The sequence below is a fragment of the Physella acuta genome, unplaced genomic scaffold (assembly GCF_028476545.2).
Source record: "Physella acuta isolate Inbredline_101_S28 unplaced genomic scaffold, ASM2847654v3 ptg000412l, whole genome shotgun sequence".
Classification (NCBI taxonomy): Eukaryota; Metazoa; Mollusca; class Gastropoda; family Physidae; genus Physella; species Physella acuta.
Window position 1 is genome coordinate 84,357 of NW_026731931.1, and position 72,089 is coordinate 156,445.

The 72,089-nt window shown below is 35.7% G+C and overlaps 2 protein-coding genes and 1 long non-coding RNA gene across 3 annotated transcripts; 1 reads left to right on the forward strand and 2 right to left on the reverse strand.

Moving 5' to 3' along the window:
- Positions 1 to 1,926: 1,926 nt before the first annotated feature.
- Positions 1,927 to 5,701, reverse strand: LOC131942553 (uncharacterized). Its single transcript, XR_009386778.1, has 4 exons — positions 5,610 to 5,701; positions 4,426 to 4,484; positions 2,719 to 2,903; positions 1,927 to 2,056 (listed from the first exon to the last, which is right to left on the reverse strand). It is a non-coding gene; the product is annotated as an uncharacterized LOC131942553 (long non-coding RNA).
- Positions 5,702 to 6,190: 489 nt separating this feature from the next.
- LOC131942557 (uncharacterized) lies at positions 6,191 to 12,883 on the reverse strand. Its single transcript, XM_059302452.1, has 7 exons — positions 12,818 to 12,883; positions 12,362 to 12,439; positions 11,390 to 11,464; positions 9,390 to 9,574; positions 8,128 to 8,228; positions 6,392 to 6,578; positions 6,191 to 6,195 (listed from the first exon to the last, which is right to left on the reverse strand). Exons 4-7 carry the CDS (start codon positions 9,505 to 9,507, stop codon positions 6,191 to 6,193), a joined length of 411 nt encoding a protein of 136 aa, XP_059158435.1. The 5' UTR covers positions 9,508 to 9,574; positions 11,390 to 11,464; positions 12,362 to 12,439; positions 12,818 to 12,883.
- Positions 12,884 to 23,807: 10,924 nt separating this feature from the next.
- LOC131942582 (cubilin) lies at positions 23,808 to 47,589 on the forward strand. Its single transcript, XM_059302475.1, has 26 exons — positions 23,808 to 23,939; positions 24,665 to 24,836; positions 25,371 to 25,494; positions 25,785 to 25,987; positions 27,721 to 27,847; positions 28,404 to 28,621; positions 29,084 to 29,207; positions 29,689 to 29,894; positions 31,868 to 31,994; positions 32,137 to 32,351; positions 32,661 to 32,787; positions 32,944 to 33,158; positions 33,370 to 33,481; positions 33,574 to 33,791; positions 34,053 to 34,179; positions 34,337 to 34,554; positions 34,738 to 34,864; positions 35,944 to 36,158; positions 39,076 to 39,201; positions 40,600 to 40,725; positions 41,074 to 41,220; positions 41,697 to 41,981; positions 42,717 to 42,998; positions 43,723 to 43,882; positions 44,781 to 44,863; positions 45,850 to 47,589. The coding sequence occupies exons 1-26, from the start codon at positions 23,883 to 23,885 to the stop codon at positions 45,999 to 46,001; spliced, it is 4,293 nt and encodes a 1,430-aa protein (XP_059158458.1). The 5' UTR covers positions 23,808 to 23,882; the 3' UTR covers positions 46,002 to 47,589.
- Positions 47,590 to 72,089: the final 24,500 nt, after the last annotated feature.

Below are 72,089 nucleotides of genomic sequence, written 5' to 3' on the forward strand. Positions count from 1 at the left end.
GTTGTATACGGTTTACAATCAGTGGCGTAGCGAGGTCGGGTGTCACCCGGTGCGGCACTTAATGGTGTCACCCCCCCCCCCCCCCCAGAGGCATAGAGACCCTTCCCAGGGACAAACTTTCAAATTTTCGATTTGCACACCCCCCCCCCCCTCAAACTTTCGATTTGCACCCCCCCCCCCTCGAGTTTTTCTCTATATATTTTGCTATTTTTTGCCTTGGTGTCACCCCCCTAAATGGTGTCACCCGGTGCGGACCGCACCCCCAGCCCCCCCCCCCCCCTCGCTACGCCCCTGTTTACAATAAATATATCTCTTTGTAAAAGAATTATTTAAAAATTGATAGTGTATTTCGTACATTGCCACGCACTAATCTCCTAATACATTTTTGAAATAACCTACGGTGGACACACATTTATTTTATTAATAATCACCCCCCCCCCCCCACCTTAAAATATAATAAATATTTATAAATTTATTAAAATCCTGTGTCATTTTGTGATCTTATTTTGCAATGAATCGGTTTCTTACCTTGCATATTTTGGATAATAACTGTAGTCACTTTGCTCCATTTCGGTACCATGTTTTCTTGTATGCTGAAATACAACAATTACGGTAAAAAAACGCAGATATTTAATTACATTTTACGTCGGTATCTTTAAAACGAAGGCTAAAAGTCCTATCCCTCCCACAACAAAATGTTGTAGAATAGTTTCGACTGGTTTCAAAAACAACAAAAAATGTAATTTGTTGTTCTGTTTCGTTTTGAGCCACATCCTGTTATCTTTGCGTAAACATTGCTAGCGGTCAAAACATATTGTATAGTGTGTACCAGAGAGAAGTAAGCAGAAAGTAATTGACGGGGAAAAAAGTTAAAATAGAGAAAGGAAAGCCCAAGTAATTGGATGGGAAAATAAAACGTGCGTAATCTTACCTAAACTTTCTCGAATATTCTTATACAACACTACGGGGGATAGCAACTCGGGATAAAAAGATGATTTTAAATCCATTTTTAATTACATAAACTTTTAAAGATCGAATAGATTCTCGAAGAAAAATGAATTGCGCACAAAGTGAACGGCAAACAATATGTACATTATAGTGCCGAATATTAATAGTACTTTATAAATTCACATGCGTTTTTTGAGAAATCGGAAATAGAGTAAATTTGACGGAAGGCAGACAATTACATCTTATACTTATATGTGAAATCTAGTTTATCTATCTTAAACTTTAATAAAGTTATAGGCTTTTAAATAACTGAAAGTAGAATAAGCCCCTTTTCCGGTTAGCAGAAATTGCTTAAAAGTTGATACAGAACTACACATTTGAAGTAATACTCATAGATAAAATTTCATCAACCTAGCTGTAACGGTACTCAAGTTATCTTGTTGAGAGACACACACACACACTTACACACAGACATACAGACACAAATGCAAAACTGTTTTTCCGACATGCAAATATCGATTTCGATTTTGTTACACGATTACAACACTTCCTCTATACTTCGTATACTAGAAAGTAATAAACGAATGTAATTGTAGGGAAAAACCGAAAGTATTTGGAGAAAGAAAAAAAAAAACGAAAGAAACTGGAAGGAAAAACAGAAAGTGTTTCGAGGGTTAACACCGAAATTAAAACAATGGAAGTTGAATAGTATTTGGGCAGTGGCGTAGGTAGGGGGGGGGGGGCTAGGGGGGGTCATAAACCCCCCCATAGACCCCTCGGTATATATATAAAGTATGAGGGGGGTGCAAAACGAAAGTTTGAGGGGGGTGCACATCGAAAGTTTGAGGGGGGGGGGGTGCTAATCGAAAGTTTGTTCCCGGGTAAAAATTGGAACCCCCCCCCCCCTTGAGAAGACCCTGGCTACGTCACTGTATTTGGGAAATGATTAATGTAAAAGAAAACAAAAACTACCATGCCCTGGTGTGTTTAGTTACACGACCGTTGACTGCATGATTCGGTTGAGTCCGAATTTCGCCGACATAGGCGTCTTTCCAAATCAGCTCAACGTCTGAATGCTTGGTAACTTCATAGAGGCAGTGCGGTTTATCTATGGCAAAGTAAAACGTTATTTATATAATTGTTGAATTTTGTCTTTCTTCCATTCTAACTGAAATTACGAGAAAATACTAAATAAAGAACAAGTAAAAGAAGAGTAACATATAGTTGGAAAAAGATTTAAAAATATGTTTAATATATTATAATTGTTTTTTTTTCTTTCTTTATATGTAATACCTGTTACACCATAGATTTCGCTGATAAAAAAATAAATGAGTTGGAATTATAATCTACTATGCATTATTTATCTGTAACAATACTGAAAAAAGTATGGGAAATTTTACTACAAAAATGTTTAAATGAGTAAAAATATCATTGTGGACAGGTGATTTTAACCACAAGGAAAAAAAAGCATTAATAAATTATAACCTCTAATATATAACAATAACAATAACTACAACTATAAATGCCTATGGTAATACTATTTAATGAAGGAATGTGATTTTAAAAATAAAAATGTATCCTTCTAATTTAGGCACGTAAACATACTTATTAGCTAAGGAACCTTACATTTAAAAAAAAAAATAGTTTATAATACAAAACTGTAAAAAGTGTCTAATATGACTTTTTTAAAATTTTTAATTGCAACTTTTTTCAATTTATGTATATTTAAAAATTAACGATTGAATAAGTTAACAAGGCATCCGAATGTACCTGAATCTGCAAGAAATACGGTACTTAGATCAACATTTTGGTCCTTGAAGTAGCCATCATCTTTATTTGCCTTGTCTAGAAAATCCTTGGCGATTTTTTCTTTGATCTCTTGGGCACTTTGCACGTTGAAAACAGTGGCGTAGAGTTTAGCAGAGACACGGATTTTGTCGTCCTCATCGAGTGAACTTCAATACAATTTTTAAAATAATTATTGAGAACTTAAAATATATGAATAGTGCTTAGGAGGCGTTTATCATAATTGTGTTTAATGTATGATGATTTATATTTAAACAAGTAAGTTTTCTATTTTTTTATATTTTTAAAAATATTTTTAATTTTTTTTTAAATTTTTACTAATCGAATTTTAATTTAAAAAATTAAACAGTTAAAACAGTACTTTGATGTATTTTGTTTTCTCGGGTTTTAAAATGAGATGGGTAGTAAAAATTATACGGACTGGTGCTGAAGTAAGTAGCTGTGGGAATTGTAAGAACCAAAGACAAGTTGAAGATTTTTCATGATAAATACAATACAACTTTCGTGTTAAACTCTTTCGGTTCTTTTAATTCTCTATTTGCTCACTGTTTTGCTACACTTTATCGCCTCACATAATGGATATTAATTAATTAACTAATAAAATATCAACTAATCTTGACCCAATTTAATTACACTTTAATGTTACTATATCATTTTTTTCTCCCTTTCACTTTTCTTTTCTATGTTGAGAATTTAGTTATGCAAGTATCATGCAAGAAATGCAATGTACGACCATTAGCAAGATATTTTTAATATTTCTATTTTAAATTTTATCAAATCTTAATTGTTGTTTATTCGTACATCGAAGCAAAAGACCAATCGCCCTACGTGTCTTATGTTGTCTCGGCACCCGTTGGTTGGGGTACAACTGTATACAGCAGATGTTACAAAATACCTTTAAATTTCATCGCTAGTACAATAAACCGGGAGTGATCTCCCCAAAACTTTCTCGAATATTCTTATTTAAAATAACAGGGGATGAGAACTCGGGCTATAGACATGACTTTTAATCCATTTTAAATACTTAAAGTTTTAAAAATAGAATAAAATCTCGTAGACAAAAGAATTGCACACCAAGTGAACGCCAAATAAAAAAGTGCATAATAGTGCGCAATATTATTAGTACTTTAAAAATTTACATTAATTTTTTTGAGAAATCGGAAGTAGCGTAAATTACTACTTCCGATCAACGGAAATTACTCAAAATTTAACAGAAGGTAGAGAATTCATTTATCTATCTGAAATAGTACTCAAGTTATAGGCTTTTGAAAAATTCAAAGTAGGAAAAGTACCACTTCCGGTTATCGGAAATCGCTCAAAAGTTGAAACGGATCTAAGATTTTGATAAAATACTTATATATGAAATTTCATCAACCTGGCTGTAACGGTGCTCAAGTAATCGTGTTTTTACACACGGACAGACACACACACAGACACACAGACATACGGACAAGATTGCAAAATTATGTTTTTCCGTATCAGTGAGGTGTAAAACGTCGAGATTTGTAAAAATCTCGATTTTTTTTTTGCACGATTACAATACTTTCTCTATACTTCGTATATACGAGAAAGTAAAAATGATCTTGCTGTAGACGAGTAAAACAAAATGTAACGTTTTTTGTAACAATAGGAATTAAAAAAAAAACAACATCAGACATCAATGTCACCTACAAGTAGTCTTGTACCCGTACATCAATCCCACCAATAAAATTGTGCAGCGTACGTCTGATCTTGAAAAAAAGAAATGACAAAATCATGAGTGTTGAATGCCATTATGACATAATATAAATTAATGATAATACAATAAGGAATTGTAAGGAGTATAGTGGACAAAAAATGAAATAAATGTATAACTTGTATTTTTATAGTTTGTCTTCGTTCTTAATTGTTATATTACAGTTGTTTTGTTATTCAACACTCTTGCGTATTATATTATTTAGATGAGTTTTTGCCCATCACTATAACGAGTTATGTGGCTATTGGAATGGTTTTTGTCCAACTCTTAAGGGGTTATTAGCCAAAAAATGTGGTCGAGTCGGTAAAGCTCATGTTTGCTGAACCAAAAAGTCTTGACTTCGAACCCTCGGGCAGATGAGGCTCGTTGGCTGGGGACAGCCACTCTTCTAGGAGAGACAAGTCCAAAATCAAACAACTGCTGCCTTGTAGTTTGTTCTTGGTTGAACAAAGTCTATAGAAGCAAATCCTAAAAGAAAAGCAGACTGAAATCGGAGTCAATGGCCTCAATGGCGCATAACCAGTTGACACGTATCCATAAATGTCGTTGAGATGGATCCCTTCCAACACTTAAATTAGGAACGAAGAAGAAGAAGAAGAAAGCCAAAACGTGTCTGCGCCGTAAGAGATGTTGACTCCGACTTCAGCCAGCTTTTCGTGTTAGATCTGCGCCGTAGCTTCTGTCCACTGAAACACAATCTGCAAGGCAGCAGCTGTTTCAAATTTTAGCAATTGCGGGCACTTTACCGCCACAGGCACACACACACACAGACACACATACACAGACACACAGACACAAACAAACACAAAACACACAAACCGATTGCACCCCTCAAAATGACAATGATCATCTTAAATGTATTATTAAATATACTTTTGACAATGACCCGCTCGTGTCATTGCATCAATGCTTTTACTTTTTAAAAAAACCAGAACGCTACAAATAAACCAACAGTTTACGTTATTAGAATCGTTATGGAACTATATATATATATATATATATATATATATATATATATATATATATATATATATATATATATATATATATATATGTGTATATATATACAGAGAGAGAGAGAGAGAGAGATAAATATAAGCTGATAATTATAGGAACTTACAGCTTTTGTTATATTATCACTACCATAACCTTTTTTGGAAAGCTGGTGTTGCTTAATAAAACTCAAGAAAAATTTGTGCTCAATAAATAAACCTGTACGAATAAAAAAGCATTTAAGGGTTAAACGTGCCAACAACTTTTACGAGCTGAGTTCTATCAGATTTGATTTTTATATGCTGGTGTTTATTTTACTATTTTAATTGTTTATTTAAGACCAGTGGCGTAGCCAGGATCGTCTCATGGGGGGGGGGGGGGGGGTTAAATTTTTTCCCGCATTATAAATGTATATATTAGAGGCGTAGCGTCCCTCCCCGGCCCCCGAGGACAAACTTTTCATTTGCACCCCCCCCCCCTCGAACTTTTTATTTGCACCCCCTCAGACTTTCGATTTTGCACCCCCCCCCTGCTCAACCTTTCTGTATCTACCGAGGGGTCTATGTGGAGGTTGTGACCTCCCCTAACCCCCCTGCCTACGCCACTTTTTAAGACGCTATTTTGTTTTGTTGCAAGTTAATATAATCTTATATCGGCATCATTATTTCCTTGTTCGTACCCACCACTTATAGATTAGGTGAAGTAGAGTTAATCTGTTTCAATAAACTCGACAATCAGGATATATTGCAGAAATTGCTATGTCCAGTTTTCTTAGTTTCTCTAGTGTAAATACAGCTCATATCAAAGCTTGTTTGAAGTCCTTCAGACTCAAGCTCAAGATTCGAACTGGAGACTTCCGTGTTAGCAGTCATGAGCGCTACAATCCCACCACGTCATTACCATAATTACCTCCTTCATTTTTCGGCTCGCAGGATTCCCCAAAGCAGCAGAAGTAGCACTCGGTTGTCTCGGTGCCTTCCGTGGTGCAGCTCATTCTGTTTTTCTTCTCTTGACTGAGGCAGGTGTCTTTATTTGTGCAGTTGAATGAAATAGAACCACCTAGTAAGTCGAAGCTGTATCTAGACTCACAGAATGACTGCACGAAAAGAAAAAAAAAGAAAAGCAACAAGGTATCTCTTAAAGAAACATTGAATAGAAATATAACTCTATTTATAACAGTAAAATTCTTTCGTCAGAAACACTATCTCGTGTATAAGATGGATGTTTAAAAATATGTCTTTTAATATTTAATTGACCTAAGTAAAAAACAAGTTTTTATGATATTTTGTCTATACATATTTACTTTATTTAATTATAGCTATGTCGGCTATATAATTGTAATTGACAAAAACGCATTTGAGCAGTTTATGTTGGTCAAAAATCATAGACCTTTATTAGATTGTAATTAATTGTGTGTTGTTTTTGTAGTGTGTTGTAGTATTATGTGTTTTGGTGTTACCCTGACAGATCCCAAGTAATTTGTTAATTTCACAAATATTTTAACTTCCCTCCCTTTTTTCTTCGGAATTTTCAACACAATACAGTCTGCGAAATCACCTTTCATCTGTCCTCTAAAATTTCTCAAGTAATTAGCCACATAGTACCAATTACTAAATGTTTCATTACTAACCCATTTCACCTCACATTCCTCAAGTAATTAGCCAACACAATACCGTATACAACATTTATTAATAACCTTTACACCCTTTTTCCTTCATATTTCTCAAGTAATTAGCCAACACAATACCGTATACAACATTTATTAATAGCATTTACACCCTTTTTCGTTCATATTTCTCAAGTAATTAGCCAACACACTACCATCTACATTATTTTTAAACCCGTGATCCATTTACTGTCACAGTTCTCAATGTAATTAGCTAAACGATAACAATTACTAAATCTTTCATTACTTAACCCTTTCACTTCACAATTCTCAAGTAATTAGCGAACACAATAGGCCTACCAACTACACAATGTATAAGCCCTTACCCCTTTTACATTACAATTCTCCAGTAACTTAGCTTACACAATACCATCTAAAATGTATTAACCATTACTCTTTATCCTCACAATTCTCAAGTAATTATCTAAAACAATACCATTTACAACTTGTATCAACCCTTGACACATTGTAATTCTCAAGTAATTAACTAAAAAAATACAATTTTTAACTTTTATCAACCCTTGACACATTGTAATTCTCAAAACATTAGCTTACACAATACAATATAAATTGTATTAACCTTTACTCTTTATCCTCATAATTCTCAAGTAATTAGCTAAAACAATACCATTTACAACTTTTATCAACCCTTGACACATTGTAATTCTCAAGTAATTAGCTTACACAATACAACATAAATTGTATTGACCCATACACTTTATCCTAACAATTCTCAAGTAATTAGCTAAAACAATACCATTTACAACTTTTATCAACCCATGACACATAGTAATTCTCAAGTAATTAGCTAAAACAATACCATTTACAACTTGTATCAACCCTCGACACATAGTAATTCTCAAGTAATTAGCTAAAACAATACCATTTACAACTTGTATCAACCCTTGACACATTATACCTCACAATTCTCAAGAACCTAACAACCACACCACCAACTACACAGGCTATTGCTACTCACTGATTCTTCCTCGCACATGACATTTTGATCACACGAGGAAAGTGTGTTGGCTCCGTCACACGAGGGGCACACTTTTGCATGAGCGTACACTATCGGCGTGCCTGCGAGAAAACACGATATGGCAGTGTTCTGGTTTAACTATACCCAACTAAAAACGTTTGACCATTTTGATGCTTAACTATACCCAACTACATCATTTGGTTGGATTGAAGTATACTATAATAATTTTTAACTTTTTCCTCATATATATATAAAAATAAATAAATAAATAAATATATATATATATATATATATATATATATATATATATATATATATATATATATATATATATATATATATATATATATATATACATATGCCTACTTAATTTTCACCTAACATCTGGGTATTTATTATTGCTGTGCATTCTCCTGGCTGACCAAATTGTATGTGACCTAGTAACTAACCTGCCAGACTTGTGTTCGTTAAAAAAAAAAATTGACAACTGTTCTATACGGAGGAAGACCTTGGGTCGATATTTCCGCTATATAATTAATTGTCTACAATGTGTACAGATACTAACACTACCTGTTTTTACTACTAGCTTGCATGAACCTCACAGCAGCTAACACTTCCATGTATTAGCTCCTCAGTAAAAATGATCAGCTGTTACAACCTGCTTGTATTTGTGTTTATACAAATGATCGCTGATTTACAGCGACAAAGATTATAAAGTTAGGGACGGTGTGGTCGGGTGGTTAATATTACGATTGCTAACCCAAAAAGTCTCGAGTTCGGATCACGGTATCTGTACGACGTCATTGAATCAACCCAACTCTGATGGGTTCTTGACTCAGGTTGAGGAAACAAAAAAGGGCATCGAATTGACAACACTACCCCCCCCCCTGTATCCCGAGGCCATTGACACAGACGAACACTACTTCATATGCCCTATGGGCAGGGGCGTAGCGAGGGTGTGCGGATCGCACCGGGTGACACCATTTAGGGGGTGACACCAAGGCAAAAAATAGCAAAATATATAGGGAAAAATGATGGTGGAAGGGGGGGGGATGCAAATGGAAAATTTGAGGGGTGGGGTGCAAATCAAAAGTTTGAGTGGGTGGGGCGTGCAAACCGAAAATTGAAAGTTTGTCCCCGGACGCCGGGAAAGGTCGCTACGCTTCCGGGGGGTGACACCATTAAGTGCCGCACCGGGTGACACCCGACCTCGCTACACCACTGTGTTTTGGGCACGAACGATGAAAATTGTAAACGTTTACCAATACACTGAAGAAATGTGGCGTCCTCCATACGTAAAGCATAGAGCGACAACAACTGAGTGCCTGTATTACAGTAGATAGCACTGAGCGCTTTCTGTGTCGATAATATGGAAAACATTTGCCTGAGTTCCCACCTAATCTGTAGCAACTGGCACGTGCAGAGGAGATCAGACGAGTCGATGTGTCTGGGAAAAAAACAAGTTCGAAATCAATTATCTTAATTAGCAATGATTGAACAGGCGCATGCCTTTAGACGTGACAATGTTAGTACATGCTTTGCATTTTTTTTAGTAAGATATTATAAAATACCCTAGTAGATATCCGATTTATATGTAAAGGAAAGAAGAATTAATCTATTAACGCTGTTAGGTAGTTTAATAAATGATAGTAATTTCAGTCGTCTTTACTTTCCCATACTTATTCCGGGTAGCGAATTCAGTGTGGTAGCTCAAGGATATCTATGGGGCCGGGGTCTATGGCACTTGTCTACTCGGTGAGCAATCGTGTGGTATACAGATCTAATTGGTTACTTCATTAACTAGATACCGACTAATCAGCGAACGTCACGGGGGAATAAGAAGTTCAGCTTGATCCTTTTGTTAAGCCTGTTAGGTTAGTTTTCCTTCCGAAGAGCCTGGTTTGTCGGACTCCCAATTCCCCTACATTATAGCGTTGGGGAGGAGAGGTGCAAGACTGCTCTCGACCCTAACCAGATATTTTGACTTTAAGCTGCGGCCTTCACGTGGCTTCGGAAGAGTGCCATTAGTCGGACCAAACTCATGACCCCCCCCCCCCCCCCCCAAAGGGTGCGGAATGGCTAGTGGTAGCCAACAGCAGCTAGAGGTTTTTGATCTGGCCGAACGCCCCCCACGATCAAGCTGGGTACCAGGCGGTAGGACGACGTTCCGCGTATGGTGGGTGGGGAAGGAAAGCCCGGTGAGAGCCGACGGAAGTAGCGACCGATGTGTGGGAAACTCTCGTGGTCGGGGTTTGCTACACTGAGGCCTGCCTGGCTAATGGGAGTCCAACACTTTGCTACACTGAGGCCTGCCTGGCTAATGGGAGTCCAACACTTTGCTACACTGAGGCCTGCCTGGCTAATGGGAGTCCAACACTTTGCTACACTGAGGCCTGCCTGGCTAATGGGAGTCCAACACTTTGCTACACTGAGGCCTGCCTGGCTAATGGGAGTCCAACACTTTGCTACACTGAGGCCTGCCTGGCTAATGGGAGTCCAACACTTTGCTACACTGAGGCCTGCCTGGCTAATGGGAGTCCAACACTTTGCTACACTGAGGCCTGCCTGGCTAATGGGAGTCCAACACTTTGCTACACTGAGGCCTGCCTGGCTAATGGGAGTCCAACACTTTGCTACACTGAGGCCTGCCTGGCTAATGGGAGTCCAACACTTTGCTACACTGAGGCCTGCCTGGCTAATGGGAGTCCAACAGTTTGCTACACTGAGGCCTGCCTGGCTAATGGGAGCCCAACTCCTGAGCCGGTTTCCGTATTAGGGAGGGAGCAATCGTGTGGTATACAGATCTAGTCGGTTACTTCATTAACTAGATACCGACTAATCAGCGAACGTCACGGGGGAATTAGAAGTTCAGCTTGATAATATTGTTAAACCTGTTGGGTTAGTTTTCCATTTGAACAAATTATAATCGGCAGAGTTCACGGTCAACTTAGCAGAAACGTAGGTGTAAAGATTACAGTCAGTTGCTCAGTCCGCTGGCCATTCATACACAGATAAACTCTACTTCATCTGTCCCATGTGTCTTGGGGACGAACGGGAATAGATGTCATTTTACAATATTACATTACATACTTCACCCAGAAGCACTTTACATGAACATCAACCTTTCGACAAACTCCCCTCCGTGTTGATATCATTAATATATAACAGTTATTCGAACAATTCGACTGCTCTACTAAAAGAACGAAGGCTACATTTTGCTAACGGCATTATTTATAAGACAATAACACCAACAAATACTTACGCTTCGACCTGAAAATTACCAATGTGCAGTAATGTTCGCTCATCGATTTCGTGGATTGGATTGGAGCTTAAATTCCTGATTTAGAAATAACGCAATTTTTTTTTTGTGCTGCTAATGTTTTGTTAAAAATAATGTTCTTTATATTATTAGATTAAATATGCTATAACAAAAAAATTCAGTTTGCGCCCTTTAATACATCAGTGACGTTAAAGGATAATTCATATTCATTAACCACCTTAGTAGTTCCGAATCTCATATGCTCACAATAATATATTTGAATCATTAAACAAAAAATAAACCAGAGGCGTAGCGAGGGGGGGGGGGTGCAAACCCCACCGGGTGACACCATTTAGGGGGGGTGACACCAAGGCAAAAAATAGCAAAATAGAGAAAAACTTGAGGGAGGGGTGCAAATCGAAAGTTCGATGGGGTGGTGCAAATCAAAAATTTGAGGGGGGGGGGGGTCGCAAATCGAAAATTTGAAAATTCGTCCCCGGTAAGGGTCGCTACGCCTCTGGGGGGGGGGTGACACCGTTAAGTGCCGCACCGGGTGACACCCGACCTCGCTACGCCACCGAAATAAACATCGATATTAGTGATATGTATGTTTTGTGTTATCTAAGTAATGGCATGCTGTGGTTTCGAGATATCCAATATGTTTATTCATAACAACAACCCACATCGTTCCCTTGTATATTTTGATCTCCAGATCCCCTAATTTCTCAATAAATCCCAATACCTCTCTCAAAACTTCCAACCTCCATATATTTATATCTTTATTCAACCTCTACACTAAAACCTACTTTCCATGCTGAACACCAAATTCTTACCCCGCCCCCCTCCCTCCCCCACCACCCAGCCCAATCCTCACGGTCAACCCCTGATCCACACACAAAGCCTATAAAAATATGATTCTCATCCCCATAGCCCCTTTTAAATTACATACACGATATATCTATTGTGAATACTTACAACGTTTGTAGCGCGAATAAGTTTCGTATATTTAAAGTATCTGTAGTAAATAACGTTAGATTATTCCCATCCAAGTACCTGAATCATTGTTACAAAATGATATGGTTAAAATAAAAAGTTAGTAAAATTTCACATATAAATAATATAAATTATATATATATATATATATATATATATATATATATATATATATATATATATATATATATATATATATATATATATATATATATATATATATATATATATTGATTAGTTAGGATGGCCACTATTGGCTATTTAGCCCCCAATTATTTTTTTATCTACTTTAGTTCGTTGCAAAACATAGCTCTTTTAGAAATAATCAAGCTTCAGACAGGGTCTAAAACCACGTCTAAAACGTTTTTGAAGTCCTATAGTTAAGAGGTTATTGAATTACTAAATAAAAATGAAATGAAATATAAATAAATGTATTACAATTTTTGAAGCAATGGTAAAGATAGAAACGCATTCTTGTGGATGCTGACGATTTCATTGTTAGAGAGGATTCTGAAATAAAAAAAACACGAAACGTTATAAATGTACATAAAACATATCTATATCTACAAACGTGTTTACACACACACCCCCACCCCCCACACACATAGAGATATAGATACACACACACACACAAACACACACATATACATACATTTATATATATATGTATATATATATATACATATATATATATATATATATATATATATATATATATATATATATATATATACATATGCATATATATAGAGTTTACCTACGTACATAGTTTCTGTAACACCAACGCTCCTAAAATCATCCTCTAGTATCCGTGTTATTTTGTTATTGGATAAGTTTCTAAAGAAGAAATACATACAGATATAAAACAATTATATTCATTTTCTCTTTAATGTATTTGGAGATGTAGTGGTAGCCCAAACGAGCTCGTGTTCGAGTCGGGTTTCGAGTCCGGGTTCGAGTCCGTCCCCACGTCCCTAAGACCATGTAGCTCTGATGGGTACCTACTGATGTTAAGGATAGGAAAGATGGCTGGGCATAGTGCTGAACACACGGGATTGACTGGAACGGTGTACTCTCATCTACCAGTAAGCTTTGTAGAACACTGTTAATTGTATACAGAGTTTATTTCAAAGTACTTCACCCAAATAGGAGCATGTCCACCGCCCCCCTCACCCCCCTCACCCCCTCCCGCACACACATAAATAGAAAAAAAAACATAATTTAGAAAATACGTTTTAAAAACTACGCTCCACCCACCAGAAAAAAAAATTAGATCACCCCCCTTCCTGTAAGTTTCAATTGCCTCCTTGACTAGATAAAAATATATATACAAAACTATCATTGCAAAGTTCCTATTTTAATTTTTTTCTTTTAAAATAGCAATAATTTTAATATATTTATGTGGCCAGCCTTTAAGTGAAACGTTCGACCACCATCCCAGCCCCCCAATTGACGCCATCACCACCATACTCACACCCCGCCATCACCACCATACTCACACCCCTCCCTAACGCCATCACCACCATACTCACACCCCTCCCTAACGCCATCACCACCATACTCACAACCCCCTCCCTAACGCCATCACCACCATACTCACACCCCTCCCTGACCCCATCACCACCCTACTCACACCCCTCCCTGACGCCTTCACCACCATACTCACACCCCTCCCTGACGCCATCACCACCATACTCACAACCCCCTCCCTGACCCCATCTCCACCATACTTACACCCCTCCCTGACGCCATCACCACCATACTCACACCCTTCCCATAACGCCATCACCACCCTACTCACACCCCATCACCACCATACTCACACCCTTCCCTGACCCCATCACCACCCTACTCACACCCCTCCCTGACCCCATCACCACCCTACTCACACCCCTCCCTGACCCCATCACCACCCTACTCACACCCCTCCCTGACGCCTTCACCACCATACTCACACCCCTCCCTGACGCCATCACCACCATACTCACACCCCTCCCTAACGCCATCACCACCATACTTACACCCCTCCCTGACGCCATCACCACCATACTCACATGGTCTCAGCTTTAGTTCGGAGGTTCAGCGGCACACTCTCCAACAGCGGTGTCCGGTTCTGGCAGCTGATCGTCTTCTCCGTGCACGAACAGCTGCCGGGGTCAGTTGCAGAGTTGCAGGTAAAGCTCACCTGGCTCACAACGAGAATCGGTTCAACTGAGATCATGACGAGCAAGATCCGAGTCATGCGTCTAACGTAGGTCCGTGGAGTCATGTTGCAGGCAGTGCCTGGCGTCATCTTAGGTCCTGTTGGTTATGAATCTCGTAGTGTCTTTAAATTAAGGCTGCCACCTGTGTAGGTTTGTCCATGTCTTTGTTCCCACATATCTTCATTATGAATCTCGTAGTGTCTTCAAATCAAGACTGCCACCTGTATAGATTTGTCCATGTCTTGACTCCCACATATCTGCTATCCAGATTGATATATTGACACCGAGCGTGTATAACTAAGGCTGACTATTGAACTACATCATCCTGGCTAAATCGCGCTCTCTAGAAATCTTAATCTCTTGAGGGATTAGAAAAGTATAATACACTTTTTTAGTCAAATTAAAAGCATGTTATTATTATTATTTTTGTTGTTGAAATTACTATATCTATACATTTAATATATATTTACATTGAAAGGACTTGCTTAAAAACCTGAAATGCTACATTCTAACAATTGAAAGAATCGTATTGTATTATACAGTTTAAGTCATAAATGCCGTTCTTGACAGAGAAATGCAACACATTTTTAATGTATGTAGGTAAAATGAATAATTTGTAGATATATTACTTTGGTTTGTGTACGAACTATGGTAAATTAATCGTTTAAAAATTAGGTTACTTTGCACAGGTGAGCAAAAACCACCCTCCAACACCCCCCCCCCCTTCCAAGACAATAATGTCTGACAGAAACTTTGGGTAAGATATTATCTCTTTGGTTATATATGAGACTATAAAAGGTTGAGATTAGACAATGTAGTATCTTTTAGACATCTATGGGGGAGGGGGCGGGGGAGAGAGAGCATTATCCCACGGAAACAAGTCCAACGCACACCCCGGACGAAATATAGAAACAAAATCTAATTAATACAGAAAAAAATATATTTAACCGCCAGCTCCTTAAACATTCAAAAAGGGCCACTCTGCTTTCCTGCCCCCACCCCCCCCCCCCACACACACACACACACAAATGTCTGAAAAAACTCTGGTTGAGTTTTTATTAATATAGTAATGTACAATGTGTAGAAAGCGTGTAACACAACATAACCTCTGTTAATTTGAATGATTAATGGAATGTGCTATTAAAGATTCACATTTCTTTATTAATAATAAATAGATTGACCGAACTTCCTCAACCAACACGTTCATTGGATACAAACTAATAGTTAGGAATGTATTTCATATCTTTTTAGTGATATGAATTTTGGAAGGATAAAGTATGCAATGCGATCATCAACATTTTTGCAGGTGTTAAAAGTGAAGAATTATAGATACCTTTCTTTAGACTTAAATTAAAGGCACTAGGTTAAAGAAATAGCATTGTTTGAAAACAATGAAAAACACTGTACACAAATAGAGTTCTATTTCCGTTCAAAATATGGCGTACAGAGATTTCGTCGTGAATGGTGCAATACAGTGCGAAAAATATTGCAATTTGATAGTGCTTAGAAAATACTTGTTAATACTTGTTAATATCAAAATATTTGATTGAAATATTTTGTTTATAAAATCAACCTTCAATCAATACGATTTAATATGACTTGATATTACTAGATCTTTTTTCTGTTATCATCTCTCTCTCACACACACACACAGTCACACACATAAATTAAAAAACACTTACAAGCGCATACACAAACATACACACACATATATACACTTACACACTTTTCTTCACTCCGCAGCAAGCAGATTATCATACACACACAAACACATGCACAGACACATATAAATATACATAGACATACACCACACGGACACACTTTTCTTTACCCTACAACAAACATATTACCACACACACACATACACCCACACACACGGACACACGCATAATAATATACAAACACACTTTCTTTCTCCCGCTGCCAACAGCGTATGCCAACAGAGTATCCCCCCCCCCCCTAAACAAACAAAACACGACCTATATTCTACGTGGGACTTGTTAAATCATAGCGGTAAGACAGACTTAAGTGCATGTGGACAGCAAGCTTTCTGACCCAAAATAAACTTAAATGTTCACAATGATAAGAAAATGAACAAGTAGAAAACTTGAATGAAATAAATCTTACTAACTGTCTATTAAATATGCAGCCAAACACATGTGTTATTTTAAGTCGGTGGGGAAAACACTGGCACATACAATAATTGGATTACGCTACTGTTGTACGTTTAAAGTTTTAATTTTTTTTCCTTAAAAAAAAAGTAAACTATTAGATAAAGGGGCATAAACTCGTATATTTAAAAAAAATGATATTCGCCCGTTTATACTTGCAATTATCTCCCTTGCATGTCAACTTGAATGTCAAAGCATTGATGGTATACATGTTAAATGACGATGATCTCTGTTGTTGCCTGTTTATTTATTTATTACTGAGCCACTTCAACTTTCCCAGAATTTAAAACGCTCTTAGGTTTTATTGTCGGCCACAAAAAGTCATTGTTTCAGGACCTACATTCTATTTGGGCTTACATTTGGTTGTTTGTTCCTGGCAACTCTTCTTCTCCTTCGTTCTTAATTTTAGTGTTGCGAGGGATTCCCTCCAAGACAATGCAGTATTACGTGTCAACTTGTTAGGCCGTTGTCTCATATTTCAGCCTGCTTTTTTGTTAGGATTTTATTCCAAAGCCTTTGTCCAACTAAAAACAAACTACAAGGAAACATGTGTTTGACTTCGGAGTATTTTCTCCTAGATGAGTGGCTGTCCCCAGCTATTGAGTCTCATCTATACAAGGGTTCGAACTCAGTAGTTTTCAGTTCAGCAACCACGAGCTTAACTGACCCGACCACGGTGACCGCTTTTATCTCAAACGTCAGCAATAATGATAACGTGTCATTCTACCCAGCGGCGTCGCTAGGTGGGGTGTCACCTGGTGCGGCACCTCATGGTGTCACCCCACCCACTTTCCTTTTTTTCGCTCTGTGAATTTTTGCACTTGGTGTCATCCCAGTATTTAATGTGTTCATTAAATACTAATGATGTTCATCTACAGTCGGTTGTTAATACAGCTGGGTGTAGCATTTAAATATTTTTAGCTCTAATTAGCCATTCATTGAACTAGCAAAAACATGATTATTCTATTTATCTTGCATTTTTTTTCCCTTGGTGTCACCCCCCTGGATGGTGGCACCCTGTGCTGTCCGCACTCCCCGCACCCGTCTCGCGACGTCACTGATTTTACGCAAGTGTCTTTAAATTTCCCCTCCCCCTCCCACCCCCGCACACACATGACCCCCACTCAGGTATTCATTTTTGCCCCCACCCCCACTCAATTCAGGGCAGGTATTAGGTAAAAATAAGAACATGTAATTGATCATGCCTTGGCGGGTTCAGTTTGTATGTTGGTTTGGGGATATGACTTTTCTTTGTAATACTTATTAAACTTTCTACGGATTAATAGTGAGTGAAATATTCAATATGAATAGTTTTAACACTTGATTTTTTTGACGTAGTTGGTAAGAAGTAAGTAAAGAATGGGTTAGGGTGCAGTTCATTATTGTATTGAGTGGAGTATAGGTGGAGGTGACAGAAACTCTACTTCACAGGTGGGGGTGACAGAAACAGATGAACTCTTCTTCACAGGTGGGGGTGACAGAAACAGGTGAACTCTACTTCACAGGTGGGAGGCACAGAAACAGGTGAACTCTACTTCAATTGTCCCATAGATCGTCAGGTTTGAAAGGAAACTACTTATTTTGGGTGGGGTGGACAGTTGTGCTAAGGTATTAAATGCTGTTTATTGAAAGCTGAATGTTTGGCAGTTCGTGTACAAGATGATGTGATGGGGAGACGTGGGAGAACGGTTTGTGTTGCGTTGTGCTGATAGAACTTATCCAACGGGCAACTGGGTCACTAGTTTAATAAAAAAAAACAGACAGGTGTTGTGTAGTTTCTATTTTCGTTATTAGATAGGAAAAAAAGGATTGGGGGATTGGGGAATAGAAATTGTTGGAAATTTTAAAACCTATCTCTGGTGGTGTTTTTTAATGTAAATGTAATAGATGTTCTAGAAGATTTAGAAAAATAAAATAATATTTTGTGTTATTTAATCTATGTGATATAGCTTAATGCTCGCAGTCAAAATGTGCAGTAGTAAACTGACCTCCAAAAATGTAGATGTAGGCGTACCTGTATTTGTAATATTACATTAATCTACATAACAGTATTTAGAAGCCCCCTTACATCTGTGATTATACATTCATCTTGAGATAAGTATAAGTAACCATTCCTACTTCTATAATATTACTTCATCCTAATAGAATTATGTATAACTATTCCTACGTCTGTAATACAACATTGATATTGATAACACAATAAGTAACCATTCCTACTTGAGTAATATTTTTTGATCTTGATAACAGTTTATGAAACCATTCCTAGTCTGTAATATTACATTCATCTTGATAACACTATATGTAAGCATTTCTGCGTGAGGAATATCACATTACTCTTTGTAGAGATATATGTAAGCATCCCTATGTGTGTTATATTACAAACATCTAAAGAACAAACGACGTAATCTTTCCTCTTGCGTGTTAAAGTATAGATCTTTGTAGTACAGTAAACGTAAACCTCTTACAACAGTGGCGTAGCGAGGTCGGGTGTCACCCGATGCGGCACTTAATGGTGTCACTACCAGAGGCGTAGCGACCCTTCCCGGGAACAAACTTTCAAATTTTCGATTTGCACCCCCCCTCTCAAGTTTTCGATTTGCACCCCCCTTAATCTTTCGATTTGCACCCCCCCCCCTCAAGTTTTTCTCTATATATTTTGCTATTTTTCGCCTTGGTGTCACCCCCCCCTAAATGGTGTCACCCGGTGCGGTCCGCACCCCCCCGCCAGCCCCCCCCCCCCCCTCGCTACGCCCCTGTCTTACAACACCAAATACCACCTAAGCCTTCTTATCAGCGATGATGTGTACGATCAGCCCCAATACTTAACCCGCCATGTTGCAGCGCCCTATCTGTAATTTACAATTACCCACCAGCCAGGTTGTGTGTATAAAAATATGATTGCACAGCTTAAAATATCCATACAAAATATAGAGCTTGCCCGATAACGCAGAATAGTTCGGGAAACGCCCAATGGAACAATTTGAAACAGTTTTCCTTTGGTAAAGATTTGCTTCTGAATAGTTTCTCAATGACACATGTGTATTATATTAAACACAAGTATAGTTTTTATGTTAAACAAGCATAGTTATTATATTAAACAATCAATTTTTATATATTTAGCAAGCATAGTTGTTATATTACACACACATAGTTTTTATACTAAACAAGCATAGTTCTAATATAAAACAAGTAAAGTTGTCATACTAAATAAGCATATTTGTTACATTAAAAAAGCTTTGCTGATATATTAAACACGAGTAGTTTTTATATTAAACAAGCGTAATTGTTTCTTGCAAATGAGTATGGCATAATTATTAGGGTAAAGCGTGATCGCCGAAAACACAATATTACATTACATAGAATATTATACAGATATATCTGGTAGCCTTAGTATTATGAAAGTGGTTACTATTACAGTTAGTGTAAGAGCTAGGATTAGTCTTGGGGTAGAGATTCCTTAAAAGACAGTTGTGATAATATGATAAAGAAGTGTCGTGTACGTTTTCAAACTTTGTAAGCGTATGTTGTTTTTAACAGATATCAATCGCCCTAAACATGTTTGTTGTATCAATGAAAATCTTATTCCAAGAGTAAAGTTCTCTTCAGACAAAATATCAGACAGGTAAAGCAGAGTATAACTCTATATATGAAGGTAGAATATAGTAAGCAATATATATTAATAAGAGTTGATTTCCCTAACTCAAGTCAGGTAGCAATTGTAACTAACAAACTCAGGTACATGTTGGGGGAACACGTAATTATGACCTCTTGGTTTGTAATTAATGGCTCTACCGATTGACCACGCTATCCCTAAATGAAATGTATATTCAAAAGTTGTTTACATAGATCCTTAACAACAAAGTAGAAACGTCTATTCACATTCTTTTTTTTCACTTTCTCGTATAGAGAAAGTCTTGTAATCGTGCAAAAAAAAAAAAAAATCGAGATTTTTTCAAATCTCGACGTTTTAGGGCTCAGTGTGTCGGGAAACATAGTTTTGCAATCTTGTTCGTATGTCTGTCTGTGTGTATGTCTGTGTGTCTGTGTGTCTGTGTGTCTGTAAACACGATAACTTGAGTACCGTTACAGCTAGGTTGATGGAATTTCATATATAAGTATTATATCCAAATCGTAGGGCCGTATCGCCTTTTAGCGATTTCCGATAGCCGGAAGTGGTACTTTTTCTACTTTGAATTTTTAAAGTACTAATAATATTGCACACTATTATGCACATTTTATTTGGCGTTCACTTGGTGTGCAATTCTTTTTTTTACGAGATTTTATTCTATTTTTAAAAAGTTTAAGTATTTAAAATGGATTAAAAATCATATCTATATTCTAAGTTCCCATCTTCTGTTGTTTTATATAAGAAAATGAGAAAGTTTAGGGGAAATTACTCCCGGTTTATTTCAAATAGCTTTAAATGTGTTTATCTTTCAATTTAATAACATATAATTTCCAGTTTATTTTTATTTAGCCCTTTTAACATTATTTTTCATACTTTTTTTAACCCGAATATTCTTTATCCAAAATGTTTTATTACAAGTAGCCTACTTGGTCATAAAATCACCTCAGAACCCCACCTTTCATACGCTGATAGCGTTCTTAGAAATCCGTGTGTACATCGAAATATCCACCACCCACCCTCCCTCAACAAACACGCAGCTCAATTCCTTACTCTGCTTATGTTATTATAGATCTAGATAATATACTTCCTTTAGGATTTCGCAGTAGACTATCAGTAGTTGCAACTTTTCATACACATTTCCTATTCAGATAGCCTACACACGGTTCAATGTCTAATATAGATATAGCGTGTGGGTTTATTGATTCTATAATGTTTTAATGGCATTATTTACAAATGAGTAATCTAAAAGACTTTAATAAGTCATATCATGCATACTTCGGTCATGTACTTTTCATATTCTCAAAATAGCTAACATTATAGGGCTAGGGCTAGGGCTAGGGCTAGGGCTAGGGCTAGGGCTAGGGCTAGGGCTAGGGCTAGGGCTAGGGCTAGGGCTAGGGCTAGGGCTAGGGCTAGGGCTAGGGCTAGGGCTAGGGCTAGGGCTAGGGCTAGGGCTAGGGCTAGGGCTAGGGCTAGGGCTAGGGCTAGGGCTAGGGCTAGGGCTAGGGCTAGGGCTAGGGCTAGGGCTAGGGCTAGGGCTAGGGCTAGGGCTAGGGGTGATTATATATTGGTAATTACCGTGTGGTAAAAGCAACTTAATAATAACAGTGTGATAATGCCTATAGAATAATTACTGGGGAATAGAAATTAACGGAGGGGGGGGGGGGGTGCTGGTGTTAATACAAACGCTGTAAGCTTAATTAAGTTGCTTACTTTATAGGGACAAATTAAAACGATATATTTACATAAGGTCCTTGTATGTTATCACAAAAAATGTAAGGTCCTTGTAAGCTAATCTTCTTCCATGTTCTAAAATCACCTGCAGCTATGTGTAATTTAACTCCGAGTTTAAAATTAAGAAAAAAATATGTATTAGAATAAACGTGTGTTGTCGGCTAAAAAGATAATAAAGTATTTTGGCGCATGACAGAAGGCTGCACAAACCAGTTCATCCAGTTGTACTCCATTTACGTTGTACGGTACATACACATAACACGGTACATTGTCAACAGGAGTGATTAGTTGTCACAACATAGCTGTGACCTCAGGGACACGGGCGATGGCAAGATTTTTACAAGCTTTTATTTAACTTCCTTCCTCGTCCAGTCTGTTTATGTGTCGTCGTAGTTCAAAACGCACGAGCAAAATATCGGGCAGTTCTAACTGACAGATTCGTTTCAAAGTTGGCATTTAAGTCAAAACATGATAACAATTTAATCTGATATTAAATTTGACTTAATTGGATGCATTATTAATTTTTTTTTACAAATTAATCAAAATGATGTCCGAATTAGTAGAAAGACTTTTCCAAATATTCCGCACTATTGCACGCGTGCTATAGTGTTAATTAGGTGTGAAATAGTTTTTAGTCATGCAACTCTATTGTATTAAAACATTTAAAGTAGGCATACTGAAAAAATTAAATCATAAAATACGTTTAAATAACAACCTTTTATGTAAGAATGCACTAAAAAGTATAAAATAAATGATATTCTTAAAATATATTGTTATAGCGAGTAGCACCACATAATATAGGTGTCCCCAAGCCAGTAGCATCACATCAAATAGTGGTGTCCAAGCCAGTAGCACCACACCATGTCCAAGCCAGTAGTACCACATCATGTAGGGGTGTCCAAGCTAGTAGCACCACATCATATAGGTGACTCCAAGCCAGTAGCACCACATTATGTAGGTGTCTCCAAGGCAGTAACACCACATCATATAAGTGTCTCCAAGCCAGTAGCACCACATCATATAGGTGTCCAAGCCAGTAGCACCGCATTATGTATGTGTGTCCAAGCCAGAAGAACCACATTGTGTAGGTGTGTCCAAGCAAGTAGCACCACATCATATAGGGGTGTCCAAGCTAGTAGCACCACATTATAAAGGGGTGTCTAAGCTAGTAGCACCACATCATATAGGGGTGTCCAAGCTAGTAGCACCACATTATATAGGGGTGTCCAAGCCAGAAGCACCACATCATGTAGGGGTGTCCAAGCCAGTAGCACCACATCATATAGGGGTGTCCAAGCTAGTAGCACCACATTATATAGGGGTATCCTAGCCAGTAGCACCACATCATATAGGGGTATCCTAGCCAGTAGCGTTTCTTTCAGACTTTTGTTTTCGCCCGGGGGAGGGGTTGCACTATACTTTTTTCCGAGCGATGGGATTAAATAAGTATGTTCACACGAGGATTGCCTATGATAAGAATGTGAGTAAAAAGGGATTTTGCTATGGTGAAGATGTGATCATGATGTGCTAGCCAAACAGTGCACCTATAAATTACACCTTGACGTCTTTATTCGCAAGCCACTATAATCTGAACACAAACAATTTTATGATTGTCTGGATTTTACTTCCTTGTGACACAGACACCGTCGTAAGGAACGCAGTTTGCTGATAACGTTATGCAGTGACAAACCCAGTCAAAACTAATGTGTTAGTAAAGTCCTGATATCTGATCAATAAGATGTAGAGTTTTCTACTGGGTGTTAATCATGGAAGACAAGATTATAAAATCCGTATTTTTTTCTCTACTATGGTGCTCGATAATTGTGAGTATTACATGTATTTACTTGAATGTTGTGTTGATAATTTGAATAAAAATAATATTTTGGGTTAAAGCTGATGTAAAGTTTAAGAAATGCTTGAGGTGAATTATAATTCTGTATAGTTACTAGCGATGCTGGCTAAATTACAATGTAATTGTTCAAGTGGACAGCGCTGCTCTCTAGTCATGGTACTCATTCTATTGTTAATGTACATCTGTACAAAAGCATTAGTAAGGACTGTTTCGAGCCTGAATGTCTATGGTGCAGTTGAAGGAAAGCTCACCTGTTTCAATGTTTTCGGCATATGAAATAATAGTGGGCCAGCACAATGCCCAGCGGATTTAACATTAGTCGTGTACATACAATAATTTGGTAATTGTTTTTCGCATTTGAATCCGGGATTCGAACTCGGGTTCATAGTCATATGCTCTACAGTCCTATATACTAAACCATAACTTATTAATGAACATTTATAACTGAAGTCATATTTTTTTTAAAATTTAAATTCATATTGTATTTAAAGTTCGACAAATAAAAAACATGAAATGTTAACGAATTATATTCTCTAACCTATTTCTGCCTTTTGGTATAGCAGCGTTCAAACATCAATTATATTTTGCTTCTTTTTAACTCTGAATATAAGCCAAAATTACTATAGGTTAGTTACACTTTTTTTAATTACTCGGTCATTTCTGTAACGTCTACTCCCACCCTTGACGTATTTCTAGTCAACAAGTCAAGCGGCATCTCCTGTATGTAACACATTGCCGTCTGGCTTGTATGGCTATGGACAGTCCTGCAGTTATAACTATCAGTGTGTCACTGGGCTATGCTCCAACTCAAGATGCGCATGTGCCTCTGGGACTACATACACCACATGCGCCGCTGCTTGTGTCTCAAGTAAGTGAAGCTTACATTGTGACTGTGTTATACAAGAGTATTAACACTATTGATTATATTATTATTTGTATATTTGTAGTTTTTCCTCGCATAACTTTTGCTTGTGTATATTCCTCGTAGTCGGTTATAATGTAAATAGAGTATGCAATGTTTTAAGGGGTTAAATTACATTGGTAAAATCGATGGTATTTCACAATTCTAAATTTTGAAATTTTGAAACAAAAAAATGTTTCTATAGTTCTTTCTTTTACAATAACTATCAAGCTGACTCTGATATAGTTACTAAAAGAAAGATCATTTATTTCGCATTCAATGTATCTCCCAGGTTTTGAAAATTCAGAACTCCACACAAAAATAATTATTTTCAAGATGGCTGCCTTTGCCATGGCAACCATATTTTCAGAGGAGCTTTTGATGCGGGGAAACATGTACCCTAAATCAGATACACTCAAATGAAGAATCAAAATTATTAATGAAGATATTGTTTGCTTGTTTTTGGAAGCCTAACACTTTAAGTAAACTTATTCTCTCAAGATTGCAATACAGTGATAACAGCAACATCAGGAACGATAACCAATCCAGGCTATCCATCAAGCTACTCATCCGGGCAATGTTTCTGGACCATTCAAGCAACGACGGGGAGCTTCGTAGCGTTCAAGTATTTAAATATTGTAGATTTTTGTTTTGCTTAGAACAATACGAAGATTTGAAAGCAGCGTAAATTGACTACTTTATAAAATACAATAATGTTGATGTTGTCATTAGCACTCACACAACTTGAATCAATGCAAAAAGTATTCACCCTGCATACAGATATTTTATTTATCTTTAATTCTGTGACACAAATATAAAAAATTCATTGACGTTCTTGTTTAAAATACAATATATTAAAATATATTCGAGTATTATATGCATGTATTCAAAGTTGTGACTGGTTTTGCGTTCTAGCATAACTTACATGGATATGGGCACACTTGGCAGCTGTTCATCAAACTACCTGGAGATATTTGACGGATCGTCAACAGCCAACAGGACATTTGGTAAAATGTGTTCCACATGGCAGGTCCTTACACTATCTACAACAAACTACATGCATGTTGTGTTCCTAACATCAGGAATTGGGAAATTTCTTGCTACCTTCAAAATACAAGGTATTATAAATATTTCACATACATTGGTCTAGAACAGGTCTGTTAAGGACCATGACATGTGTGTTTAGTAATCAGCATATTCCCGGTATTGCCCACCCTAACTACAACCAACCAAAATCAAAATACAAACCCAAACCCAACGACAAACACAAACACAACGAAAACACAAACGCAAACAAAAGAATAGAAAAAAACCAAATCCAAACGCAACCACAAACCCCACAAGAAACGCAAACCCAAACTCAAATACAAAGAAAACGCAAACGTAAACGCAAAGTGCTCACAGTCCAGCCTTGGGCGCTACATTGTACCATTTTGTGTCGAAGGCGGAACCGTCTGTTTAAACCTAGTAATTATAGAAAACAACTCTGTCCGACAAAATATTTCTAAAACTTTTATGATTGGACAGCGAATAAAACTCATTATGTCAATTTTCAACAACTAATCTATCTAAACAGCGGCGGTTAACTAAAATTCTGTCTTACAACTGAAAGTAAAACTGAAATATTAAAAGCAGCTGTCACCTTTGATACTTTAAAAAGGTCGAGACCAGCTGTATAGGGCCAACCAAAACAAACATATCCAGCTATACTGGACCACACACGATTTACTAACGTTTACTGGTAATTTTGTCCTCCAGCTCTATTGAATGAATCAGAACATTCCAGTGGACTAGAAACGATTTACGCGTGTACAAGGGAATTTGACTCTCCGGTTGTATTAAACAAACCAGAAAATTTAAATTCCACAGGACCACGCAATAACCATTCAAGTATACTGGGAATTAATCTCTTCATCTATACTGAATAAAAATACAAATTCCAGCTCTACTTGACCAATTTAAAAATGAAAAAAGAAATGCGCCGCTTTACAAATTCATTTCGAACTACGAGTTGTGGTAAAAGAATAAACAATTGATCCACTTGTAAGGAATAAAATAAGTGTCAACACAAAGGTGATTAGCTCGCAACTTACTTAACTCAATATTTAAGTAATTATCCTAGCACCAATTCTATTACTTAAAACTAAAACACAAGCTCGTGAGCCCGCAATCGAAATGTAAAACTAACTAGTAAACACGGACTCGTTGTCTATTCAATCCCGTCCGTTACAACCAGGCGGGGGTTTTTGAAACAATAACAAGAGTTCATAAGGAATACACAGAAACCGAAACAACATATAATACAATGAGAAGAATAATACTATTTACAATTATAGTACGTAGTCAATCTAGTTTAAGTCAACAGAGATATTCTGGCGCTGTCACTAACTCACGAGGTAAGTCCCCGTCGTAGTCTATTCCTGCACTATCCGTGTGTCACTCCCTACCAACAGGAATGTTCCCCAGCCCTTAACCACAAAAAGTCGCTATGGTCATGCCCCGCTAATGCATGGTCAGTCCACTAGCATGCTTCAGCATTCAATTTCTTGTACAGCATGATAGTGTTGATCAAGCGCTGGTGACCTGCCTACCAAATTTATGGGAACCTTACGCTCCGATAGGGTCAGACCAGGTCTGTAATAATAATAATATATATATATATATATATATATATATATATATATATATATATTTACATATATATATATATATATATATATATATATATATATATATATATATATATATATATATATATACATATATATATGTGTGTGTGTGTGTGTGTGTATAACGTATATAATTATGTACACGTCGCTATTTTTATTGAGTTTTATGGATATGTTTACAGGGAGATCTATAAATTTGCAAGGTCCTTCAGGCTACATTGTTAGTCCTGGGTATCCACTTAGCTATCTAGACAATATGTGGCATAGCTGGACGATCACCGGAAACCCAGGGACTTCAGTTTATCTCGAGTAAGTTGTCTTTGCGTCTTGGTCATATTGTGAAATAGAAAAAGTACATCTTTTAAGGCTTTTAAGTAAACATTTTTAAATTATTTGAACAAACAGTTATCTGCTTTTAAGTTGATATCAAATTTCAAGTAAATATGTTTTACCCAAAAATGTAAGCTCCAGAGCGATTGCACACAAATTCCATCTAATTTAAAGATCATATTAAACAATTTATGTTTGGACACTACGTCTTATATCTGATAACATTCGTTATGGGTTGTGTGGCTTTACATTTTTTTAAACTACTAAACCTATTAGGGTTGTCATACTATAATTAGTTCTTGTTAACTTCATCAGATGTGGTATGATAGTACACTAGCCTACCTAGCACACACAATAAAATACACATATTTAAAATGTGCAAATAATGCTGATAGATAGTTATTGAGATGATATTATAAACACAATCAAATAAATGTAAGTAACATTTTAGGGCAGCTTTGAAAAGCAAAATTTTATATAAGAAAAAAATGTTTCAACAGTTATAAATAAACGTTGCTGATTTATTTGAAAATAGCATCGGTACATTTGAATTGGAAGGCAGTTATCCGACGTGCTCTTATGACTATCTACAAGTTTATGACGGTAGCACCAGCAATTATCCTAATTTCACAAAATATTGTGAAAACAGAGCACCGGGTCTGTTTGCCTCTACATCAAACTCTATGCACATCGTGTTCAAAACCGATGGCTCAGCTACCCGTAAAGGGTTCAATGCAACATTTTATACACAAGGTGAATGAAGTATCAGTTATTTTACTTAATTAATAATTCTTATTAATATAATATAGATGTAATTCAAACCTCACCAGATTTAAAACTAAATTTCTAGATGTAAACACGTTTCTGTGAATTTAAGGAATTGAAACATGATGGTTCGTATGAAAAAAACTGCATATAGTATTCTAAATGTTTATTAGAGTAGAACTGAAAAATGCTACACTGTTATAAGCATAAATAAAATAACGAATGCTTTTTTGTAAAAAAAAAAAGAATAGTGTAAAAGAACAATGTATTATTATAGTTATTAAAAACATTTAACATATATTGTGGAACATTATTCAAAACAACAGTGGCTTCCAATCGTTACTTAAAAAAGCTTTGCGTTAAAATAATTTCAAAATTCAAAATTCTTTGTTTTTTTATTTATTATTTATTTAAAATTTGAAATATTAAGATCTTGAATATTTAAAATAGGCAGGGACATGACTCTCTATGAGTCAGGAAAATTAGCAAGTCCTGGATATCCATTACAGTACTTGAATAGTCAGAACATCAATTGGACGCTATTCACTCGAACTGGAACATTCCTTATTTTAAAGTAAGAGAGATATGTCACTATCATTTTTTTTCTGAAATTGCGCAATAACTTTTAGTTATAATATAATAAAGTAACTTGTTTGTAATTAGGAACAAAAAGCCAAAGACTCCTTTTTTTCGAAAAGAAAAAAAACCACTCTGACAATGGTGAAAATTATAGACGAGTACATTTTTTTGCAGTTTGAATTCAATGCAAATTTCTATTCCTTTATTTTAAACCTAGTTGCATCTAGATTCTACGAAATTTTCAATTATTGTTTGTTTGTTTTCTAATCTATTACCTATTAACTTCCTAAAGAAAATATAAATAAGTATAATGTAAAGATTTGTATTGAAATTATTTTGCTTAGTTTTTCTTTTACAAGTGAAATACCTCTGCTTGTTAGTCGAATCGACATTCTCTTTAAAATCTTCTGCAATAGTAGCAGTGTAAATAACTTAGAGCTGATTACATTTTAAAACATACAACTTCACATTTCAAGCATATCATTTGTGGAAACCGAGTCATGTGGCACAGACTATATCACAGTGTACGATGGAAGCAGTACTTCCGCTCGGAAGTTTCAGACTATCTGTGGAAGGGGAACTTCGACTGTGATCGCCTCGTCCACAAACTACCTATTGGTCAACTTTAGAACAGATGGATCTGTTACGTTGAAAGGATTTTATGGGGAGTTTTACTCTCAAGGTACTTTCACATTTTTAAATCGATGTGTTTTATTCAGAAGCGTAGCAATATTGTGTGTCCTAGGAAAAAAATTAACATTCCTTTAGCTATTAAAATTCCAGTTTGCATATAGAAGATAGTAACATTAAATATACTACAGTAAAAGATTATAGTCAGTCACTTGTTACTTGTATCTTCACCTTAATCATTCTGACCACTCATTGTGATCGTGGTTCAATAAGAGTTTATTGTATTGTTTTTGTATTGAAATATGTTTTTCCAGCAAGTGCATCAAACGTTTTTACATTTATTTTATATATTGTGTTAGCTTGCCTTTTTGTTCCACATTTATTATATCTTATATTCATAAAAAGAAAACGTCGGCGTTGTCGAGTCGTAAAGCCCACGGCTGCTAAATCGAGAAGTCTTGAGTTCGAACCTCCGGCAGATGATGCTCGATAGCTGGGAATAGCAACTCTTCTAGATCTAGGAGAGACAACTCCAAAATAAAACATCGGTTGCCTAATAGTTTGTTCTTGGACAAAGGCTATGGAAGCAAATCCAAAAACACAAGCAGGCTGAAATCGGAGTTAGCGGCCTCTACAACGTAACATGTAAATGTTTTGGAGCGTAATCGCTTCCAAAGTAAAACACAGAAGATGGTCAACTAAACACGTATAGGAGCTAGGAGCAAGCATTGTAACTTAAATTAAGGACGTACCGTGTGATTTTATCGCTAAAGGTTACCACAGTTACAAATAAAATTCATGTAAAGAAACAACATTTTCAGACAGTTTTCATATTCCATGTAAATTGCCATGTGGCCTTTTCCAGTTGAAGCTTTTTTTTTCTTTTCGGTGTCAGAGGTTAATAAAGTATTATATAAACAATCGGGGTGAAGTGAAAGGGTAGGTAATGCTCATGACTGCTAAACAGAAAAGTCGCGAGTTCTGCCCCTGTCAGGTAAAGCTCGTTGGCTGGAAACAACATTTCTTCTAGAAGAGACAATTATTAAGTCATACCGAATTGAAGCCACTTGAGCGATTACAAATTCTCTCTTAAATTTGGCAGCTCCTGTACTTTTGGTACATCAGTTGTGTGAAGATCTAGCTCTTTTTTAGATAGCGTTCAGGCTTTGTGTCTTTATTTTTAAGGCGCAATTGTTACACACGTTTGACTATAGAGCCATTTATTATTAGTAACCGATTCTGCATTAGTTGTTGGAATTTTGACATTTAGCTCGATGTTAACAGGTTTTCATTAAATGTATGACCATGTATTTTACTTGTGCTAACGCTGATACCTGTAAAATATATAAACCTAAACTACTCACGTGTTCTTGCCAATAGCTTAAGCGTATTGTGTTAGCGTGGTTTCTTAAGCGTTTATGAGACTATCCATTATGGCCTACATTATATATTTCTATAGTACATTTGGTTTCACACAAAAGTGCATATCATAAAATATTGGCTGAGATGAAAGAAAAAAGAACTATATTAAAAAAACTTTTCAAAATAAAAACATATACACGTTTAAAAAAAAATTATTTGTATTACATTATATTTTATATACATACAAACATATTAATGTATTAATTTATTATGATAAGGAATGTAAAATGTGTATTTTCGGAGTGTATCCTTAATATATATATATATATATATATATATATATATATATATATATATATATATATATATATATATATATATATATATATATATATATATATATATATATATATATTAAGGATACACTCCGAAAATACACATTTTACATTCCTTATCATAATAAATTAATACATTAATATATATATATATATATATATATATATATATATTGCCTGTATAATATCACACAATATTATATTGAGCAACACCTATTTTCATCGATATATATATATATTCATATATTTATTTTCATATATATATATATATATATATATATAGTTGTGTGCATTTGTATATGTATATGTTAATGTGTTTATCCAATAGCAACGAATAATTACATGAATGGTCCTACTGGATTGATCATTAGCCCGGGATTTCCTCTAAGCTACACAAACAACCAATACATTACCTGGAGAATCAATACTGCATCCGGAACTTTTATTATCCTAAGGTAAGGAATTAGCAAGTTAATATAAAATAAATGTTAATTTTATAATTTCATTACGACTTAATTAATAATGTTAATGAAAAAAAGCTTTGTTGGGGCCTTTATTACAACCGGATCTAAGTAGAATATGAATTTTTCTTTACAGTGTAAATGCATTTGAATTGGGATCAAGTTCAGTATCATGCAATGATAATCTACAAATCTTTGATGGGCCGTCAAGTAGTAGTACTCAGTTAGCTCGACTGTGTGGTAACGTCGTACCTGACCTAATGGCTTCTACATCAAACCACATGTACATTGTGTTTCGTACTGACAGCTCTACAAATTACAAGGGTTTTAGAGCAACGTATTATACACAATGTTAGTTTTTTTTTTTCTAAATTACGATTTCCATTGTGTTTTGATATATATTTATTCAATAAAAAATATAAATGTATCATATACACATTTGTTGCAGTTTAAAATGCTAATAACACTTTTAACAGTGCTGAAGAAAGCTTTTTTACAAATCGTAAATTGATTTTGGGAAAATTAAAATCTCTTTAATTAATGGTAAATTTACATTAAAAAAACAACTAAATTGGCCTTCTTTTAGAGTATATTTGAATTTCCATCAACCTTTATAACTGTCATTTAGGATTTGTATATGTACATGTGTTTATCCAATAGTAACGTATAATATCATGGATGGTCCTACTGGAGTGATCATTAGCCCGGGATTTCCTCTTAGCTACATAAACAACCAATACATTACCTGGACAATCAATGCAGCATCCGGAACTTTTATTATCCTAAGGTAAGTAATTAGCAAGTTAATATAAAATAATTGTTGATTTTATAATTTCCTTATGACTTAATCAATAATGTAAATGAAATAAATCTTTGTTGGGGCCTATATTAAAATTTTACAACCGGATCTAGATCTAAGTAGAATATTAATTTTTCTTTACAGTGTAAATGCATTTGAATTGGGATCAAGTTCAGTATCATGCAATGATAATCTACAAATCTTTGATGGGCCGTCAAGTAGTAGTACTCAGTTAGCTCGACTGTGTGGTAACGTTGTCCCTGGTCTGATAGCTTCTACATCAAATTACATGTACATTGTGTTTAGAACTGATAGCTCTGCAACATACACGGGTTTTAAAGCAACATATTATACAAAAAGTTAGTTTTTTTTTAATTACGATTGTCATTCTGATTTAATATATATATATATATATATATATATATATATATATATATATATATATATATATATATATATATATATATATATATATATATATATATATATATTATACATATATATAAATATATCCATATATATGTATACATATATATTTATAAATATATTTATATATTATTACATTTCTAGATATAAACCTTATAACTGCGACATCTGGTTCAATTGTAAGCCCAGTTAATCAAAATGATCAGAACAACATTTGGAAAATTCAAAGTGGCCTCAACACCTTTATTATACTAAGGTAAGAGTAAAACACTAGTAGTATGTTAAATATAAACATTTATTATTATCATATTAATCACATTGATTTAAAATATAATATGTATACTACAGTATCACATCTATAGACTTGGGTGCAGCTTCAACAAACTGCAGTAGTGATTCTCTACAAATATTTGATGGACCATCAAGTAGTTCCATCCAGTTGGCTCGACTTTGTGGTAACGTTGTTCCTGGTCTTATCGCCTCTTCATCAAACTACATGTATCTTGTTTTAAGGATTGGTAACTCTTATACATATAGAGGGATTAGGGCAACATACTACACGCAAGGTTAGTAATTACATATATTTATTTTCTAAATAAAATACACTTTATTTAAAGCATGTTTAGTTTACAGAATTTTCTTGTGCAAATTATACATATATTTTACATTATTTTACGTGCTTTTTATCTGTGATAAATGGTGAAATGATGTCAATTTAAAAATGGTGATAACTCACGCTTTAACGCTGAATATTTGTGTTATCTATAACAATGCGTGTGTAGCTTCCCGTATAAAATTTCACTATTGTTTCATATACTATTATATAGGTACATCAGCAACCCTTACAGCATCAGCAGGCTACATCGTTAGCCCAGGTTTTCCCAGTTTTTTTCTCACAAACAAAGTCTACTCGTGGACAATACAAGGCAATACTGGGACGTTCGTTGTGCTCAAGTATGTTTAAACAAAAATTAGTGTATATTTTTACAATTATACCTATGGTATATAGATTACTTTTAATGTTGTATTCTCATCAAATAAATCGATTTTGTTTTTAAATTTCCAAAAGTGATTTTTAACTTGAATTTTATATATTTTCTCTATTCTGCAGCATTACTACATTACTACTAAGCAGGTCCACATCATTCTGTCCCAACCACCACATCCAAGTCTACGACGGACAGAACACCAGTGGTGTATCATTAGGACGGTACTGCTATAGAAGTTCACCAGTGTATGTTGTATCTTCATCCAACTACATGCATGTCGTGTTTCGAACTGATAGTACAACGACGTATAAAGGGTTTAACAGTAACTACTATACACAAGGTAACTTTACTAGTACATGTTCACTTTTCTAGAGTTAAGCATGCATTTGTTTGTAATCAGAAAAATGCCGAAAAAAATGGAAATAATTAGAATTGTAACTCCCGAGTATCAATGTAAAGTGGGATACCCAATTAAATATACCCATTTACTCATTAATGTTCCTTCTATTGTTTTATTTGTCAGCTTGCTTGAACAATTTATATGAGACAACGGGTGTAATTACCAGCTCTGGTTATCCTAATGGTTACAGTAAATACTCGAGTTGTTCATGGAGAATCGTAGGGGAGGCTGGAACTAAGATATTTGTAAAGTAAGAATCTATTCTTATCAGAAGTGTTTCTACTTTTTTTTCTCAAGCAATGTAAACATGTCTTCTATTTAGCCTAAGAACAATAATTGTAAGCCTTTGCATTGCTTTGTGTTGTGATTTGATATATAAAAATGTACATGTATGTCTATGATTTTATATTATACTTTTAAATATATCTGCTTTGTGTATAAGCAAGCTCATATATATATATATATATATATATATATATATATATATATATATATATATATATATATATATATATATATATATATATATATATATATATGTTATAAATACATATATATATATATATATATATGTATATATATATATATATATATATATATATATATATATATATATATATATATATATATATATATATATATGGAAACAGGGCATTTCCCCCCTGTCAATTACCCGCCCGGACATTTCCCCCCCCCCCCCCCCGACTTTACCCCTGTCAATTACCCCCCCCCCCCCCCGCCCAGTAGGACATTACCCCCCGGACAGGGTTAGAGTTAGGGATAGGGTTAGGGTTAGGGCTAGGGTTAGGGTTAGGGTTAGGGTTAGGGTTAGGGTTAGGGTTAGGGTTAGGGTTAGGGTTAGGGTTAGGGTTAGGGTTAGGGTTAGGGTTAGGGTTAGGGTTAGGCTTAGGGTTAGGGTTAGGGTTAGGGCTAGGGCTAGGGTTAGGGTTAGAGCTAGTGTTAGGGTTAGGGTTGTGTCTAGCGTTGGTTTTGGTTTTGTGTTAAGTTTTAGGCTAAGGTGGATGCTTAGGTTTTGGTCTTTTTCTTAAGGTTTGGATTAAAGTAGTATATAGGTATAGAATTCAAGTTAGCGTTAGGATTCTAACTTGAGAGGGGGGGGGGGGTTATTCCACGGGGGGGGGGGGGTCATTGACAGGGGGTAATTGCTCCGGGGGGTAAATACGGGGGGGGGGTGTCCGCGGGGTAATTTCCGGTTGGGGGGTAATGTCATGTAGCCTTATATATATATATATATATATATATATATATATATATATATATATATATATATATATATGTATATGTGTGTGTATATCTGCTCAATTTTAGCATAACAGACTTTGATGTTTTACCTTGCGAGTCTGCCGTTGTTGCTGCGTATGATGGTCAGTACACACGAGAGAATCTAAATCTCCCACTATGTGGTCAAGTACCTGTGTTTTCCATCAACGCATCAAGCAACTTCGTCTTTATCGCCTTTATAACATTTGGACTTATCAACCCTGTGTCTTACAGAGGATTTAAGCTAAACTATGTTATCAAAGGTAAAGGGGTTCAAGGTACTAAAGTACATTATGTTAAGTTTAATCAATGTATCCTTAGATGTGTATGTAAATTCGATTATTATATTGAATTGCATCGATGAACACAATCTAACACAACTTATTTCTGCAGTAGATAAGGGCACTATGAAATAAAACGATTTTGATGTAATACGCAACATAAGAAACAATTTCAAAAGTGTTACTTATATTACACATGTTACATATAATTGATAGCGTTTATTTTAGTAAAGGAAGATAAATGCCAACAATAAAGATATACAGCATTTTAAAAATAAATCTGTTTGATTCTAATTTAGATGATTTAAAACAAATATTTGAAAGTGTCAGTCAGTCGTCAGTCGTCAGTCAAGACCGAAACGCAGGAGTGAAAATTCGGTCACTTCTAATTGACCGATACGATTCACATTTGACACGTGGGTCAAGACATGAAGACAATGCAATCTGAAATTAAATTTTACTTACTTGGATGCCTAATTAATTTTTTATGAATTAATTAAAATTTGGACCGAATTAGTAGGCATGTCTATCCAACCACACCACACGCGTCATTACCTTCAATAGCTGCGCCATCACGTTCAATGGCTACGTTAAAAAACCATTGCGCGCCTACTGAACGTGATGTTCAGTAGGCGCGCAATGGTTTTTAGTCATGTAACTCTATTGTAAATAAAACATGTAAAGTACTGAAAAAAAATTCATAAAAAAACGTTTTTATAACAAGCTTTTATGTAATAATGCACTAAAAAGTAGAAAATAAATTATAGACTACTATTTAAATAACTATAAAGAAAAGCGTGGGTGTCTTCTCAAATATTAGTAAAGGTATCCAATATGTACTAAAGTACTAAAGTGAACCACGCTTTTCTTTCTAGTTATTTAAATAGTAGTCTATAATTTATTTTCTACTTTTTAGTGCATTATTACATAAAAGGTGTTATTAAAACGTTTTTTATGAATGTTTTAATTGAATAACATTTAACCACTAATGACCGTGTTTAAAATATTCAATAGGCAATGAAAAATTAGTACGCGTTAGTTTAATTCAGTGGTTCCCAACCTTTTTCGAGTGGCGACCCCCTTTTATAAAAATTAAGTGACCCGCGACCCCCATAGAATTAAAAAGCCGAAATTAGTATAGAAATCAATAAGCACTAAAATAAGATTTTCTAGTAGACTTTCAATATGAACTACTCTTGATAACTGTTTTAATACCATGAGTAAAATTGCATACTATTCACTAAACATTCGAGGTTAATTTTTTTTAAGTATTTTTTTTTATTAACGCCAACCTATGTCATTATCATTATTTTAATTTTGTTTTTAATCGAAAAATAGTGTTCAAAATAAAATTATATTCTCTAAAAGTCAATCAATTTTACGTTTGGATATAAATGGTTAATACTATAACAAAATTGTGTCTGAAGTTTTTCATCTTACGCGGAATCATTCTACAAATCAAAGAATTCATCTTGTAATTAACCGTGAATGCTGGCAACATCGAGGGAAGAAGAGAATGGTTAATGCGTCAATGCAGATTCTTCTTTTTTCAGCTGAGAGAAATAGCGCTGCAGTTCGTTTTCAATAGATTCAAGATGCCCAGAAATTACTTCTTTCAAAATTTTAATTATCTCACAATTAGATTAATCTACCACACTGCAGAATTTCTCAAATTTACAATATTTACAAGATTTATTTTCTTCGCCGATTTTGCAGCTTTGATAAAAATGCCCCGAGATTATCATGGAAAGTGATAATATTCGTTCATTTTCCCTGAAGCTTCAGGTTAAGCTTATCTTGATGTACGAACACATCTGCTAGGTATGATACTCTCTCCAACCACTCTATGTCGTTTTAAGTATACCAAAAAGTCTTGTTTCCTTTGCATTTCCAAGAACAATTTGATTTCAGATTTCAATTCAAAAACACGACTCACAACAATTCGTTTGACAGCCAGCGCACTGTAGTGTAGAAGAGCAGAACCTCGTGATCTTTATTCAGGTCTTTGCTCAGTTCTTTGAAGGCTCCAGATTTTATATAATTTACGACTTATACTAGCAATGGAGTCTTGATGGCGATTGGTGAGGGCAGTGGTTATAGAGCTAAATCTTTTCTGCTTTCTGAAAGCCCGATTTTGACCTAAACATAAATGGCGGACCATCCGTACAAACCCTTACAGCCGTTTTAACCCATTTTAATCATCCAATTAAAAAAAACGTATTTATTTTCTCCATGCTATCTTCACAAAAGAGCAACTCTTCTTTGCTATCATCTGAATAAATATAGACAAAGACCAGCAACTGCGAACACGAACTCGCGTCTGTTGATTTATCAACTTAAAAAGCAAACAATGGTGAAAGCTTAATTTCAATAAAAATGTGTTATTTAACATCTACGGACATGTAAGAATTAACTTCACCATCTTCAACATGCAGCATTTGATGAGATTTTCTCCTATTGTGTTTTTTTTTGCTTGGCATTTTCTTTCGCGACTTCATTTGATGCTTGCACTAATTATGTTTTTCCTTGGTGAAAACTTCCTGTTCGATCAAGTCTCTGACATTTGCAACTAGCTTCATACCGACGAAAGAACTCCATATCTTTTTTTGTGTGTTTCGAATGACTCGTGGTCAAATGACGTTTTAGTTTTGAAGATTTCATAAACTCGTGACTGAGAACAACTTTGTACAGTACGCTTTGCTTCTTCTCTATTCCCTTTCCAGTGATGTTAGTAAAGCCGAATTTCAAAAATTCTTCTAAATATTTAAGTTTTGTTTCAAATTACTAAGGTTTAGTATACCAGTTGGCGACCCCCCAGAAAGCCCTTCGCGACCCCCAGGGGGGTCGCGACCCCCAGGTTGGGAACCCGTGGTTTAATTCGTTACTGTATTTCCATCAGATATATCGTATGGCAAATCCTGCACTCTAGTGGACCAGTGCCGAAGTTACTTGACTTGTGTTAGTGGCTACTGTAGTTGTGGAAGTGACAAATATCACAACAGTTCTACACTTAGCTGTCACAACAGTAAGTCATTTTAAACTCTTGTCTTTTTATATTACTATTGGTGAAACGACATGGAAAACTATTAAATGATAAAATACAATTTTTTGTAAATCATTCTGGACTGAATATTTTCAACACAGCGGGGTAGATCGCACAATAGGTAAATCCAAAGTCCAGAATTCGTTAGCAGAAGATTCTACAATGCGAACAAGTCTAAAATAAGCTGATCTGTAGCCTACATTTTGACCGTTTGAATTAGCTTCAGAGCTCATTAGGACTACTTTTTTGTATGTCGGATAACGTGTCGAAACATGTCTAATTTCATTGTCTATTTAGTTAACCATTTGTATCTTTCTAATTTGTTTTTAAACTTCTCATTTGCAAACAACATAACATTTTCTATTAATTAACATTTTATATTGTCTGCGTTACTTCTACATGGATTTGTTTCTTTGAAGTATAACCACTCTGATATGGTTATGTATGTATGTAATTATACATTGCGCAAACAAATTAGCTAGAAGCAATCCCGTTTGTCAAAAAACCTACATTTTTACTTTCTCGTATATACGAAGTATAGAGCAAGTACTGTAATCGTGCAAAATAAAAATCGAGAGTTTTGCAAATCTCGACGTTTTACACATCCCTGAGTCGGAAAAACATAGCTTTGCAATCGTGTCAGTATGTCTCTGTGTGTGTATGTGTCTGTGTTTGTGTGTGTGTGTGTGTCTGTAAACACGATAACTTGTGTACCGTTACAGCTAGGTTGATGAAATTTCATATATAAGTATTATATCAAAATCGTAGATTCGTATAAACTTTTGAGCGATTTAATGCTTCATCCGTTATTAGTCGAAATATGCACATGAAAAATAACAAACAAAATCAATGTCCTTCAATTTTGTATTATGTATAAATAATTTGTTGACGATTGAATATGACACAATCATTAATATAATCAAATGATTCATTAATTAATTGTGTTTATGTAATTAAAATGTGTATATTTAAAAGTGCTCTACACAAAATTTATTGCGTGCTTTGATGCGAAAATATTTTTTTCAATTATACCATTAGTTTTTATTAGGGAAAAAAATTCAATGTGCTTTACAAATTTTATGTTAAAATTTTTTTTAAAGTGCAACAAAAATAAGAACAGTTTAAAACATTTTAAAATGTAATACAAAATTGAACACTATTTAGATTATATACCATTATAAGGAAAAAAAAGTCTCTATACAAATAATTGAATACTATTACTAGATTTTTATAAGTGTCTAAACCTTTTTAGTTATCTAAACAGTGGTGCATTATGGTTTCTTTTAAGATATTGTCATTTTCTTCTTTAAAGTTCATACTTAGAAGCTTGCTATTGTAAATGGTTCAATTAAATTGTATTTCTTTTTTTTTGCTGAGCAGAACTTTCTTTTAAGGAGAAATGTGTGGAAACACTACAGTGTAGGAGTAACTTGCAGTGTTTGTTCGGAATGTGCTCCTGTGGTCAGGATTATTACTACAATCCTAGTGACGTTAGGTGTAGTTTTAGTAAGTTTCTGAGTTGAAATAATATTATATATATATATATATATATATATATATATATATATATATATATATATATATATATATATATATATATATATATGCATATGCATATGTTTAAATACCAAAGTGAATTATAAATAATTTTATGCATTTGACAATCATTTACAAATATGAAACTTTTACTTAAACTACATAGAGAAAGTGCATTTCTTATCACAAATACTGGTAAAACATACTGTTTACACACTCGCTCTTACACAACTTTATATCAACTTTCGTAAAATAATGTTTTATATTTACACATTTTTCCTTTTGTTTGAACTTATATAATACATCTAAATTCTTTAGCGTTTGATCATAATGTGTACTGCAACAGCAGTATTCCTGGTATGTGTAGAACAAGGTATTATATGGATTGTCTCCCCGATGTTTCTGGAAAACATCGATGTTTGTGCAAAGATTCGTTTCATTTTGAGAACAACGCTTGCGTTTCTTGTAAGTTATTTAAGTTTAATTTAGGTGTTACTTAACATTAAATAAAATAAAACGGTAGAGCTAATGGATCGTATTTTTAAATATTTGATTAAAAATAGAAGGAAAATGTTTAAAAATTTAAAAAAAAAGTTAAGCTGACATATACTACTTACAAATTTGGTTTGCTTCCTCCAATATCTATATGTAATAAAATAAGTATTAATACATATAATATATTGTAACTTTTGTACTAGCATTATATATGTCCTACAGGCAATATTGCAAACAATTATAATTTAATCCCCATATTATCTTTCATACAATATTCTATTTACAAAAAATCTTGTTAAAAATTAGCTGTAGTTTTACCTTTATTGCTATACAAGAAAAGAACATGTATCAATACACAATGTTAATTTATGTACTATACAACATCAGAGATGTATGATACAGCTATTTATCAAGAACACATTACTTTTATTTACTGCATGTTTCAGCTTCTAAATTAGTTGTACAGCGCCCCCAATCCCAGAACAAGAGCACAACTGGAGTTGAGTTACAATGGGAAGCCACTACACTTGGACCCAATAGAACGTACGGTGTGTCGTGGGTGTCGGCCAGTGATGAAACAGATAGAGGAACACAAGCCCCCAATGAGAGCGGTGTGACGGTGACTGGTCTAACACCAGGTACCAGCTACACAATCAGGGTCTACACGTTCCTACAGCAGCAGGGATTTTATACTGTTAGAAACGTTAGCACTACAATTAACATTGTTACTTGTGAGTAGAACTTCACATTACTAGTTTTTTTTAAATTATTTAAATCTTATTTCAATGCTTATATGTTTTAACTTTATTGTGACAGCATTATAGTTTTGGTTTTATTAAACAAAACATCACGCCTAGTTTACTATTCAACCATTAAATATGTCTAAAACACGTAGTCATTTTGATCTTAACAAATAAATGCGAAAAATCATTTCAGATTGATTGCAAATTGTCTACTGTATTTAGACTAAAAAAAGTAATATTTATTATTGAGTTATATTCTAATGCTGGGGAAATTTCTTCTTGATATTATCTGCGTAGTTAAGTGGTCAGCAATCTTAAATCTGTAGTGAGATATTGTTTTTAAAATATAATATAATATTAAAATAACATTTATTTTAATTAAATCTTTTGTTTATTTTACAATGTAAATAATCCCAAATAAAGTTCTTAAATATGAATAAATATTTTATGTAATGAAAATTCTTTCCTATACAAAAATATGCTGAAAACTTAATAATTATGTCTATACTTGTAGATTTAAATTAGCGAAATATTAGAACAAACTTGTTAATTTGTTATTTCTAACAAGCTTGCAATAAAGAAACAATTTTAAAGAAATATTGGCCTGTACCACATATAATAGAAGAAAAAAAATGCAAATGCATTCGACTCCAATTAATGTTTGCGTTTACACATATGAAGTTATATTTTAGTTGTCTTATTATATTTTTGTATTACGTTCAGATCCAGCCACACCGGGTCTAGTGAATACAACAACAAGCAAATTGGATAAACCACCTTACATCATAAGATTTCAACCATCTGTAGGAAGGGTACTTTTCTACAAGTTTTCTTTGGAAGAAAAACTTGGATTACTAGATCTAAACTATACATTGAGCTTCCCAGAAATTAAACTGACCGATCTACAAACTGACACTGAGTACAAATACAGTATAACGGCTGTTAATGATATCGGTGAAGAAAGTGATGAGGTGGAGGGATTTTTTAAAACAACACATGCAGATAGTAAGTTATACGATTTTATAACTATTTTCACTCTATATTAATTGTATAGTTGATGCATTTGTAAATTAGTTGCATGTACTTTCCATATCTAAAAGCAAAGATGAAATTTATATTGTATGTGCGGGTCTATACTATGATAATAAAAAACATTTCTTTAGCACAATAGCCATTTTTTTAGTGTAATATAGATGTGTCGATAGTATTTTTAGTGCGACAAATCTAGTTAACTAAATATATAGCTTTAAAGTAACCCTCATACATAGAGGTAATTGTTTTTAAATAACTATATTACGTAATACTTTTAACAATAGATTAACAATAACTAGGATTCAGGATTGATTGCATATTACCAAATTTGATTTCCGATTAGGCAATGCGTTGTACATTTGACTGATCATATTTCTATCATTCAAGCCATTTGTATCTCATCTAACTATGCCAATAAAAATACAAAAAAAGGTAGAGAAACAGTGTTTAAGAGCCGATTACAATTTTTCTAGCCTTCTCGGCAGTATGTTGATAACGCAAAACAAAACCCACATATTTGCCACATAAAATACTAAAATTATACAGTAGCATTGTATTAAAGCAGGTAAAATGTGTAATACAAAACAGAACAGCTAGACAGGCTCTATAAATTAGATTTGACGAGGGTAGGAATATCTTTGTTTATGCGAATACTTTTGTTTTCTAAACATCAGGTAGTCTTTATTGTATTCTCCAGGTGAGTTAAACGTTGGCTTAATAGCAGGATCAGCCGTTGGAGCGTTGGCGCTTGTTGTTATTATCGTCGTAGTTGTTGTCGTAATCATACGGAGAAAACAAACTAAACCTAGACAACAGATGGACGTTGGGGGTGTGGCTATGAAAACAACTCAAAATCCGTAAGTTAAAAAAAATTCTAGAAACATTAGAATTAGCTTAGATTCCATTGTTGCTTATTTTCTGGTAGTTTTTTGTTGTCCTTTAAATAATTTCGACTGAAGAAACATTCACGGCATTTTGTGTAGTTTTTTTTTACATGCTAAGTGTAAGTGTAATATAAAGTATGTTGAAAAGGTATTAATATGCGTGAGCGGGATAATGTTTTGTGTATCAACTTGTGCAAGCGCCCCAATTCTCAATGTGTTTTTCTTTTCCAATTCTCTACTGTTGTTTTTTTCAAATTCTCTACTGTGGTTTTTGTCCTTTACGCAATGGTCGTCCCATTCATCTTAGTTGTTACCTGGTTTATAAAGACAGCTGGAAGCGTATATAACAATATATAATATAAAGCGTAACTAAAAGTTCTACCCCAGTATTTACGTTGTACACAATAAAGTGAGCGTAGTTTCTGTATATATCATTTTTTCTGTATTATAGGTTGTGATATCAATGCAGACCATCGTGGTTGGCAGTTTAGTTAGTAGGCCTATAGTCTAAATATCGTAGATAGTAGTTGAAGGTTTTCTATCGTTTAGTCTAGTGTTATGTGAACCGTTTGTTGTTTATATGTGTATGTGTTGAGCGACTTGCTTGTTTGTCCTCACTGGTGAGTTTTTATTTTTAAATATTCTGTTTGGTTTAGAGCAACGGTATATGATTATGCTATCGGTATAGCCAGGTAACAAATCAGAAGTATTTTGAAGTATATAAAAAAACTATTGCATCGAATACGATCTGTAGAAGATAAACAAATACACCTTAAGCAAATTTATTTACACATGCTTAGATGATGAGGAACTAACGAAATAATATAATGTGCTTTATAAGTTTACTAACCACACCGACAATATTCAACAGTGAATGCACTGATGGACCTATAGCCTCAACATCCGTCGCACGAAACACAAACCTTTACACACCTAATCCCAAAGGATCTGAAGGTAAGTTGTATTTTAAAGGTGGTAACTCTCACCAAAATTGTCCTGGTGTAGACAATCAACGTATGTTGAATTAATTAGTCTTTAAGTTACGGCGTGTTGTAGCCGCGGGTCGAGGACCTGCATAACCGTACGTCAAGAGTATGTAGTTCAACATTTGAAATACATACAACACTACACTGGTTGGTCGATGTCGACATGGTCGAGTCGGTAAAGCTCATGGTGTTGAGTTCAAATCCACGGGCGGATGAGATTCTATACATTTTCCAGGAGAGACAATTACTTGCAGTTTGTTCTTGGTTGGATAAAGGTTATGAAAGCAAATCCCAAAAGAAAAGCAGGGTGATATTGGAAACAACGGCCGATTTGGCGCATAACAATTTGACATATAATACTGATTAGCGGTGAGAAGACATCAATGTAATTATTGCGTCAGCTAGCATGAACGAAAGAAACGCTCGTAGCTTAAAGGCATTGTTCAAGACTGACATGTTTTTATATGCAATAAATTCCACACTCACGCTATCGTCAATTACCTCGCTGTCTGTTACCCTCTACTTTAAAAAGTACAGAAGTACATTGTAGATTACAAATTCACCCTAAACCTTATCCTAACGTTGAACGTAATACTCGCAATTTAGGTTCAGGGTTGTGACTTCATGTTTAACGAATGCGATTTATTTTATTTCTTACTAGGAGGGCCTTTTTAATTCATTCTATACAACCCTCAGCATTTCACTTTACCGATACTCTGTATTGCAAGTATTATATAAAGGGGGTACTTAATATGCAGTGTTGAGTAGGGGGTATTTGACATATTGTTATTCATCTATGGAATACAGACAAAAGGTCGTTCGTGATATATAAAGAGTCATCTTTCACGAATTAATTTTCTGCAACGTACCAAGATAGTGGTTTAAACTATAAGCCTGTGTAACTTCTTTAACATTTTAATTATTTTCTACCCCATGTATGTTGCACTGTTACAGAAAATGTTTATGAGGACGTACGGCCTTTGTCAATCAACAAACCACCAACACAGGAGGGGGTGTATGCGAATGTAGATCCAGCAGAAAACGTCTATGCAAATCAACATCATGTCTACGCTAACGCAGCTTCAATTCAAGAAACAATGAGTTAATCCGCCTGCATTAGTCACATTAATAAACGTTAGCAGCCTCATAGTTCGAGGTAAATTATAATTCTTAATCTACATATGATGTTTCAACACAAGACCTACTTAGTAAGAAAAATGCGTAGAAAATGACAATACTACTTGAAATCTGCTCGGTAACAATACTTTTGTCAATCGAAACTCCTGAGTTTTGCCAGACACAATCATATAGTTTAGTGACTGGCACAGTTTCTTAATTATTATTCTATTTGTTTTGCTATAGCACAGTTATTATTATGAATTAACAATTAATGCTTATATTTTGTAAAGAAAAATATAAACATGAGTATCTTGGCCTATAGGGCTGTATTTTTGTAAAGTATGTTATTAACTTTATGTAGATCTCATGTGTATTACCGTCTATTTCAGCAAATTTTTGTTTCATATTGCATACAGGAATAAAATTTCTTTTTTTTGTCTTGTTTTATAACAAATTTTCAAGGGTCTTTTCCCAACAATCTGTACATTTGTATGTTGTGTCACGTAAAGATTGAAATTATGGTTATTAATAAGTTGAATATAACCGAATTTTAAATTAAAATCGATTGTTAAAGCTTTATTCTTTAAAAAAATACATGTATTTATAGTACCTATTTTAATGCATAGTATTGAATAATTTTGTATTTTCATTATTCCAAATACATTTATTGTATAAACAAGTGTGTAAATAAAATGATCTACTTTACTTAAGACGTATGTCTGTTAAGTAAGTAAAAAGTGTAGTACATAAAACATCATCAAAATAAATTAAATCTTTCTATTTTAAGGCGCATATGTAGAGTAAAATGTAACAATCGAAAATTTAATGAATCATATTTAACAATTTACTAAGAAAATCTTTTATTTTATGAAAAGCCTTTGTAGCTTCGTGCGAGAATATAACGATGCCATTTTCAGACTATCGTCATGAAAGTTACGAGGAGCTACTTACTGTCTAGAGTAAAACAAACACTACTAACATATGGTTTTTATGCCAGAAAATTGCATGTATCAAAAGGAACGTGTTTTAATAAAGTTGCTTTCACAGAATCACAAAGCTTATTCTGTAAAATCCATCTGCTGTTCATGTAGCTACCTCATTGACCTATATCCGAGGAGTCGAGCCAGCATATTTTTTTATATCAAAGCTATATATGAAAAGACAAATATTTCAAGAAATTTGGAACAGTTACATTGTAATCCTTCTTCTAGTATTACGATTTCATTTCTGTAGCACGCTTCTTTTCTTTTAATGCAATCCTAATTTTAAATGGATAATATATGTTATAAATACAGTATGGCAGTTAATTAGTTTCTTTCAGACATTATTTTCAATTAATATTTAATAATTTTATATTGAGTGCTCATATGTTACTTATTAAAGTGTAAATATGTGTTTGGTTGACATGAAAAAAATAAAAAAAATTTGAAACATGTCCTACAAAGGTGTTTATAAATAGCATGCACACATTCTGCATCGAAATACTGTGTTTTATAAAAAATAAACTATTGAACATTTGAAATTATTCTTTTATTCTATTCAATGTTTTTAACTGCTCCGACATTCATGAATAAATTTGTCTTGTATTTTCAGTTACATTTTTTTATTGTTGAAAGTGTTTATATAATGGTTGGTAATAAATTTAGATGTCATGGGAATAATTGCTGACTAAGCTTTTTCGCTTAATAAACCGGGAGTGATCTCCCCTAAACTTTCTCCAATATTGTTATATAAAATTACGTGGAATGGCAACTCGGGATATAGAAAATATTTTAATCCATTTTTAATTACTTAAACTTTAGAAAAAAAAAGAATAGAATCTTGTAGGAAAAAGGATTGCGCACCAAGTGAACGCTAAACAAAATGTTTAAAATTTATAACTAATTTTATATTTTTGTATCGGATGTAAACCATTGAAAAACCGTTTAGAATTATTTGATGTTTTCAAATATTTTCACAAACTGCACTCAACCTCTCCTTGAAGTCAGCCGGAATGGCTAGGGAGATTACAACAAAACATATTCGTAAAAAACGTTTTAATAACAAGCTTTTATGTACTAATGCACTAAAAGGTAGAAATAAATGAGTTTCTTTAAATATATAGTAATATAATACACTACTATTTATATAACTATAAAGAAAAGCGTGGGACACTATATTATCTATTGCAGGGGTCTCCAAACTACGGTTCGCCGGCCAGATGCGGCCCGCGAACTCCTCTCATCCGGCCCGCGGAGATCTTTTTGTGCACGGAAAAAAACGTTTGTTGGTGATGGCTGAGGAACTTTGGCCAGAAAAATCAAAGACATGCCTGGAAGAAACTGGCCCCCGAACTAAAATTTGATAGTTAATGCGGCCCTCGGACTGAAAAGTTTGGAGACCCCTGATCTTCTGGATACTTTTACTAATATTTAGAAAGCGATCCACGCTTTTCTCTATAGTTATATTAATAGTAGCGTATTATATTACTATATATTTAAAGAAACTCATTTATTTTCTTCTTTTTAGTGCATTAGTATATAAAGCTTGTTATAAAAACGTTTTTTATGTTGTTTTTTTCTGTACTTTAATTTTTTAATGCAATAGAGTTGCATGACTAAAAACCATTGCGCACCTAATGAACGCGATGACGTAGTCTAATATTGCGGAATAGTTTGATCAGACAGCCTACTAATTTGGATAAAATTTTAATTGATTCATAAAAATTAATTAGACAACCAATTGTAGATTCGAATTCAAGACCGACTCGGGTTAACGTTCAATACGTTTATTAGGTCTCACATATCACATTACAGAATAGCCCTTGACCTAACCACTACCAACTAACCCCTGACAACCATTCACTCCAGCTTTTATACCGCATTCGACCTTGGGATAACAATACACAAACACACCGAGGTTAACAATATTCTAGGGTAAACTCAACTCACACACTCACTCTCCCCTAATTCTAGATCATTCTATCCTATTCTAGTCTAACCTACAAATGACCCGTAATACTACCCCCCACCCAAGTATTTGTAGTACATACTACAAATACTAACTAAATCCCCAAATCCTAAGTTAACCTAGAGGGCGAAAAACAAACAGAGAGAAAGAAAGAAAAAATAAATAAATAAATAAATAGATAAATAAAAAAAAATAATTTTAAAAGCAAACAAAAAAGGGGTGTGACAGGTATACTACACCAAGAAGAGAGTAACTAAATAATGCATTTATACATCTCTTTTTACAAACAACCGAGGAAAAACAACCAAAAAAAAACCCAGAAAAAACAAACAATTCTGTGGTTTAAATTACAATTTACATCTCAGACTCCTGATCTAAAATTTCTTGACAAAGGTATGTTAGAGCACGCTGGTCCATCTGCAGTACGAAGCTAGCGTTGTATAAATACAACGCTAGTTTGCCTGTGGCCCAGACAATTGCTAGGCACTCTCTATAGTAGAGTACCGAGTCTCTCTCGGTTGGAGTTTTCTACTGATGTATTTTACTGGTCTCAGAACCCGATTTCTCATTTGCATCAAGGCTGCCCCGATGCCTCTTGACGAGGCGTCGGTCCTGAGGATAAATTGCTCATTAATATTAGGTAAAATAAGAAATGGTTCTGAGTTTAAGTGTTTCTGGACCAGTCTTAAAGCACGGTTACATTCATCCGACCACACGACCTTTTCAGGTTTACCCTTTGCTAACAAGTCTGTCAGTATTGCGTTGGCCTCGCTGAATTCTGGTATAAATTTAGCATAATACCCTATAAGACCCACTAATGATCTTACCTCTTTCTTTGTGGTGGGTGTTGCTACGTTTAAGATTTTGTTTACCTTGTTTTTCTCTGGTGTCAGTAGCCCCCTCCCCACTACGTGCCCTAGGAAATTAATTTTTTCAAACCCTAGCTCTAATTTGGCAGGTCTTACTGTCAGGCCCGCGTCCTTCAATCTATTGAACACCGCCTTTATTGCCATAAGGTGTTCCTCCCATGTCTCGCTGTAGATACAGATGTCATCAAAAAATGACACCACATTTTCCAAGTCTTTTAATACGACTCGCATTAATCTAGCGAATGTGGCGGGTGCCGTGCATAGGCCAAAGGGCAGGAAATTAAACTGAAAAAGGCCCCAGGGTGTGACAAATGCGGTGAGTTTTTTGCTGTCATTTTGCATGGGGATCTGCCAATACCCATTTGTACGGTCGAGTTTAGTAAAATATTTTGCCCTATTTAATTTAGCGAACAGCTCATCTGTATCTGGGATGGGATCCGCGTCGTAGACTGTGACTGCGTTAAGTCTCTTATAGTCTACACAGAAACTTGTCGACCCATCTTTTTTCTTAACTAGTACTACAGGTGCGCTGAAGTCGGAGTCGGATCTCTCTATTATCCCCAGTCTCTCCATTTCGTCCATCTCTTTCTTCATAAGCTCTCTTCGGGCGTGTGGTATGCAGTAGGGTTTCGTTCTTATTGCTCTGGTGTTGGTCAGTTTTATTTTATGCTCTAGCAAATTTGTTTTTCCAGGTAAGTTGCTAATAACAGCTGTGTACTCTTGGATAATTTTGCTTAGGTCCGTCCGATGTGTTTTTGTCAGGGTGTCTCCTATTTTGATATCACTTAACTTAGTTTCCACCAGTATGTCGGGAGTTTTTATTGTGTCCAATGGGATTCCCGGTTCCAAGTCCTCCTCATCTGTTAGTGATACTTGGTTTTCTTCTTCTGCCTCCACCACTCCTGACACTGCCGCTAACATGGGGTGCTCCTTGCTGTCGTCTGGTTTTTGTCTGTGATGGTACAGCATCATCCGATTTACATGGACCACCTTAGTGCTGTCCCCTGTTTTAATAACATAGTCCAAGTCTCCGATTTTTTTAAGACTTCGTAAGGTCCCGCCCACCTTAACTCTAGTTTGTTTAATAGTTGGGGCTTCAATATCAGCACATGATCCCCCACTTTGATATCTTTGGTTGTGGCTGATCTATCATAGTAGCTCTTTGCTTTATCTTTCTCATCTTCTGATTTGCGGATTGCATAGATGCATGCCGTTTGCAACTGATGCTTAAGGTCCAGCAGGTAGTCATATGCAGCTCTTGTCTTATATTCCCTCACTTCTCCTGTGAGGACATCCTTTAGGATGCTCATCGGGCCCCTCATTTTCCTGCCGAACATAAGTTCGAATGGCGGGTAACCAGTGCTTTCGTTTGGAACTTCTCTGTAGGCGAAAAGTGCTGCTGGGATGAACACGTCCCAATCGTCATCCTTGTCTATAGCTACTTTCTTTAGCATTTCCTTCAAAGTTCCATTCCATCGTTCTACCGCCCCGTTGGCCATGGCGTGATATGCAGAAGCGTGAACGATTTTAATCCCCAACATTTTAGACACGGTGCAGAAAATTTCCAACGTGAACTGGGTCCCGTTATCTGAGAGTATGACTTCCGGGAATCCCATCCTCGTGAAGATGGAGAGTAGCGCATCTTGAATCTCTGCTGCCGTTACACTTTTCAGCGGTACGGCTTCTGGCCACCGTGTGCATATGTCTACGGCTGTGAGTATGAATCTGCTCTTTTTTTTCGTTTGAGTTAGTTGTCCCACAATATCTACGGCGAGTTCCTCAAATGGTTGTCCCACTACCTCAGTTCTACCCAGAGGCGCCTTGCCACCAACATTGTTTTTGCTTTTCTGGCAGACATCACAACTTTCGCAGTAACGCCTGATATCCTCCCCTGCCCCTGGCCAGCTAAATTGTGACAGAATTCTGGCTTTCGTTCTTGCTACACCCATGTACCCTGCCATAGGTGTGTAGTGTCCTAATTTCAGGATGGTGGGCCTAAGTCCCCTTGGGATTGCTAGTCTAATCTGATCTTCTGTTTTGCTGTGTTTTATGATCTTATATAATAACCCATCTATCGTTTTACATTGTTTGCCCTTTTCCGCGAGCTTCCACCACCTAGCTAATGTTTTGTCTTCGCTCTGTTGCGTTTTAAAATCTTTCGGCGTCGTTATTTGGTCTAGAATCTTAAGCACCGGCTCATTTCTCTGGTTGCCCCCTGCTCTAAGTTGTCCTCTGGTTTCTACCGCCGCTAATGTTAGCGAATCTTCCCTCGGTAGTTTCGCACCTGCTACATTCCCTATTATAAGTTCAGCTGGTGGACCGTCTAACAGGAGGGCAAAGAACTCTCCCGTAAGGTATGGTGTTTCTATGTTGACTACAGCTCCTGGTACTCTTTTCTAATCTCCATCCGCGGTCTTTATGGTTATCCATTCTCTTGTCCATCTATTTCTTGAGACTAGAGCTTTTCGACAAGCTACGACTACAGAGCCCGTATCCCGTAGGACGGTCACCGTCCTCCCATCCAGTTTTCCTGCAACTATAGGAAGTGACCCTCGGTCGCTTATGAATCTCCGATTAGCTCCTATGTTCCCTACAGGGACAGCGCCCTTTACTTGACTATTCATTGTCTACAGTCGCCGCACTCCCCGCTGAACTCTGGGACAAGTCATATATCTTGAATGTCCCTGAAGCCTACCCTTCTCCCTCTGTACTCATGTCCAATTTGTCTACGATTGGACCGGCACCCCGCCGCTATGTGCCCCTCAGCCCCACAGTTAAAGCATGTGATTGGGCTTCTTCTGGGACTATTATTACTACTCGGCCTAGGTTGGACCGGCTTTGTCCTCTTCGCCCCTGTTGAAGGGTGACTTCATTTCTTGTGCCCCATTCCTCTCTAATGGGGCTCTTAGATCTAGGTCTTAGGGTTCGTTTGTCCCTGTCCTCTCTAAAGGGATTCCTAGATCCTGATGCAAGTGCCATGGGGGCAACAAATGTGTCCTCTGCCACGTTGATCGGATTTAATTTTCTGTCTGGGTAGATGTCAAAGTAGTTGTCACAGGCATTTTCTACGTCTGCTATTGTCCTCGGGTTTTGCCTGAGGACGTGCTGTCTTACGTCTTGTCCGCCTGTTCTCACTATTTTGTCTTTTAAGATTAGGTCAAACAGTCCTTCAAATGTGTTCTCACACTTGCTAGCTTCGACCCATCTTCTCAAGTAGTGTCGCACCCTCCTAATGTAACTCCCTGCTCTATCTTGTTCTGATGGTTGGGCGCTATTAAACTTCTCACTGTATCCTTGCTCCGTCAAACCAAAGTGTTTTAGGACCTCCCTTTTCAGCTTCCCATAATTCTCTTCGGCTCCCAATTCTGTTAACCACGATTCGCAGCCTAAATCTAGCAGAACTTTTCTAAACTCGTGGCACCAAAACTTATCTTCTAAACCTATTTCTCGGGCTTCCCTTTCTAAAATGTCAACCACCACCTCCATATCTGTTTGGTCCCTACTGTTTCTCAGTCCAGTCAGCTTAATTCTTGGGGTCTGTGCCCTACCCCTGCTTTTTATGTCTTCCTCCCTTGCTATTTCCAGCTCCTTCAATTTTAGTCTTTCTTCTGATTCGATTTTAGCCCTAGTTAGCGCCCTGTCTGCAGCCCTTTCGTCTCTTTCAACCTGCTGCCTAGCCTTAGCCTCCGCCTCTAACAATTTAGACTCAGCCCATTCCAACCGCTCCTTTCCCTCTAGTTTACATCTTTCCCCTAACGATATAAAATGCTCTAGCGTTAAGCCTTCGCTAGCCATCTCACCTTATCCACTTAGGATTGGACGCCACAATTGTAATATTGTAATATAATGTTAGGTAATCCCCGGTTGTGAGTACCGTGCCAAAGACTAATACAAAAACACTTACCTCAATAAGTATCAATCTGTTGTAGTAGTCCGTCCCTTCCCCTACTTTAGCCCTTCGAAAATAATGGTAAATCCTGTAATGGCCGGGTCATGTGAAGACAAAGACCTGGGTCGAAAAAGAAAAAAAAAAGGTCCTGTGATGGCAAGGCTCTGTGCTGGTAACGTCCGGTGATGGCGGCGTCCAATGACGGTGATTTCCAGTGAGGGTGACTTCCAATGATGGCGCTTTCTGTTCTGGTAAGTTCTCAGGATGGTAGAGTCCAGTGATGGCGACTTTCTGTTCTGATAAAGTCCTAGGATGGTAAAGTCCAGTGATGGCGACTTTCTGTTCTGATAAAGTCCTAGGATGGTAGAATCTAGTGATTGCGACATTCTGTTCTGGTAAGCTCTCAGGATGGTAGAGTCCAGTGATGGCGACTTTCTGTTCTGATAAAGTCCTAGGATGGTAGAATCCAGTGATGGCGACTTTCTGTTCTGATAAAGTCATAGGATGGTAGAATCCAGTGATGGCGACTTCTGTTCAGATAAAGTCCTAGGATGGTAGAGTCCAGTGATGGCGACTTTCTGTTCTGGTAAGGTCTCAGGATGGTAGAGTCCAGTGATGGCGACTTTCTGTTCTGATAAAGTCCTAGGATGGTAGAGAAGTCCAGTGATGATGACGTCAAGTGAAGGTGACGTCTAGTGATGGTGACGTCCAGTGGTAATGACGTTCTGATGGCGACTTTCTGTTCAGGTAGGGTCCCAGGATGGTATAGTCCAGTGATGATGACGTCAAGTGAAGGTGACGTCTAGTGATGGTGACGCCCAGCGGTACTGCCGATCTGATGGCGACTTTCTGTTCAGGTAGGGTCCCAGGATGGTATAGTCCAGTGATGATGACGTCAAGTGAAGGTGACGTCTAGTGATGGTGACGCCCAGCGGTACTGCCGATCTGATGGCACTTTCTGTTCAGGTAAGGTCCCCGAATGGTATAGTCCAGTGATGGTGACGTCTAGTGGTGATGACGTTCTGATGATTGCGCTATCTTTACTTTAATACTGGCCACCAGTTGTTACGTCCAGGTTAGATTCGAATTCAAGACCGACTCGGGTTAACGTTCAATACGTTTATTAGGTCTCACAAATCACATTACAGCATAGCCCTCGACCTAACCACTACCAACTAACCCCTGACAACCATTCACTCCAGCTTTTATACCGCATTTGACCTTGGGATAACAATACATAAACACATCGGGGTTAACAATATTCTAGGGTAAACTCAACTCACACACTCATTCTCCCCTAATTCTAGATCATTCTATCCTATTCTAGTCTAACCTACAAATGACCCGTAACACCAATTAAGTCAACTTTAATATCGTGTTGCATGGTTTTCATGTCTTGACCCACGTACCAACTACAAACCATATCTATCAGTTAGAAGTGCCTGTAATTTCGATCTAGACAGACATACTGACGGCGGACTAGGAAGTGAGTTAAATAAAAGCTTGTAAAAGTCAGAACAATTGTTCTCCATGATAAAAATACACAGAAGTGATCTATGGTGTATAGCGTAGAGTTGTATTTATTTTAAATAATATAACATCCCTAATCAACTCAACACCATGACTATACTAACTTATTTTTTTTTAAAAGTGTTTTCTAAATTACTTTTTTATTTCTAGTAATTATTTCTTTGAACATTTCTAGCCTTAATGAAGCCGAAAGTAATTTTGTACGTATTACACAAAGGTTATAATATATTCAATTTTGGTTGAAAAATATGCTTTTTGGTAACACAAATTTAGAAGTAGGCCCTAGTTAGAACCAGCTTTTCAGGTCTATTGTTCCTGCCTTACAAGACAGAGTGACCTTGAGACAGAATAACAGAACAGTGAAACTATTATTATAGATCGGTGGACACTGTATATAGGATGTTGAGTTAAGTACACATTTGAGATGAGTGGACGCTACATAAACTAGGTTTCGTTTTGTACACACACTAGACTCGTTGGAAACTGTAATCAAGTGATAGGGTTAAACACATGTTGTAACACATGGCTTGAATCTGTATCCTGTATACACACGTTTAGGAAGTAGACGAATAATTTGGCTAGTAGTTATTGTGTCTCATAACAGCTTCGGCCTGTTATGGTAAACACGTGATTATACAAATGGGAATCTATATACACCGGTTTGGCTAGTAGACGCATACAAATTGGCTAGACTCTAGTAATTCGGTTTGTTATGATAAAAACGTGATTATAAAAATGGTAATCTGTACACACTAGTATAGGATGTAGACACATAATTTGGCTAGTAGTTATTGTGTCTCATAACAGCTTCGAGCTGTTATGGTAAATACGTGATTATACAATAGGGATCCGTATACACTAGTTTAGGTAGTAGACACATACAATTTGGCTAATAATTCGGTTTGTTATTATAAAGACGTGATTATACAAATGGGAATCTGTACATACTAGTTTAGGAAGTAGACACGTAATTTGGCTAGTAAGTATTGTGTCTCTTAACTGCTTTAGGCTGTTATGGTAAATACGTTATTATACAAATGGGGATCTGTATACACCGGTTTAGCTAGTAGACACATACAATTTGGTTAGTAATTCGGTTTGTTATGATAAATACGTGATTATATAATGGGAATCTGTACACACAAGTTTAGGACGTAGACGCATAATTTGGCACTTCATTATTGTGTCTCTGAACTGCATTAGGCTGTTATGATAAACTAGGCATGCTGCCCAGCTTCGCTTAGGCTTTCGAAAACATTGAGAATTTAAATGCTTAATTAATTCGCCCGAGGGTCGGTCTACGACCTCAAGAGTTATGAAGAGGTTCCTCCGTGGACATTTTTTTCGATTTATAGCTCATATAAGGCACCGGTCAGTCGAGGTCAGTTTTGACCCCCTCATCGTAGACTTTTCGGCCAACCGGCCCCCGTGTTCTGTCGCCCCAAGGCAAGATCATGCCAAATTTGAAGCGCCTGCGGCGCCGGGAAGTGCCCGACAATCTAGATCTAGATCTAGAATCCTAATAGAATATTTTTTTTTTAAGTTTAGCCCGAGCATAATAAAAAAAATTCATTAACCAAGTTGACTTGGTGTGTCTCGAACCCGCATCACCTGCGTAGTTTATAGTACACTAACATCTCAGCTATTTAGGCACCATATATGCTAAGTAGAATGAAACACCTATTTTAAAATCTTAACTTAAGCGAATATGCCTATTCTTTCAAATTAATTTTGTTATCCCAAATTAGCCAGTTCCAAACAAAGATTTTGTATAAAATAAATAAGTCTTGAAATAGTTTAGTCCTAATATAGAAATTTATTTTTGGAATAGGTTTTAGAGAAGTTAGAGTCTAAATCTAGATCTTAGCGTCTACGTCTAGTTAAGTTATTGCGTAAATTTAGATTTAGTCTAGATCTAGAATCTCTAGATCTAGAATCCAAAAAAATAAAATAAATTTTATGAGTTTAGGCCGGAAAAATTGTATTGTATACATTTCATAGTGTACGTAGATCTAAATCAAATTTGAATGAAATAGTTCATTTCTTTTCATTCTAAACACGGCAGATGACGTCATTAGTTAATGTATAAGCAATAGTGACGTCACAGTTTTATGTGTTCTTTTTCACATATATTAATGCTTTTCCGGTTGCATAAATAATACTGTTTCTCTACATTCGAATACGCCTTTAATTTTTATTTTTCTTCTTTAACTAAAATTGTGGTTATACATTTAAAACATCTAACATATTATTTTCAACAAAAGTCCGTAAAAAGTTCTTCATATATCGCTGCCGATTCTGACGTGATGTCCGGCGAAAATATTTTGCGGACAGAGAGAGAGAGAGAGAGAGAGATGTGCGAACGTGGGGATTTATATATTAGGATACGTGATGATACCAATTGGTTTGCTATAGTAAAGACATCTGTAGCGCGTTGGGTTATGCTCCAGACTTTATGTGTTGCAATGTGTCAAAAGTGATTACACGAGGATTGGCTATGATTAAAATGTGATTAAGAAGAAGAGGTTTTGCTTGTGTGAAGATGTGATAATGATGTGCTAGCCGAATTGTGCACTTATAACTTTCGTCATGACGTCTTTAACTCGCAAGTTAGGATAATCTGAACACAACAGTTTAATTATCGTCCGGATTTTACTTCCTTGTGACACAGACTACGTCTTTAAGAGCGCAAGCAGTTTGCTGATAACGTTTTGCCTAGACAAAGCCAGTCAAAACTGAAGTGTTCGTTTAGAAAGTCCTGATATCTGATCAATAAGATGTAGAGTTTTCTACTGGATGTTCATCATGGAAGGCAGGATTGTACAATCCGTATTTTTTTCTCTATTATGTTGCTCGATAATTGTGAGTATTACATGTATTTACTTGAATGTTGTATTGAAAATGTGAATGAGAATAATATTTTGGGTTAAAGCTGATGTTGAGTTTAAGTAAAGCTTGAGGTGAATTATAATTATGTATTGTTACCAGCGATGCTGGCTAAATTACAATGTAATAGTTCAAGTGCGAAGCGCTGCTCTCTAGTCATGGTACTCATTCTATTGTTAATGATTCGTACATCTGTACAAAAATATTAGTATGGACATTTTCGAGCCTGAAGGTCCATGGTGCAGGTGAAGTAGAGCTTACCTATTTCAGAGTTTTTGGCATATGCAATGATAGCGTGGCCAGCAGCCTATGATGTCCCTAACATTAGTCGTGTACCTATAAGAATTTGGTAATTGTTTTTCGCAATTGAATACTGGTTTCGAACTCAGGTTAGCAGTCACAAAACATATTTTTTGGAAAGTTAAACTCATATTCTTTTTAAATATTTCCAAACGGATGGAAAGTTATCCAATTGTATATCATTTCTACTTTTTGATATAGTAACGTTCATAGCACCAATTATATTTTGCTTCTTTTTAAATCTGTATCTAAGCAAAAAATCAATTCGTTAAACCTATTCTTAATTACTGGGTTGTTGTTTTTTATCTGTGATGTCTTTTACATCCCCACACCTGACATATTTCCAATAAGTTTTCAAGTCAAGCGGCGTCTCCTGTATGTAACACACTACCGACTGGCTTGTATGACTTTGATCAGACGTGCAGTAATGGCAATCAGTGTGTCACTGGGCTTTGTTCTAGCTCAAGATGTGCATGTGCCTCTGGGACTACATACATCACATGCGCCGCTGCTTGTGTATCGAGTAAGTAATGCTTAACATTTAGACTGTGTTATACACGTTTATTAAAATATATAATATAATATGATTTATCTATAAGTGGTTTGTCATCAAAAGACTTACGTTTTTTGTAAATTCATCACTGTTAGCTCTATCAATGCACGTCTTAGTGTTTAAAACTTAAGAACTCAACATCTTTTTTCAAGATCGCCCGCTTTTGTCATTGAAGAAATATTAATTAAAATATTTTTTGTAGCCTAACCCATTAAGTACACTTCTTTTTAAGATTGCAATTCAACGATAACAGCAGCATCAGGAACGATAACCAACCCAGGTTATCCATCAAGCTACTCTGGGCAATGTTTCTGGACCATTCAAGGATCTACGGGAAGCATTATCGCTTTCAAGTATTTACATACTGTTTTTGTGTTGTTGTTTTTTTTAAATTGCATTACACTAATATGTCGTAGGAAATCAGTTACTGTGAAGTATAGCATTGCGATTTTGTTTTTACGCATGAGACCAACATTTTCCACTGATGTATCCAGTAGACTATACATTACACATGATCATCCTTTAGATCTATAATTTTCAAGATACCCATGTTTTGATAAAATTTTAATTTTGCTCCCCAAAATTTTTATTTCTTAATTCGGTACTAATACCTTTTATCTACCTAACCCGAACATTTCGGACTTCTACAGCTTACGGTTATCCGTTTATTGCGATGTGAAACATGGTACCCCCCGGCAAGTTTTAACACTACTACGCGGACAGCGGCTATCTTCGAGCGGGCATTACATCATTTATTGCCCGCGAGGCACCATAAACTTTAGTGCAATCTAAGGGCCAAGCACTCGATTGTAGGAAAAAAAGTCACAGGAAAAAAAAACACAGGAAAAAAAAACACAGAAAAAAAGTCACAGGAAAAAAGTCACAGGAAAAAAAGTCACAGGAAAAAAAGTCACAAATATATATTAGCATGATATTTGTTAATATTTTTATGTAATAAATATTTAGAGAGTGCAAATTAACTTAGGATTAATTAAATGTAATGTAATGTGTGTAGGCTGTATACGCATAGGAATTTTTATAATTCATCTTAAAATATTTACTATGAAGTATGTAGATTGTAATTATTTTAAACTTAAGATTAGTAGCATTTAATAGAATGCTCCAAAGTCCACGGTTTTCATCGTGTTTTTTTTTTAAATACCAATATTAAATTACCGTGAAATGGTAAGTTCATCTGACTTGCTGCCCTCAACTCATGGCAACAATAGTTATGTTTAGTTCAACCACCTTTACTGCCCACATTTATCACGCTCATTACATAACAAAACTTAGGATCAAAACAGAAAGCCGACAAGGTTCAAAGGCTGTCATTGACGCGTAACGTCAACAACACAAAATATGTTCGGACAATGCCTACTGAGGAGAGGCCGACCAGAGAATAGCCTACGGCAAAATTTGCCTAAATTTCTTTTATAATTAACTTTTCTACCGCGTATTTAAATAAATACGTAACAAGTTGAGATTGTTGTGTAAATTATCTTAGAGTATTTTTACTTACAATTGTTATAAATCATAATGCTTTTAACGTCTATAAATAATTTATGCTATCAAAAAATACAACCCACAACCATAAACATACACAATTTTACAATTCTTAACAAATTAATAAAAATATTTCTAAAAAGATTTTTGTGACTTTTTTTCTGTGACTTTATTTCTGTGACTTTTTTTCCGATAAAATTTTTCCACTGTGACTTTTTTTCTGTGACTTTTTTTCCTAGCAAAAACTGTGACTTTTTTTCTGTGTTTTTTTTTCCTGTGACTTTTTTTCCGTTTACCAAGCACTCGTGTACCCGCTGGTGTAGTGACCTTTTCTTTTGTTCTAAAAATAAGTGGGATAGAAGTTGTTTTCTACAAAGTAAAATTTTATATCAAACTCCATATAAGGGCATGCGCGTAAAGTTATGAATGGGAAGAGATTCATTGATACGCTTGACCAATCATATTATAGTACTTAAAATAAAAATAATTCACGATTGGTTGCAACTAACCACGTGTGCTAGGCAGCCATCTTGTTTCTAGATAAACAAAACAATCGCCTGTCTTAGTTTGTTTACTTTATTTGCATATACTCTTCTATTTGTTGTTTTAAAGGTATACAACAACATTAAGTTTAATAATTGAAACTTTGCCTAGAAATGTACTGTTGATTATCACTGGAACAATATCAAACACTGTTTCGTACGCTTTATACTAAGCTGAAACAATGCGTCATGGACATGACTATCAGTTTGATGAAGAATGTTCTGTCCATCTCCTTTACCCCCCTCATTCCCTTCTCGCCATTCAACCAACGGCCGGTTTATAATCTTGTTACGGCATGCTGTGATAGGCTTGAACGCGTTCATCAGGCTTTACACCGGACTGTATACGACACATGTGTTAATGTGTATGCCCATCTCACCGTATAGGGTTTGCTAGCAACGAATGTAAATACTAGATAGGATAGCTGAGAAGCATTCACTTAGGGCCCGTACTTGACCCAATCTACACAGATGTGTTATTCGCGGTTGAATGAACATTGGTAATCTATGGCTCATCGGTTCCTCACGCACTATCCAGCGGTGGGGTGGAGGGGCGTGTCTAGCCTCAAGCGTTGTACCCAGTGTTGTGTTGTAGGCTATTATCATAAGGCAATAAACTTGTGTAAGCTACAATTTGAGTGGAGAAAGATATTGTATTAAAGTGAGAAGACCGGCTAACAAACAAAACTTGATCTGGTTGGATGATAGCTCTTCTGAGAATACCGCTCGATTGATAGGATGTGTAATACTTAATAGTCATACATTCATTACCTGTTGTATACATATTTTATGCTTACATAGAAAAAATCTGTCTAAAACTTACAACATATATCAAAGCGTATTTTATTAGACAAATGGTTCTTCCACATATAACAAGACGTTTTTTTTCTGTTTTCTATAAGAGAAAACGCACCGTGCCTTTTCCCGCTCTTCTTTTCACGTTTTCTCAACTTTGCATTTTTACTCAAAATTCAACATTCAAATCGCTAAGGCTTTGCAACCCTTTGTCATACAAGGATAAAACATTCCACGTGCATTCAGCATTATACCATCTACAAAACTACGTTTGTACATTAAGTTTACTACAATACTTTAGGAAATATTGATATTTATGTAACACCACCCCCTAATTTTTGCACATAAATTTACGTAAAAATTTGTATTAAAAATTGAGTACAAGCTATCGCAATGAGTAAACGTAGAAATGTATAGTTTGGTGTGAGAAATCTAAATCTTTCATCCGTTTTTTAAAATCTCTTATGGGAACAAAGCCTTAGCGATTTGAAAAGGTGTTAGTTTTCACACCTTTTCGCGGTTTCCATGGCAACCAGTGCTGCTATTGACGGCTATATATTATTTTTGTCTATAGTTTAACAACTATAATTATATGAACTTATTAAACAACCAGAAATGTGCTAAATAAAAAAAAAATTATCCGTGGTGCCTATCCTTGTTTATAATATCCTGATCAATAGCATTTTTATTTTAAGTGAGATAATATATGATTATAAACATTTAAAATTATATATATATATATATATATATATATATATATATATATATATATATATATATATATATATATATTTATATATGTATGTATATATATATATATGTGTGTATGTGTATACATATGTATCTATACATCTAATTTTAATAAATAGTTTATTATTTAATTGAATAATTGAAAATATGATTTTATTCAAAGATATGTGTATCCTTTCATTCGTAGATTGATGCCTTTCTGAAATTCTGTTTCCATCAAATTGGTTTATTGTTCTTTTTATGATCATTGTTTTACGTTCATCTTTTCTAGATTTTATCACAAATTGTATTCACAGTATTTCGTTCTCCTCTCCAGCATAACTAACTTGGACATGGGATCTGTCAATAGCTGTTCATCATCAAACTATCTGGAACTATTTGACGGACCTTCATCATCCTACAGGTCATTTGGGAAAATGTGCACATCATGGAATGTCCTGACTGTATCAACCACAAACTACATGTACATCGTGTTTAGTACATCAGCAAGTGGACGATTTCACGCGACATTTAAAATACAAGGTATGGTTTGCTGTTCACATCAAGATAATCACAGTCAGAAAAAAACAACAGAAAGGCGACTATAATACTGCAGCGGTTCATTTTAAAGAAATTTATAAAACCTAATATCATATAAGCTTTTGTAAACTTCTGAATGTTCATGCAATTCTTATGAAATTAATTCGAATGCGCGTACGGACGGACGGACGGACGAACAGACAGGCCTGTTATATCCTTTTTATATTTATCTGTCAGGGGTCCAAATAATTTTACCAGTTTCTAGAAAGGTGAATTGTTTCATTGAACAAATTAGATGAGATCCATTTAAAGAAAACGAATGTAATCATTTTAGATACAAACAATACAATATTTTGCGCACAATATACAATTGGAATATTTTTCCGGAGGTCTGATCAAACATAAAAAACGGCACCCTGAAAAAAGAGTGCACGACAAAAATGCGCCAACATAAGAGCACCGACAAAAGACCGCCGACATAAGAGCGCTGACATAAGAGCGTTGACATAAGAGCGCCGACATAAAACCGCCGACATAAGAGAGCCGACAAAAAAAAACATGGTGTACGCTAAACGAATATGACATGGCTATCACTTGTTTTAATTAAATAATCAGCGGTCCGATAAAACTATATGTGATTATTTATATATTATGGTTAATATGTTATGAATGAAGTTTGAAAACATTTCTAACATAAGTAACATGGGGACGATCGAATCACACAAAGGTAAGGCTATTATGTTGGTCGAAGTCTACAGACATCGAAAGGACAGAGCCATTGGCGGAACTAGAAAAAATGGACCACCCCGCCCCATATCTATATCTATATATATATTCAAACACACAATAAGAACACAGGATTCTCATTGCATGGCCTGTTCGGGTTTTGAAAAAATAATTGTTTATATATATATATATATATATATATATATATATATATATATATATATATATATATATATATATATATATATATTTATATATATATATATATATATATATATAAACATATTTTCACGTCGCATATATAATATGCATATATATATATATATATATATATATATATATATATATATATATATATATATATATATATATATATATATATATATATATATATATAAAAATATATATATATATGGCAATATACACAAAAAGAGACTGGTAAAAGATAAAGCAAATTAATATAAAGCATATATATATATATATATATATATATATATATATATATATATATATATATATATATATATATACATATTTTCACGTCGCATATATAATATGCATACGTATATCTATCTATCTATCTATATATATATATATATATATATATATATATATATATATATATATATATATATATATATATATATATATATATATATATGGCAATATATACAAAAAGAGACTGATAAAAGATAAAGCAAATTAATATAAAGCATATATATATATATATATATTTTTTTTTTTTTTTAAATATATGTATATATATATATTGTTACGGCCCAGTTGTAGGTTAGTTTAGAATAGGTTAGAATAGTCTAGAACTAGGGGAGAGTGCCTGTGTGAGTGGAGTTCAACTTACTGTGTAGTTACCCTTGTGTGTTTATGTCTTGTAATCCCAAGGTCGAATGCGGGTATAAAAGGGGGAGTGAACGATTTTGGGGGGCAGTCAGCGGGTTAGTAGCGGTTAGGACGAGAGCTGTTATGGTACGCTTGAATGCATTGAGACAAATAAAAGGAATGAAGTTATACACGAAGCGTTGTTCTTGAATTCGAATCTAACCCGGACGTAACAACTGGTGGCCAGTATGAATCAAGTAGAAGCATAAACGTGATGCTGTCCTGTCGTTTGCCTGAGGCTGTCCTGATGTTTGCCTGATGCTGTCCTGTCGTTTGCCTGATGCTGTCCTGATGTTTGCCGGTTGCTGTCCTGATGTTTGCCGGTTGCTGTCCTGATGTTTGCTGGTTGCTGTCCTGATGTTTGCCGGTTGCTGTCCTGATGTTTGACGGTTGCTGTCCTGATGTTTGCCGGTTGCTGTCCTGATGTTTGCCGGTTGCTGTCCTGATGTTTGCTGGTTGCTGTCCTGATGTTTGCCGGTTGCTGTCCTGATGTTTGCCGGTTGCTGTCCTGATGTTTGCCGGTTGCTGTCCTGACGTTTGCCGGTTGCTGTCCTGATGTTTGCCGGTTGCTGTCCTGATGTTTGCCGGTTGCTGTCCTGATGTTTGCCGGTTGCTGTCCTGATGTTTGCCGGTTGCTGTCCTGATGTTTGCCGGTTGCTGTCCTGATGTTTGCCGGTTGCTGTCCTGATGCTTGCCAGTTGCTGTCCTGATGTTTGCCGGTTGCTGTCCTGATGTTTGCCGGTTGCTGTCCTGATGTTTGCCGGTTGCTGTCCTGATGTTTGCCGGTTGCTGTCCTGATGTTTGCCGGTTGCTGTCCTGACGTTTGCCGGTTGCTGTCCTGACGTTTGCCGGTTGCTGTCCTGACGTTTGCCGGTTGCTGTCCTGGTGTTTGCCGGTTGCTGTCCTGGTGTTTGCCGGTTGCTGTCCTGACGTTTGTTGGATGCTGTGGGGATGCCGTTAGCCCGACGCTATTTCTGTTTGACAGAGTATGTAACAACATCGACTGTGAGTTACAAATTTTTTGTGATGTAGAATGGTTGAGATATAGGTAGGAGTTGTAAACCAGTGTAGCCATAGAGCGCAGGTTGACTCAAATTTTTAGTGATGTAGAATGGTTGAGATATGAGCAGGAGTCATAAACCAGTGTAGCCATAGAGCGCAGGTTGACTCAAATTTTGATGTAGAATGGTTGAGATATGAGTAGGAGTCGTAAACCAGTGTAGCCAGAGAGCGCACAGGGTAGACTCAAATTTTTGTGATGTAGAATGGTTGAGAACCAGTGTAGCCATAGAGCGCAGGTTGACTCAAATTTTTTGTGTGATGTAGAATGGTTGAGATAGGTCTAGGAGTCATAAACCAGTGCAGCCAGAGAGCGCACAGGCGAGACTCAAAAAAATTGTGGTCTGGAAAGTTCTTAGATTCGGTACGATGCAACTGGGCGTGTATGATATTTTTTTTGTTTGTTAGTTACACGGATGATTTGTGCTAGCTCGAAATTGTAGCAGTTCTGTATGTTGTCATTATGTATTTCATTGTATATACAATCTGTCATATACATTCTTCGGAATGTATATTTTTAACTTGTCTACTAGTGTATGTGTATGAAAGGCTTTGTGTTTTTTTATTTAGCTAGGATTTGTTAGTCAGTATTTGTAGTTATTACTACAAATACTTAGGTGGGGGGTAGTGTTACGGGCCAGTTGTAGGTTAGTTTAGAATAGGTTAGAATAGTCTAGAACTAGGGGAGAGTGCCTGTGTGAGTGGAGTTCACCTTACTGTGTAGTTACCCTTGTGTGTTTATGTCTTGTAATCCCAAGGTCGAATGCGGGTATAAAAGGGGGAGTGAACGATTGTGGGGGCAGTCAGCGGGTTAGTAGCGGTTAGGACGAGGGCTGTTATGGTACGCTTGAATGCATTGAGACAAATAAAAGGAGTGAAGTTATACACGAAGCGTTGTTCTTGAATTCGAATCTAACCCGGACGTAACATATATCTATATATATAAAAAGCAATGTATGTGTGTGTGTTTGTTTGTCTGTCCTTTATGCATTACTACACCTCTCATCACATCGCCGTGACACTTTGGGAAGTTGTTGAGAATATTCCTGCGGAGGTTTCTGAGAAAAAAAAAATTCAAATTCGCAGGTGTGGCGCCCCTGCAGGGCGCGATTTGTTTTTCTCTATATACAGTATACGAAAATAAAAAGTCGATTTTTGTTTGGCATCGTTCATCCGATAGTCATGACACTTCAGGGAGTTCATTATAACACTCTAGGGAAGGGTTCTGTAAAAAAATAATTTTTAATTTCGCAAGGGCGGCGCCACGGGTGGGTCCGATTTTTCTCTATATACTGTATATAAAAATAATAAAAGTGAATTGCAGTGACACCGTTCATCCGATAGGCATGAAACTTTGGGGAGTTTATTATAAAACTCTAGGGAAGGGTTCGGTAAAAAAATCATTTTTAATTTCGCAAGGGCGGCGCCACGGGAGGGTGCGATGTTTATCTATATACGGTATATTTTAAAAATAGTCGATTTTGGTGTGACACCGTTATCCGAAAGCCACGAGACTTTGGGGGAGTTGATTAGAACAATTCAGGGAAGGGTTCTGTAAAAAAAATCCTTTTTTAATTTTGCAAGGGCGGCGCCACGTGAGGCTGCAATTTTTCTCTATATACGGTTTATAAAAATAAAAGTCTGTTTCGGTTTCACATCGTTCATCCGTGTACCATGAAACTTTGGGGAGATGATCAGATCACTCAATGGTAGGGTTCTGCAAAAAATATTGTTTAATATTGCAAGGGCGGCGCCCCCAGGGGGGAGCGATTTTTTTCTCTATACACGGTATATAAAAAATAAAACTCGGATGCGGTTCATCCGAGTGCCATGAAACTTTAGGAAGTAGATGAGAATACTCCCGAGAATATTTCTGCGAAAAAGAAAACTAAAGTTTCTTATGGGCGGCGCCATATAGGGTACAATTCGTCAATACACGGTTTAGCGCCCAGAGTTTTAGAGCGACTATGTTGGCACTTGGCACCCGTTAATCGAGCGTCCTGCATAGCGAGTAAGGGGTACTACTATATTCAGCGGTAAAACTACAACAGTCTTCTAAAAATAACTTTGTAACGCGAGGAAATCCTTCTGTACAGTTTCGTCACCTTGCCAAAGATGAAAAAATAACTTTTTGAATATGAGGAGCCTACTCTAGAGTTTCGCCACTTTGCGAATGATGCAATAAGCATCTACTATTAGACAATCCAGTCAGAAATTGAGATCGAGCATCTAATAATAGACCATTAGTAACGCTAGCATATTGCATCAGTCACACTGATGTTTAAAACATGTCGTTTTACGTGTTAAAGAAAAAAATCCTGTTCATTTGTGGCACTTTAGCGAATGATGAAATCTGCATCATTATTAACATGATGGTATTTGGAACGATGGCGCCTATTACTTTTAAGGAGCCAGGGGTCGTACGCCGCGCCTATGCGGTAGTGTAATCGGTGGTGGGGGCCCTGAGAACGCCCCTGTACGTCTCTGACACATGGGCGGTCACCGAAGTGTGTTCTAACATATTATTTCGGTGAGTGATTAATGTACACTCAATGTTTTCATGAGGTAGTGTAGGTAAACCCGTGTCCCGATATTTATGATTGAAGCGCAGGCATTGGTTACATTTAAATAACTCACTTTTAGAAAAAACGGTCACGCGTCTAAGAACATATGATTGGTAACGCGTTGGTGAAATCCTTCTAATACAATTCGTCAAACTTTCTTCTATCCCCGAGGCAACGCGCGGGAGACGGGTACGCTAGTATATATTTATATATATATATATATATATATATATATATATATATATATATATATATATATATATATATATATATATATATATATGTATGTATATATATATATATATATATATATATACATATATATATATATATATATATATATATATATATATATATATATATATATATATATATATATGTATATGGCAATATATACAAAAAGAGACTGATAAAAGATAAAGCAAATTTATACTGTGGTACATTTATATCCCTGCAGGAACATCAACAACATTGCAAGATGCATCCGGCTTCATTGTCAGTCCTGGATATCCACTTGGCTATCTAGATAACAAAGTTTACGTCTGGACAATCGTTGGAGAATCCGGGACATTTATTTATCTAAAGTAATTCAATTTTGCTAATCGATATAAAAACAATTTTGCATTAAAGTTTATTGTTATTTCGAAGTTTAAATTACTTGAATTGCAGCATGTGTCACCCATACTTACACATATTCAAAGAGAGGGTGATAAATTCTTATAATTTTCCATTAAAAACTTCAGCTCCACTCCAGCCTAGAACGAAATATAATTTACATAGAAAGAGTAATAATATACTTTTACCAGTGTCCACCTCCCCTTCACTCCGGAAAATTTTGTGCCATCTCTGAGTGAAAAGTATGAAAGAAACACTTGTAGAAAAATAATGTTATTGTATTTATTTTTTCACAACAGCATTAATTCATTTGAGCTGGATGGCACATTTCCTGAATGCAAAAACGACTACTTACAAGTTTATGATGGCAGTAGCTCCTCATCTCCCGCTTACCCCAAATATTGTAGCAAGAATGCACCGGGAATGATAGTTTCTACATCAAACTACATGCACATAGTTTTTAGAACAGATGGCTCAGATGTCTTTAATGGATTCAATGCTACCTACTATACACAAGGTGGGTGATAAAATGGTTTTGCAGTGTTTTTATTTATACAATTAAATAATATTTCACGCATATTTGATTCTAGTTTGTGAAAAGAAACTAATTAGTGGAATACATAACTAAAACGTAGGAACTTTAATATGTACTGGTTATCTTTTTGAATTATAAATCAATAATTGAATTTACTCTGCTGTAGCAGAGATGATTTTAAAGGAAGTGACGTATGTGTGAGTGAACAAATTTCAATAAAATAACATTAACTAAAGAAAGAATCCATTTGTTTATTAAACTGTAAACATTTTTTTTTAAAATTACATTTTAAAAATAATTTAATTTAAATAACTATTTTTCGTAAACTGCGTTCATGTCTGTAGAGTATATAATAATATTTTAAACGAGAAAAATGGCCCGTTGAGGAAGGATACAACTGCACGCTAAACACTTTTTTTAGATTAGAAAAATTCCTCCCTCCGGGGAGGAAAAAGTCTGAAAGAAACACTGGTGTCGCGCTTAGCCACTATCAGAAGAATTGCATGAAGCTCTGCACGCAAACCAGTTTTTAGATTAGACACATTAATAAAGCGGAAATTTTATTATAGAGTAACGATGAAGAAATATCTTTTGAGTTGTGGAGGGGGGAGGGGGCTTAGACGTTCTTACGCGGGGGTGGGGCTTCGCCCCTACCCGAATAATTGTATGAAAGAAACTCTTCAAGCAAACCACTTAGATTAGACAAAATTGTTTTTTTAAATTTAATGTTTACTCGAGAATCAATGACGTCATATTACTGTGTGCACTCTCCGGCTGTAGACTTTTTTTTTTACTGTATGCTAAATGTGACGTCATATTTCGTTTCCGTCTTACTCTGTAAGTTTTTATTTTGCTTTTGTTTTCTCTAGAGCGTTCTTGTCAGATAGATAGGTAGATACACAAATAGATACATACACAGACAGCGAAACTATTATTATAGACGAGAAAAATGACCCGTTGAGGAAGGATACAACGGGCGCTAGGTTGATAGTGTTGTCTATTTTCTCGGTACTTTAATTTATACAAAATATAGTCATAGGCATATCCCTAAGTCATGCACCTAATCTCATTCATGACAAAAGTCGCATTTAGAGTTTCTTTCAGGTAAACTCTACTTGGGATCAGGGGGTTTCGCCCCCCCCCCCCCCAACACACACACTCCAAAACATGTCTACCGTCCCATTCAACGAAATATAATTATACACTTTTTCCAGTGTCCGCCCCCTCCCAGATAATTCTACCCCCGCCCCCGAAAATTTCAAGTACCCCCACCCCTCTCCTGGGAGGAAAAAGTCTGAAAGAAACACTGGTCGCATTTGTAGATCATACAAACTAAAGGAAGAATCTGGGCGGGACTTCGCCCCTACCGGAAGAGATGCATTAAAGAAATTGCAAGAAAACCACTTTTTAGAATAGACACATTAATTAGGCGGTAATTTTATTATAGAGTATCGATATGACGACATTTCTTTTTAGTTGGGGGTGGGGCGGCTTAGAGGTTCATTCTCGAGGGTGGGGCTTTGCCCCTACCCGAAGAATTGTATGAATGAAACTCTTCACGCAAAACACTTTTAAGATTAGACAAAATTGCCTTTTTTTCAATGTTTACTCGAGATTCAATGACGTCATATTACTGTGTGCACTCTCCGGCTTGATACTATTTTCTTTTATATGCAAATATTTCGTTTCCGTCTGACTGTGCATGTTTTGAAATTGTTTGTGTTTTCTCTAGAGCGTTCTTGTCAGATACATAGATACATAGATACATAGATACATAGATACACAGACAGCGAAACTATTAATACTAATCATTTCTTTTATATCATTAGAAAAAAAAAGTTTAATGATTCTATGAACATAATTTACATTTTAGATTGTAAACTAAAATGTGAGTGAGGAATGTCATTTGTAAAGAAGAAATAACATATAATAATTGTATCCAAAAGGTTTTCACTACGTTAGGAGCCTACTTAAAAAGGTGTTTGTGTGTGTGTACAAATAACGAAATTTTAGAATGCTTTTATGTATATGTATATGCAAGAAGAGCTAGATTAAAAATGTAAATTATTTACAGGCACAGTAGCGACACTCTACGAGTCAGGAAAAGTGGCAAGTCCAGGATATCCATTAAAATATTTGAATAACCAGGATTTCACATGGACACTCACCACTAGAGCCGGAACATATCTAATGTTAAAGTAAGAGAGAGTGGTCATTAAATCTTTCTAAACAATCCAATCTATATCACACACATATATATATATATATATATATATATATATATATATATATATATATATATATATATATATATATATATATATATAACACTTATGTATACAATTTATGTCGTTTTATATATATATATATATATATATATATATATATATATAACGTAATAAGTATAAGTGTTAAAGTAGTTGTGTAATATGTCAGCGCTTTCCCAATTCGTAACATTTAAACACTGTTTAGCATATCCTTTGTGGAAACTGAAGGATGTGGCACAGACTACATCACGGTGTACGACGGATCCAACACTTCGGCTAGAAGGTTAAACACCATCTGTGGTAGAAACATTCCGACTGTGATCGCCT

Coding starts and splice junctions, on each gene's coding strand:
- LOC131942557 (XM_059302452.1), bottom strand. CDS start 9,507: ATGTTTTCCATATTATCGACACAGAAAGCGCTCAGTGCTATCTACTGT. Junction 8,229..9,389: donor CACATTTCTTCAGTGTATTG/GTAAACGTTTAC, acceptor GTTTTCTCGCAG/GCACGCCGATAGTGTACGCT. Junction 6,579..8,127: donor TCATGTGCGAGGAAGAATCA/GTGAGTAGCAAT, acceptor CTTTTCGTGCAG/TCATTCTGTGAGTCTAGATA.
- LOC131942582 (XM_059302475.1), top strand. CDS start 23,883: ATGGAAGACAAGATTATAAAATCCGTATTTTTTTCTCTACTATGGTGC. Junction 33,159..33,369: donor AGCAACATATTATACAAAAA/GTTAGTTTTTTT, acceptor TTACATTTCTAG/ATATAAACCTTATAACTGCG. Junction 34,865..35,943: donor GGAACTAAGATATTTGTAAA/GTAAGAATCTAT, acceptor GCTCAATTTTAG/CATAACAGACTTTGATGTTT.